At 51.4% G+C, this 71,775-nt stretch overlaps 1 protein-coding gene across 1 annotated transcript; it reads left to right on the top strand.

Moving 5' to 3' along the window:
• The first annotated feature begins 22,721 nt into the window (after positions 1-22,721).
• On the top strand, positions 22,722-71,570 carry LOC149444096 (tripartite motif-containing protein 66-like). The gene is made up of 15 exons (XM_089654941.1): positions 22,722-22,791; positions 23,115-23,244; positions 25,242-25,358; positions 27,968-28,082; positions 29,796-29,942; positions 39,360-39,477; positions 43,450-44,324; positions 50,768-50,935; positions 53,803-54,066; positions 58,432-58,651; positions 63,058-63,121; positions 63,211-63,385; positions 67,556-67,968; positions 68,687-68,822; positions 71,316-71,570. Exons 1-15 carry the CDS (start codon positions 22,722-22,724, stop codon positions 71,433-71,435), a joined length of 3,132 nt encoding a protein of 1,043 aa, XP_089511067.1. The 3' UTR covers positions 71,436-71,570.
• The last annotated feature ends 205 nt before the right edge of the window (positions 71,571-71,775 follow it).

The raw sequence follows: 71,775 nt of genomic DNA, 5'->3' as shown, positions 1-71,775 counted from the left end.
GGGCAAAACACTTCCGCTGAGAGGCAACACAGACAGGAGTTCTGCGGCTACAGTTAAAGGAGCACTCCACCCCCAATTCTCTGAGGGTCTTCGGTGACCACAGTTCTGCCTCCTTCTTCCGATGGAGCCTGAGAAGTCTCACCTCTCCTGCTGCATTCTTCCCGATAATGAAAAGTAAATATTAAGAGTGAAGGATGAATAAATGTAATGTCTTTGCCATTGGCTACAGCAGGTGGGCGGGGCTGGAAACACAGCTACTGATTGCTCACCATGTAGAGCGGGGTGTGGTGATTGGATGGACTGGTACTCATCTGCAAACGGAAATTGGCTCTGGGTAGAGTGACCCTTTATACAGAATCCGCCCCGTATATGGAGCCGGCGCTCCTTATATAACATCGGATGGCGAGAATATTCCCCAACACCCTCCTCTGACGCCCCAACTATTGGGCCCCGCCCTTTCCACACACATGACCTTTAATGGCCCCCCCAGTCTTAGTCCGTAGGGTTCAGTATTGAGTTGGCCCCGCCCTTTCCACACACATGACCTTTAATGGCCCCCCAGTCTTAGTCCATAGGGTTCAATATTGAGTTGGCCCCGCCCTTTCCACACACATATGACCTGTTATGGCCCCCCAGTCTCAGTCCGTAGGGTTCAATATTGAGTTGGCCCCGCCCTTTCCACGTACATGACCTTTAATGGCCCCCCAGTCTTAGTCCATAGGGTTCAATATTGAGTTGGCCCCGCCCTTTCCACGCACATGACCTTTAATGGCGCCCCACTCTTAGTCCGTAGGGTTCAATATTGAGTTGGCCCCGCCCTTTCCACACACATGACCTATAATGGCCCCCCAGTCTTAGTCCGTAGGGTTCAATATTGAGTTGGCCCCGCCCTTTCCACACACATGACCTTTAATGGCCCCCCAGTCTTAGTCCGTAGGGTTCAGTATTGAGTTGGCCCCGCCCTTTCCACACACATGACCTTTAATGGCCCCCCCAGTCTTAGTCCGTAGGGTTCAATATTGAGTTGGCCCCGCCCTTTGCAGCTATAACAGCTTCAACTCTTCTGGGAAGGCCGTCCACAAGGTTTAGGAGGGTGTCTATGGGAAGGTTGGACCATTCTTCCAGAAGCACATTTGTCAGGTCAGGCACTGATGTCGGGGGAGGAGGCCTGGCTCGCAGTCTCCGCTCTAATTCATCCCAAAGGTGTTCTATGGGGTTGAGGTCAGGACTCTGTGCAGGACAGTCAAGTTCCTCCACCCCAAACTGGCTCCTCCATGTCTTTATGGACCTTGCTTTGTGCACTGGTGGGCAGTCATGTTGGAACAGGAAGGGGCCATCCCCAAACTCCTCCCACAAAGTTGGGGGCATGAAATTGTCCAAAATGTCGCCTTATGTGTTCCCTTCACCGGAACTAGGGGGCCAAGCCCAACCCTTGAAAAACAACCCCACACCATAATCCCCCTCCACCAAACTTTACACTTGGTACAATGCAGTCAGGCAAGTACCGTTCTCCTGGTCACCGCCAAACCCAGACACATCCATCGGATTGCCAGACAGAGAAGCGTGATTGGTCCCTCCAGAGAACACGCCTCCTCTGCTCTAGAGTCCAGTGGCAGCGTGCTTTACACCACGGCATCCGACGCTTTGCATTGCACTTGGTGATGGAAGGCTTGGATGCAGCTGCTCGGCCATGGAAACCCATTCCATGAAGCTCTCTACGCACTGTTGTTGGGCTCATCTGAAGGCCACACCAAGTTTGGAGGTCTTTAGCTATTGACTCTGCAGACAGTTGGTGACTTCTGCGCACTGTGCGCTTCAGCATGCGCTGACCCCGCCCTGTCATGTGACGTGGCCTACCACTTGGTGGCTGAGTGGCTGTTGTTCCCAGTTGCTTCCACTTTGTTATAATCCCACTAACAGTTGAGCGTGGAATATTTAGTAGCCAGGAAATGTCACGGATGGACTTATTGCCCAGGTGGCCACCTATCACGGGACCACGCTTGGAGTCACTGAGCTCCTGAGAGCGACCCATTCTTTCACCAATGTTTGTAGAAGCCGTCTGCATGCCTAGGGGCTTGATTGTATACACCTGTGTCCATGGAGGGGATTGGAACACCTGAATCACTTGATATGGAGGGGATTGGAACACCTGAATCACATGATTGGGAGGGGATTGGAGCACCTGAATCACATGATATGGAGGGGATTGGAGCACCTGAATCACATGATATGGAGGGGATTGGAGCACCTGAATCACATAATATGGAGGAGATTGGAACACCCGAATCACATGATATGGAGGGGATTGGAACACCCGAATCACATGATATGGAGGGGATTGGAACACCCGAATCACATGACATGAAGGGGATTGGAACACCCGAATCACATGATTGAGAGGGGATTGGAACACCCGAATCACATGACATGGAGGGGATTGGAACACCCGAATCACATGACATGAAGGGGATTGGAACACCCAAATCACATGACATGGAGGGGATTGGAACACCCGAATCACATGGTATGGAGGGGATTGGAACACCCGAATCACATGATATGGAGGGGATTGGAACACCCGAATCACATGATATGGAGGGGATTGGAACACCCAAATCACATGATATGGAGGGGATTGGAACACCCGAATCACATGATATGGAGGGGATTGGAACACCCGAATCACATGATATGGAGGGGATTGGAACACCCGAATCACATGATATGAAGGGGATTGGAACACCCGAATCACATGATATGGAGGGGATTGGAACACCCGAATCACATGATTGGGAGGGGATTGGAACACCCGAATCACATGATATGGAGAGGATTGGAACACCCAAATCACATGATATGGAGGGGATTGGAACACCCGAATCACATGATATGAAGGGGATTGGAACACCCGAATCACATGATATGGAGGGGATTGGAACACCTGAATCACATGATTGGGAGGGGATTGGAACACCCGAATCAAATGATTGGGAGGGGATTGGAACACCCGAATCACATGATATGGAGGGGATTGGAACACCTGAATCACATGATTGGGAAGGCGGGGACAATACCTCCGGCAATATAGTGTGTCTCCATCAGTGATAAGAATGAGATCTGAAGTTGGAAAAAACAGAAATTACAAAAGGAGCCAAAACAAGCGACTTTCCCTGTCCCTCCCCCAACCCTTTGTACCATCTCAGTGCTGCTGATCTCCTGCAGCCTCTTTGCAGCATTTCTGTTACATTGTAATCATTTCCATCTTTATTAGAACCTTTCGCCGCCATCTGAGGGAATCGTTTCTTTTGGTTGTCACATTCACAGCCTTGGAGGTGTCAGGATGGCGGAAGTGGAGCGTTTCGTCAGGGTCAGGTGTCGTCACCTGTCGGGTGGGGGTGGGGGGGGGGTCGATCGTGTTTCTCCTTTGTTGTAGCGCTGCGCCAGGCTGCCAGGATTCCCGCGGGGCCCCTATTTAGATTCGCAGCTTGCATCATGCAGCTCTAGGTATAAACAGCCGGTCACCTGGGGCCCCCGACATCTCCTGCGCTGCCAGTCACAGATCTGCTGAACATACGTCTCCTCCGCACCGTGCTGGACGCAGGCGATCCGCCACCAGTCTCCCTGTGTATGGGACGATCTGCCGGAACGACTTCTGGGCCACTCCGGACATCCCGGATCTTGTCTTCTCTCTTTTTTACATTTTTTTGTGGCGTATCGTAGAAACATTTCCTGCGGAGCGCTGCTGGGATCGCAATGTGCTGCGGAGATTGACACCAGGTGAGATGTGCTGCAGAGACGGGGAGTTATACAGCCCATAGACGGGTCAAAAATGGCCGATTGTTCGGCTGAAGAAAAAAAAAAATCGGCCGATTTTCGCACCTTTAGTGGGTTAATTGGTCGGCTGTTTTTCATGTTTTTTTGCAGTTTTTTTATCGGTCATGTTGGAAAATTTGCACCTGATTTGGACGATCGGCCGATTTTCTCACCGTTAGTGGATTAATTGGTTGGCCGTTTTTCGTGTTTTTTGCCGGTCATGTTGGAAAATTTGCGCCCGATTTGGACGATCGGCCAATCGTTTTACAGATAAAAACATGAGCCGTGACCTGCGAGGGACAGAAGTTATGGGGTGAACCAGGGGCGGACTGACAACTCATGGGGCCCCCGGGCAATAGGGGATCATGGGGCCCCCGTGTCCTTGCCCAAACTCAAAAAAGCCTATGAAAAAGGTACCAGGGACATCTCATGGGGCCCCCTACTGACCCCGGGCCCTCAGGCAGTGCCCAAGTTTCCAAATGGTCAGTCCGCCCCTGGAGTGAACTTTTCAGTCGGCCGATTTTTTGTTAGCGTTGGTGGTAACGTCGGCCGAACGAACGACTGATTTTTTTTTTTTCCCGCAAAATCGTCCGATGATCGACCCGTCTGTGGCCTGTATAAAGCTGGCCATACATTGTACAATTCTCTGTAGATCTACCTTCACCTGTGTAGTGGAGGGGCCCGCCTGACGCACACATATAGGAAGTCGTTCGGTCTGATCTCTTATGCCGGCCACAGACGGTTCGTTTATCGGTTGAATTTTCGGCTCGAAAAACGACACATCGGTCGTTCTGTTGCCACAGATGATTACGAAAATTGGCCGTTTTTCGTAAATTTTTCAGCACAACCGATAAAAGAAATGAGGAACCGCGAAAATTGGCCGATGACATTGCCCCACTAATGCAGGCCATAGTCGGGTCGAACATCGGTCGATTTTTTGGAAAAAAAAATTAAAAATCGGTCGTTCGGTCGGCCAACGTTACTTACCACCATTAAAAAAATCGTCCGATTTTCGACCCGTCTCTGGCCGGCATTGACCCCATAACTTCTGTCCCTCGCAGGTCACGGCTCATGCGTGGATTTTTTATTGGTAAAACGATCGGCCGATTTGCCCATCATTGCCGGGAAAATCGTCCGATTTTCAAAATCGGCCACAAATTTTCCAATATGCAAATGTACAAAAACGGCCGACCAATTACCCCACTAACAGTGAGAAAAATCAGCAGATTTTCGACCCATCTATGGCCGGCATTACGGTGTGAATATTGGCTGATTATTCTTTCGGACGAAAATTCGTCCGATAAACGAACCGTCTGTGGCCGGCATTAGTATACGGTTCTAGGTGAATCTAAAGGAAAATTGTACAATGAGATTGTATAATGTATGGCTGGTTGGTGGTGGTGGGAAATGCAATGTGCTGCAGATGAAAAGTGAGGGGGTCGGGTGAGCTGAACGCAGGCTGGTGCGATGTGCTGCAGATGTGAAGTGAGGGGGTCGGGTGAGCTGAACGCAGGCTGGTGCGATGTGCTGCAGATGTGAAGTGAGGGGGTCGGGTGAGCTGAACGCAGGCAGGTGCGATGTGCTGCGGGTGTGAAGGGGGTCGGGTGAGATGAACGCAGGCAGGTGCGATGTGCTGCGGGTGTGAAGTGAGGGGGTCGGGTGAGCTGAACGCAGACTGGTGCGATGTGCTGCAGATGTGAAGTGAGGGGGTCGGGTGAGCTGAACGCAGGCTGGTGCGATGTGCTGCAGATGTGAAGTGAGGGGGTCGGGTGAGCTGAACGCAGGCAGGTGCGATGTGCTGCGGGTGTGAAGGGGGTCGGGTGAGATGAACGCAGGCAGGTGCGATGTGCTGCGGATGTGAAGTGAGGGGGTCAGGTGAGATGAACGCAGGCTGGTGCGATGTGCTGCAGATGTGAAGTGAGGGGGTCAGGTGAGATGAACGCAGGCTGGTGCGATGTGCTGCGGATGTGAAGTGAGGGGGTCAGGTGAGATGAACGCAGGCTGGTGCGATGTGCTGCAGATGTGAAGTGAGGGGGTCAGGTGAGATGAACGCAGGCTGGTGCGATGTGCTGCGGATGTGAAGTGAGGGGTTCAGGTGAGATGAACGCAGGCTGGTGCGATGTGCTGCGGATGTGAAGTGAGGGGGTCAGGTGAGATGAACGCAGGCTGGTGCGATGTGCTGCAGATGTGAAGGGGGTCAGGTGAGATGAACGCAGGCTGGTGCAATGTGCTGCAGATGTGAAGGGGGTCAGGTGAGCTGAACGCAGGCAGGTGCGATGTGCTGCGGATGTGAAGTGAGGGGGTCAGGTGAGCTGAACGCAGGCTGGTGCGATGTGCTGCAGCCCAGGAGATTGAAGCAGGAGCAGGGCTGAGCAGAGGTGAGATGAGCTGCAGAGACGGCATTGGGCTGTGCAATGTTTGTGATGTGGTTTGTGCGATGTACTGCAGCCCAGGGGGGTCACACTGTGCTGAGTTCCGGGGTCTGCACACCCGCTGTGCCCAGTATGAGGGGTTCCCACCATCCCTGTGGTAGATTCCTGGGGAATGCTGGGAGTTGTAGTTCTGGTGGGTGGGGGAGGGGTCTCCATTGGTGGCGCAGGCTCTAGAGGTGTCGGTGTCATCAGATTGCCTCATCCGGAGGTCTGGGAGTTCCTATGATGCAAGTCCTGCCCTTCCCCCGATCATTAAGCAGCTATATATATACCAGGGGTGGACTGACAACTCATGGGGCCCCGGGCAATAAGGGATCATGGGGCCCCCGAGCAATAGGGAATCGTGGGGCCCCGGTCAATAGGAAATCATGGGGCCCCCAGGCAATAGGGAATCGTGGGGCCCCCCAGCAATAGGGAATCGTGGGGCCCCCGGGCAATAGGGAATCATGGGGCCCCCGGGCAATAGGGAATCATGGGGCCCCCGGGCAATAGGAAATCGTGGGGCCACCGGGCAATAGAGAATCATGGGGCCCCCGGGCAATAGGGAATCATGGGGCCCCCTGGCAATAGGGAATCATGGGGCCCCCCGGGCAATAGGAAATCATGGGGCCCCCCGGCAATAGGGAATCATGGGGCCCCCCGGGCAATAGGAAATCGTGGGGCCACCGGGCAATAGGGAATCATGGGGCCCCCGGGCAATAGGGAATCATGGGGCCCCCCGGGCAATAGGAAATCGTGGGGCCACCGGGCAATAGAAAATCGTGGGGCCACCGGGCAATAGGGAATCGTGGGGCCACCGGGCAATAGGGAATCATGGGGCCCCCGGGAAATAGGGAATCATAGGGCCCCTATGTTCTCGCCCACACTCAAACCACACCCAAAAAAGCCTATGAAAGGTAAAAGGAGCATCTCATGGGGCCACTACTGACCCCGGGCCCTCGGGCATTACCCGAGTGCCTAAATGGTCAGTCCGCCCCTGTATATATAGCACATCCCCTCTGCGTGCCGAAGGATCTGTAATTCTGTTCAGCCAGTCCTGTGATCAGCCGGAGCTCCTCCTCCCATTCACAGCCCGCGAAGCTCCTCCCCCCCATTCACAGCCTGCGGAGCTCCTCCCCCTCCATTCACACTCCGCTGAGCTCCTCCCCCCCATTCACAGCCCGCAGCTCTCAATGACTGGCATGCAGCGCAGAGCTCCTCCCTGGGATGGACGGGGATGGCGGGGCAGACATCACGGTGAATGTTCCGGCTGTCATGGTCATCCTTCAGTGTGTGAAGCGGCTGATCGAAGGCAATCATCGCAGGTCAGGTGTCAGGATACTTCACTGGGAACATGCTTCTTTCTGCTCAATGACTTGCCAGGGAGCCACAGAGCAGCAAAAGGGCCCCGGAGCCCTGCCCATAGATGTATCTCATACCCTGCTTACCCACCCTTCCCCCAGTGCCTGAAACATGTTACACTGGCAGAAGGAGAGGGTGAGAGTGGATCCTGCTGAGGTCATAGTGTGGACACGCCCCCTGCCAGCCTGATCTCAGGGGTGTCGGGGATTCTGATGGAGCTGCTTATTAAATACAGGTCAGTATTGGCCTTCTGCCAAAGTAACATGTTTCAGGCACCGGGGGAAGGGTGCTGATGGAGGGTGTAGGGACCACAGGATGGGACAACTTACTGAACCGGAAACTACTAATCCTACTATTACCATCCCCCGACCGCCCCCCACCATTACCAACCATCAGGGGACTGCTACACTCATCACCACTACACTCCTCGCCGCTACACTCATCGCCGCTACACTCATCACCACTACACTCCTCGCCGCTACACTCATCACCACTACAGTCATCACTACTACGGTCATCACCACTACACTCATCACTACTACACTCATCACTACTACACTCATCACTACTACACTCATCACCACTACAGTCATCACCACTACACTCATCACCACTACACTCATCACTACTACACTCATCACCGCTACAGTCATCACTACTACACTCATCACCACTACACTCATCACCACTACAATCATCACTACTACAATCATCACTACTACACTCATCGCTACTACACTCATCACTACTACACTCATCACCGCTACAGTCATCACTACTACACTCATCACCACTACACTCATCACCACTACAATCATCACTACTACAATCATCACTACTACACTCATCGCTACTACAGTCATCGCTACTACACTCATCGCTACTACACTCATCGCTACTACAGTCATCGCTACTACACTCATCGCTACTACAATCATCACTACTACAGTCATCACTACTACAGTCATCGCCACTACAGTCATCACTACTACAGTCATCACTACTACACTCATCACTACTACAATCATCACTACTACAGTCATCACTACTACAATCATCACTACTACACTCATCGCTACTACAATCATCACTACTACACTCATCACTACTACAATCATCACTACTACACTCATCGCTACTACAATCATCACTACTACACTCATCGCTACTACAATCATCACTACTACACTCATCACTACTACAATCATCACTACTACACTCATCGCTACTACAGTCATCACTACTACACTCATCACTACTACACTCATCACTACTACAATCATCACTACTACACTCATCACTACTACACTCATCACTACTACAGTCATCGCTACTACAATCATCACTACTACACTCATCGCTACTACAATCATCACTACTACACTCATCACTACTACAATCATCACTACTACACTCATCGCTACTACAGTCATCACTACTACACTCATCACTACTACACTCATCACTACTACAATCATCACTACTACACTCATCACTACTACACTCATCACTACTACAGTCATCACTACTACAATCATCACTACTACACTCATCACTACTACACTCATCACTACTACACTCATCACTACTACAGTCATCACTACTACAGTCATCACTACTACACTCATCACTACTACAATCATCACTACTACACTCATCACTACTACACTCATCACTACTACAGTCATCACTACTACAATCATCACTACTACACTCATCGCTACTACAATCATCACTACTACACTCATCACTACTACAGTCATCACTACTACACTCATCACCACTACACTCATCACTACTACAGTCATCACTACTACAATCATCACTACTACACTCATCGCTACTACAATCATCACTACTACACTCATCACTACTACACTCATCACTACTACAGTCATCACTACTACACTCATCACTACTACAGTCATTACTACACCTACACTAATACTACTACACTATTACTCTTTTACTCCCACAATGACGTATCCCTCCTAGATTGTAAGCTCCAAGGATCAGGGCCCTCGCACCCCTCGTGTATTGTATTGTTACTGTATTGTCTCATGTTCTGTCCCCCCTATAATGTACAGCGCTGAGCAAACCTTCTGCCGCCATATAAATCCTGTATAATAATAATATTACTCCTCCTTGGTTGGTGTGTTGGGACCGCGGTCTGGACCCCGACTGACATTTGTGTCGTTTTTCAGGTCATCGTCTCCTCCATGCGACTCTTCCGGGGAATGCTGCCTTGTCTCGCCCTCTAGAGGACTTCTGCGGTCATTTAAAATGGCGAAGGTGAGCTACCAGAGCCGATCGTTCTCTGACAGTCAGGAGGAGGAGCACAGACCGCACACAGATCAGGGCGGAGTCAGGAGGAGGAGCACAGACCGCACACAGATCAGGGCGGAGTCAGGAGGAGGAGCACAGACCACACACACAGATCAGGGCGGAGTCAGGAGGAGGAGCACAGACCGCACATAGATCAGGGCGGAGTCAGGAGGAGCACAGACCACACACAGAGATCAGGGTGGAGTCAGGAGGAGGAGCACAGACCACACACACAGATCAGGGCGGAGTCAGGAGGAGGAGCACAGACCACACAGAGATCAGGGCAGAGTTAGGAGGAGGAGCACAGACCACACACAGATAAGCAGTCTTATCTACTTCTTGAGGTAAAAGCAACAATGTAACAACCACAATGGATCTGACAGAACAAGAACTTTCCTGATAGCCTGCAGACATCCAGTGGGCCGGGCTGAGTGAGAGAAGCTTCTTTCTGGCAACTCTACCATGCAGCTCATTTTTGTTCAAGTATTGTTGTATTGTCCTCCCTGAAACAACCACCCCGTCATTTCCCAGAGCAGCTGGGATTCCTCCTGAGGTCACCAGTGTGTGTGTGTGTGTGGGGGGGGTTCTTTGTATCCCGAACAATTCTCCTGGCGGTTGTGGCTGCGATCTTTCCTGGTCTCCCTCACCTTGGTGTCAGGAGATCCCCGAATCTTCCACTTCTTAATAACCGATTCATCAGCACTGACCGGCAGATTCAAGGCTTTGGACATCTTCTTGTATCCTTTTCCATCTTTATAAAGTTCCATTACCTTGTTACGCAGGTCTTTTCACAGTTCTTTTCTGCTCCCCACGGCTCAGTGTCCAGCCTGCTCTGTGCATCCATGTGAGAGCGAACAAACTCACCGACTATTTATACACTGAAAGCCACAGATGTGCGGAATTAACCCTTTAATTGTCATCTCACCGTGTGTGTCCCCCCTTGTGTGTCCGTACAACCACATTGGAGCGATCACGTGACTTTACCGACGTCTGCGACTTGCGGCTCCAATCCATAAAAAGTTGCAACTAATATTCTCTGTTTTTGTCACTTTATACATTTTTGTTACCCAAAATTTGCCCAGAATATTCTCCTCCCAGTTTAAGGGCCGGATCACGCCGTACAAACGCAGTCCAGGTGCCGTCCTGCAGGCGTGTTTCTGAGGCGTTTCGGCACGTTCCGGTTCCATTTCTTCAATTGAAGTAGGAACACGTGCATTCCCGTGCACTTTTGGTGCGTTCTGGTTCATTTTTTCCCTCTCTTTTTTTTTCCAATTCATGTGATGCGTTTATGCATTCCAATGTTTTCCCCCCCTCTCTTTTTCTTCAATTAAAATAGGGACATGTGCGTTCCGGTGCGTTTTTGGTGCATTTTTTATGCGTTCCAGTGTATCTTTGATGCTTTCCAGTGCATTTTTTCCCTCTCATGTGCATTTCAGTGCGTTTGAGATGCGTTCTGGTGTGTTTTTGATGTTTTCCAGTTAATTTTTTCTCCCTCTCTTTTTCTTCAATTAAACCGTCTCCCACCCACCATATATGGAAATGACGGGCGCAAGGCAGTTCTCGCGTTCCGGGAGGACGTCATATGATGACCTCCCATTCTCACTGCGCATGCGCGGCTCAGGGAGCGCGCAGTGTGGCGATCGGCAGTGCGCTGTGTCCCTCGGACACAATAGATCACCGATCCATGGAAAGAGCAGAAGATGTCGGCTCGGTCATGTGATCCGCTGTGTCCAATCACAGCTGATCGCATGTAAATGGGGAAATGCCGATTATCTGCAGTCCTCTCCCCACGAGCCGTCACGCTGACAGAGGAGAGGAGCGGAGAGCCGGTAATCGACATTCCTCAGAGGGGACATGTACACTGATCACCAGTGTAGCCCCAGCAGTGCCACCTCTCAGTGTCCATCAATGACACTTATCAGTGCCCATCTGAGCTGCCTTTCAGTGCCACCTATCAATGCCAGTCAGTGCCACCTATCAGTGCCAGTCAGTGCCACCTATCAGTGCCATATATGAGTGCTGCCTTTCAGTGGCCATCAATGATGCCTGTAAATGCCCATCAGTGCCACCTACTAGTGCCACCTATCAGTGCAGCCTATCAGTGCCCATCAGTGAAGGAGAAAAATCACTTATTTACAAAAGTTTATAACAAAAACTAAGAAAAAACTTTTTTTTTTTCAAAATTTTCAGTGGTTTTTGGTTTGTTTAGCAAAAAATAAAAACCCCCGATGTGATTAAATACCACCAAAAGAAAGCTCTATCTGTCACAAAAAAATGATAACAATTTCATATGGGTACAGTGTTGCATGACCGTGCAATTGTCATTCAAAGTGCGACAGCGCTGAAAATTGGCCTGGACTGGAAGAGGGTAGAAGTGTCCGGTAGGCAGGAAGGGGGTAGAAGTGTCCGGTAGGCAGGAAGGGGGTAGAAGTGTCCGGTAGGCAGGAAGGGGGTAGAAGTGCCCGGTGGGCAGGAAGGGGGTAGAAGTGTCCTGTAGGCAGGAAGGGGGTAGAAGTGCCCGGTAGGCAGGAAGGGGGTAGAAGTGCCCGGTAGGCAGGAAGGGGGTAGAAGTGCCCGGTAGGCAGGAAGGGGGTAGAAGCGTCCTGTAGGCAGGAAGGGGGTAGAAGTGCCCGGTAGGCAGGAAGGGGGTAGAAGTGCCCGGTAGGCAGGAAGGGGGTAGAAGTGCCCTGTAGGCAGGAAGGGGGTAGAAGTGCCCGGTAGGCAGGAAGGGGGTAGAAGTGTCCTGTAGGCAGGAAGGGGGTAGAAGTGCCCTGTAGGCAGGAATGGGGTAGAAGTGCCCGGTAGGCAGGAAGGGGGTAGAAGTGCCCTGTAGGCAGGAAGGGGGTAGAAGTGCCCTGTAGGCAGGAAGGGGGTAGAAGTGCCCGGTAGGCAGGAAGGGGGTAGAAGTGTCCTGTAGGCAGGAAGAGGGTAGAAGTGCTCGGGGGGGCAGGAAGGGGGTAGAAGTGTCCGGTAGGCAGGAAGGGGGTAGAAGTGCCCGGTAGGCAGGAAGGGGGTAGAAGTGTCCTGTAGGCAGGAAGGGGGTAGAAGTGCCCTGTAGGCAGGAATGGGGTAGAAGTGTCCTGTAGGCAGGAAGGGGGTAGAAGTGCCCGGTAGGCAGGAAGGGGGTAGAAGCGCCCGGTAGGCAGGAAGGGGGTAGAAGTGCCCTGTAGGCAGGAAGGGGGTAGAAGTGCCCGGTAGGCAGGAAGGGGGTAGAAGTGCCCTGTAGGCAGGAAGGGGGTAGAAGTGTCCTGTAGGCAGGAAGGGGTAGAAGTGCCCTGTAGGCAGGAAGGGGGTAGAAGTGCCCGGTAGGCAGGAAGGGGGTAGAAGTGCCCGGTAGGCAGGAAGGGGGTAGAAGCGCCCGGTAGGCAGGAAGGGGGTAGAAGTGCCCGGTAGGCAGGAAGGGGGTAGAAGTGCCCTGTAGGCAGGAAGGGGGTAGAAGTGCCCGGTAGGCAGGAAGGGGGTAGAAGCGCCCGGTAGGCAGGAAGGGGGTAGAAGCGCCCGGTAGGCAGGAAGGGGGTAGAAGCGCCCTGTAGGCAGGAAGGGGGTAGAAGCGTCCTGTAGGCAGGAAGGGGGTAGAAGTGCCCTGTAGGCGGGAAGGGGGTAGAAGTGCCCGGTGGGCGGGAAGGGGGTAGAAGTGCCCGGTAGGCAGGAAGGGGGTAGAAGTGTCCTGTAGGCAGGAAGGGGGTAGAAGTGTCCTGTAGGCGGGAAGGGGGTAGAAGTGCCCGGTAGGCGGGAAGGGGGTAGAAGTGTCCTGTAGGCAGGAAGGGGGTAGAAGTGCCCGGTAGGCGGGAAGGGGGTAGAAGTGCCCGGTAGGCAGGAAGGGGGTAGAAGCGCCCTGTAGGCAGGAAGGGGGTAGAAGTGCCCGGTAGGCAGGAAGGGGGTAGAAGTGTCCGGTAGGCAGGAAGGGGGTAGAAGTGCCCTGTAGGCAGGAAGGGGGTAGAAGTGCCCTGTAGGCAGGAAGGGGGTAGAAGTGCCCTGTAGGCAGGAAGGGGGTAGAAGTGCCCTGTAGGCAGGAAGGGGGTTCCGGTGCATTTTTGGTGCGTTTTACCGCGTTCCAGTACAGTTCTGTGCATGAAAAATGCCGCCTGTTTCTTTTTTTTTTTCTGCATCTGCAAATGCAAGCGCTGATGGGAACTATGACACTGACAACCATATCACCGACTTTCTGTGCGTTTTGGATGCAGGAAAAAAAGTAACTAAAAACGCATGGAGTTTGCACCGGCGCTAAATCTTCTCAGTGAGAGGAAGCCGGTGCAGATTTTTGCATTTTTGCTATTTTTTCCCCACTTTTCAGTCTGATATTTACGCTTCCAATGTGTCATTTCTGTTTTCTGTAATACAATCAGCGGCAATTCAGTTTCACACGAGACATCTGATTGGTCCTTCCAGTGATTGTGAATGAGCCCCATTCCTCTCTGCGCTCCCCTCCCCCCACCCTTCGGTCGCTGACACAGATCTGTTTTTTTTGTGTTTTCTCTCAGTCAGTAATTAACTTGTTTTGCTGCCAGTCATGGAAAGTTCTATTTTTAGCTTTGAAATGTACATTTTGAGGTTAATTACAAACCCCCCTCCCCTCCCCCCCCCCTCCCCCCACCGTACTCTGCGCTCGGATCTGGCGAGACTTCAATCTTACAATCTGTGACTGGATTGAGGAGAAAAAAAAACTAACTTTTTATAAAAAAGTGCAAAAATGTAATAATTACATCACCGAGAGTAAGAGGGATCCAAACTGACATTTCCTGTGCAGCCCGCTATGTCCTCTACTGTTATAGTGCTGACATAGACTGCGGCGCTGTACAGAGATCACTGAGCCAGTCACATCAGTCTCTGTACCAGAGGAGCTTACACTCTAATGTCCCCTCCCCCACAGTCCCATCAGTCTGTGTACCAGAGGAGCTTACACTCTAATGTCCCCTCCCCCACAGTCACATCAGTCTCTGTACCAGAGGAGCTTACGCTCTAATGTCTCCTCCCCCGCGGTCCCATCAGTCTCTGTACCAGAGGAGCTTACGCTCTAATGTCCCCTCCCCCGCAGTCCCAGCAGTCTCTGTACCAGAGGAGCTTACACTCTAATGTCCCCTCCCCCGCAGTCACATCAGTCTCTGTACCAGAGGAGCTTACACTCTAATGTCCCCTCCCCCACAGTCACATCAGTCTCTGTACCAGAGGAGCTTACGCTCTAATGTCTCCTCCCCCGCAGTCCCATCAGTCTCTGTACCAGAGGAGCTTACGCTCTAATGTCTCCTCCCCCGCAGTCCCATCAGTCTCTGTACCAGAGGAGCTTACACTCTAATGTCCCCTCCCCCGCAGTCCCATCAGTCTCTGTACCAGAGGAGCTTACGCTCTAATGTCCCCTCCCCCGCAGTCCCATCAGTCTCTGTACCAGAGGAGCTTACACTCTAATGTCCCCTCCCCCGCAGTCCCATCAGTCTCTGTACCAGAGGAGCTTACGCTCTAATGTCCCCTCCCCCGCAGTCCCATCAGTCTCTGTACCAGAGGAGCTTACACTCTAATGTCCCCTCCCCCGCAGTCACATCAGTCTCTGTACCAGAGGAGCTTACACTCTAATGTCCCCTCCCCCGCAGTCACATCAGTCTCTGTACCAGAGGAGCTTACACTCTAATGTCCCCTCCCCCGCAGTCCCATCAGTCTCTGCACCAGAGGAGCTTACACTCTAATGTCCCCTCCCCCGCAGTCCCATCAGTCTCTGCACCAGAGGAGCTTACACTCTAATGTCCCCTCCCCCACAGTCCCATCAGTCTCTGCACCAGAGGAGCTGACGATCTAATGTCCCCTCCCCCAGTCACATCAGTCTCTGTACCAGAGGAGCTTACGCTCTAATGTCCCCTCCCCCACAGTCACATCAGTCTCTGTACCAGGGGAGCTTACACTCTAATGTCCCCTCCCCCACAGTCCCATCAGTCTCTGTACCAGAGGAGCTTACACTCTAATGTCCCCTCCCCCACAGTCCCAGTACCAGAGGAGCTTACACTCTAATGTCCCCTCCCCCGCAGTCACACACTATTATTATTATACATGTATATAGCTCTGACATATACCGCGGCGCTGTACAGAGATCACTGTATGTGTGTAGATGGGATTCTTGGCTCTCTCGTCTCCCGCTATTATCTTCATTAGAGTGTTGTATGGCTCCCTGTGGGCGGGACACATTTCACCTCTATAAACGCTCTCTCTGGGCCCCTCACATAGTTGCCAAGAAGCTGAATAATTTCCAGGGACACTTTGTATCCAGGCTGGTTACGTACAATATGGCCCCGGAGGAGCGCGCACTGCACCCCGTGTGTACCGGCCGAATACTAACAGACCGGAATAGACAGGACTTCCCTCCAACCAATAATAGGCCGGGGACTGAGGAGCCTGAGAGGGGGGCCAGAGACCACTGGAGGGGGACCAGAGACCACTGAAGGGGGGCCAGAGACCACTGGAGGGGGGCCAGAGACCACTGGAGGGGGAGCAGAGACCACTGGAGAGGGGCCAGAGACCACTGGAGGGGGGCCAGAGACCACTGGAGGGGGGCCAGAGACCACTGGAGGGGGAGCAGAGACCACTGGAGGGGGAGCAGAGACCACTGGAGAGGGGCCAGAGACCAATGGAGGGGGGCCAGAGACCAATGGAGGGGGGCCAGAGACCACTGGAGGGGGAGCAGAGACCACTGGAGGGGGAGCAGAGACCACTGGAGGGGGGCCAGAGACCACTGGAGAGGGGCCAGAGACCACTGGAGGGGGGCCAGAGACCAATGGAGGGGGGCCAGAGACCAATGGAGGGGGGCCATGGACCACTGGAGAGGGGCCAGAGACCACTGGAGGGGGGCCAACCTTAAATTCTAGGAAATCCACAAAAGGAGGGAAGAGCTAAAGTATTGATTAGATATCATTCTGTCCGAGACTTCACTAAAGCTGCGCCATTTATGTCCAGATTATATACTATATTGCCCCAAGTGTTGGCCGCCGCCCTCTCCACACACATGACCTTTAATGGCCCCCCAGTCTTAGTCCGTAGGGTTCAATATTGAGTTGGCCCCGCCCTTTCCACACACATGACCTTTAATGGCCCCCCAGTCTTAGTCCGTAGGGTTCAATATTGAGTTGGCCCCGCCCTTTCCACACACATGACCTTTAATGGCCCCCCAGTCTTAGTCCGTAGGGTTCAATATTGAGTCGGCCCCGCCCTTTCCACACACATGACCTTTAATGGCCCCCCAGTCTTAGTCCGTAGGGTTCAATATTGAGTCGGCCCCGCCCTTTCCACACACATGACCTTTAATGGCCCCCCAGTCTTAGTCCGTAGGGTTCAATATTGAGTTGGCCCCGCCCTTTCCACACACACGACCTCTCATGGCCCCCCAGTCATAGTCCGTAGGCTTCAATATTGAGTCGGCCCCGCCCTTTCCACACACATGACCTTTAATGGCCCCCCAGTCTTAGTCCGTAGGGTTCAATATTGAGTTGGCCCCGCCCTTTCCACACACACGACCTCTCATGGCCCCCCAGTCATAGTCCGTAGGGTTCAATATTGAGTTGGCCCCGCCCTTTGCAGCTATAACAGCTTCAACTCTTCTGGGAAGGCCCCCCACAAGGTTTAGGAGGGTGTCTATGGGAAGGTTGGACCATTATTCCAGAAGCACATTTGTCAGGTCAGGCACTGATGTCGGGGGAGGGGCACTGATGTCGGGGGAGGAGGCCTGGCTCGCAGTCTCCGCTCTAATTCATCCCAAAGGTGTTCTATGGGGTTGAGGTCAGGACTCTGTGCAGGACAGTCAAGTTCCTCCACCCCAAACTGGCTCCTCCATGTCTTTATGGACCTTGCTTTGTGCACTGGTGGGCAGTCATGTTGGAACAGGAAGGGGCCATCCCCAAACTCCTCCCACGAAGTTGGGGGCATGAAATTGTCCAAAATGTTGCCTTAAGATTTCCCTTCACTGGAACTAGGGGGCCAAGCCAAACCCCTGAAAAACAACAACACACCATAATCCCCCTCCACCAAACTTTACACTTGGCACAATGCAGTCAGGCAAGTACCGTTCTCCTGGCCACCGCCAAACCCAGACACATCCATCGGATTGCCAGACAGAGAAGTGTGATTGGTCACTCCAGAGAACACGTCTCCATTTCTCTAGAGTCCAGTGGCGGCGTGCTTTACACCACGGCATCCGACGCTTTGCATTGCACTTGGTGATGGAAGGCTTGGATGCAGCTGCTCGGCCATGGAAACCCATTCCATGAAGCTCTCTACGCACTGTTGTTGGGCTCATCTGAAGGCCACACCAAGTTTGGAGGTCTTTAGCTATTGACTCTGCAGACAGTTGGCGACTTCTGCGCACTGTGCTCTTCAGCATGCGCTGACCCCGCCCTGTCATGTGACATGGCCTACCACTTGGTGGCTGAGTGGCTGTTGTTCCCAGTTGCTTCCACTTTGTTATAATCCCACTAACAGTTGAGCATGGAATATTTAGTAGCCAGGAAATGTCACGGATGGACTTATTGCCCAGATGGCCACCTATCACGGGACCACGCTTGGAGCCACTGAGCTCCTGAGAGCGACCCATTCTTTCACCAATGTTTGTAGAAGCAGTCTGCATGCCTAGGGGCTTGATTGTATACACCTATGTCCATGGAGGGGATTGGGGCACCTGAATCACATGATATGGAGGAGATTGGAACACCTGAATCACATGATATGGAGGGGATTGGAACACCTGAATCACATGATTGGGAGGGGATTGGAACACCTGAATCACATGATTGGGAGGGGATTGGAACACCTGAATCACATGATATGGAGAGGATTGGAACACCTGAATCACATGATATGGAGGGGATTGGAACGCCTCAATCACATGATTGGGAGGGCGGGGCCAATACTTGGGGCAATATAGTGTATCTTGGAGGAAATTACAGGCTATTGGAGAGAGTGCCGGGTCCAAGTGCAGGATCACTCATCAGCCATGCATAGCACTGAGAAGAGTATTGTGACTCCTTTCAACATCCCTGAACCCTCTTCCCACCCTTCATTCCCTGCACTCTCCTCCCTTCTACATCTCCTGCACTGTCTTCCTTCTCTGCATCCCCTGCACCCCCTTCCCTCTCTGTACCCTCCGCACCCCCTTCCTTCTCTGTACCCCTTCCTTCTCTGTACCCCCCCGCGCCCCCTTCCTTCTCTGCACCCCCCGCTCCCCCTTCCCTCTCTGTACCCCCCGTTCCCCCTTCCTTCTCTGTACCCCTTCCTTCTCTGTACCCCCCCGCGCCCCCTTCCTTCTCTGCATCCCCTGCGCCCCCTTCCCTCTCTGTACCCTCCGCACCCCCTTCCTTCTCTGTACCCCCCCGCGCCCCCTTCCTTCTCTGCATCCCCTGCGCCCCCTTCCCTCTCTGTACCTCCCCAGCACCAAGAGAGCAAAACTTTCCATTTAGTCTCTTTAAAGCTATGTCGCTCCTCCTCGGGGTCCTTCACATGACCTTCACCTTCCTGCACAGAAGTCCATAGGCTCCCCTATTATAGTTCTCCCCCTGTTGGCTGGAGGTCGCAGTGCATCACATTATCCAGCCTATCAGTAAACAGTAAAAGTCAACGAACTCTAAAAGAGGGCGATGTCTCCTCCTCCATGTTGTTGTAGTTGAGCGATCGGCCGCGCTGGTATGAGACCGATCCGCAAAGCTTTGCTTTAGTTAGGGTTGGCACAAAGCATTCTGGGTGTCTGGGGTAGGAAATCAGCTCATTTGCATATTGGGGAGTCCAACTTTACTAAATAAATAATCATTTAAAAAAAATATATATAAAACTTTTTGTGTTTCAGAGCTGCTACGAATGTGCGGAGAAGAACCCCGCCCACAGCCTGTGTACGCGCTGTAACAAGTGGTTGTGCAGCACCTGCGCCGAGCAGCACCGACACAGCAAGGGGAGCGGAGAACATTATCTGCAGCAGAGGACAGGTACTCGAATGTTGGCGCAACGCAGGCCGAGCTGCACCTAAAAACAGCGCCCCCTAGAATAACAGCCAGAGGGGTCATATTGGTTACTTTGGTTGAAATCATTGAAATTGCCGTAAAATTGCTATATACAGTGCAGGAAATGTGTATTTGCTCCCCGGCTGATGTTAAATGTTCGCCCCTCACACAGAAATGATCGGTCTAACAATGGAATGTTTGCCCCTCACACAGAAATGATCGGTCTAACAATGGAATGTTGGCCCCTCACACAGAAATGATCGGTCTAACAATGGAATGTTCGCCCCTCACACAGAAACGATCGGTCTAACAATGGAATGTTCGCCCCTCACACAGAAACGATCGGTCTAACAATGGAATGTTCACCCCTCACACAGAAACGATCGGTCTAACAATGCAATGTTCGCCCCTCACACAGAAATGATCGGTCTAACAATGGAATGTTCGCCCCTCACACAGAAATGATCGGTCTAACAATGGAATGTTCGCCCCTCACACAGAAATGATCGGTCTAACAATGGAATGTTCGCCCCTCACACAGAAATGATCGGTCTAACAATGGAATGTTCGGTGTAACACTGAGAGACAGAATACAACAGCAAATTCAGCAGAAATGCGTCTAACAAATGATGACGGATCTGCATGTTCATGAGGGAAAGAAGGATTTGTTCCCCTATCATTCAGCAGGATTTCTGGCTCCCAGGTGTCTCTCATACAGGTAACAAGCTGAGATTAGAAGCAGTCTCTTAAAGGGAGTGCTGCTAATCTCATTGTGTTACCTGTATAAAAGACACCTGTCCACAGGAGCCATCAAACCATCAGATTCCAAACTCTCCACCATGGCAAAGACCAAAGAGCTGTCCAAGGATGTCAGGGACAAGATGGTAGACCTACACAAGGCTGGACTGGGCTACCAAACTATGGCCAAGCAGCTTGGTGAGAAGGTGACAACAGTTGGTGCAATCATTCACAAATGGAAGAAACACAAAACAAGTGTCAGTCTCCCTAGGTCTGGTGCACCATGCAAGATCTCACCTCGTGGAGTGTCAATGATCATGAGAACAGTGAGGAATCATCCCAGAACTACATGTGAGGATCTTGTCAATGATCTCCAGGCAGCTGGGACCACAGTCACCAAGAAAACAATTGGTAACACACTACGCCGACAAGGACTGAAATCCTGCAGTGCCCGCAAGGTCCCTCTGCTCAAGAAAGCCCATGTCCAGGCCCGTCTGAAGTCCACCACTGAACATCTGAATGATGCCGAGGAGGACTGGTGGGAAGTGTTGTGGTCAGAGGGGACCAAAATCCAGCTCTTTGGCATCAACTCAACTCGCCATGTTTGGAGGAGGAGGAATGCTGCCTATGACCCCAAGAACACCATCCCAACTGTGAAACATGGTGGTGGAAACATTCTGCTTTGGGGGTGTTTTTCTGCTAAGGGGACAGGACAACTGCACCGCATCAAAGGGACGATGGACGGGGCAATGTACCCTCAAATCTTGGGTGAGAACCTTCTTCCCTCAGCCAGGGCATTGAAAATGGGTGGTGGATGGGTGTTCCAGCATGACAATGACCCAAAACACACGGCCAAGGCAACAAAGGAGCGGCTCAAGAAGAAGCACATTAAGGTCCTGGAGTGGCCTAGCCAGTCTCCACACCTTCATCCGATGGAAAATCTGTGGAGGAGCTGAAAGTTCGAGTTGCCAAATGTCAGCCACCAAACCTTAATGACTTGGAAAGGATCTGCCAAGAGGAGTGGGCCAAAATCCCTCCTGAGGTGTGTGCGAACCTGGGGGCCAACTCCAGGAAACGTCTGAGCAACAAGGGATTGGCCACCAAGTACTAAGTCATGTTTTGTGAAGGGGATCAAATCCTTCTTTCCCTCATGAACATGCAGATCCGTCATCATTTGTTAGACGCATTTCTGCTGAATTTGTTGTTGTATTCTGTCTCTCGGTGTTACACCGAACATTCCATTGTTAGACCGATCGTTTCTGTGTGAGGGGCGAACATTCCATTGTTAGACCGATCATTTCTGTGTGAGGGGCGAACATTCCATTGTTAGACCGATCGTTTCTGTGTGAGGGGCGAACATTCCATTGTTAGACCGATCATTTCTGTGTGAGGGGCGCACATTCCATTGTTAGACCGATCATTTCTGTGTGAGGGGCGAACATTCCATTGTTAGACCGATCATTTCTGTGTGAGGGGCGAACATTCCATTGTTAGACCGATCATTTCTGTGTGAGGGGCGAACATTCCATTGTTAGACCGATCATTTCTGTGTGAGGGGCGAACATTCCATTGTTAGACCGATCATTTCTGTGTGAGGGGGGAACATTCCATTGTTAGACCGATCATTTCTGTGTGAGGGGCGAACATTCAGCATCAGCCGGGGAGCAAATATGCATTTCCTTCACTGTATAATGGTCAGAATTGCATTATTGTAGATGAAGATGGAGGAAGGAAAACTGTCCCTTTAACTGAGAGCAGCCAATCATATTCTGTGTTTCTCTTTCCTTTAATACAATGTAGGACCTGATTGGTTGGAATGAAGGGAGGAGCTTTCTCTAGCATAGTGTATTTCAAGGATCGCCAAGATGCGAAAAAATAACCGTCTCACCCCCCCGGTCACACCAAACCCGACTTTGAAATCGTGCGACTTACAGTGAAGTCGCACGATTCTAAAGTCAGGTGAGATGCGGATTTCAGGTGCCATTTGCAACACGTGTGACACAGATCTCTATGCAAATCGCACCAAAAGTAGAAATCGATGCGGCTCCAACCAAGTCAGAACCGCCCCAATATGGCCGCTCTAATGGCAGACAATGGGGTGTGTCGTAGCATGGAATTTGCAAATCGCATGCCAATTCGCATCCAGTGTGACCGAGGACTTAGCTCCTGGTCACACCGGTGTGATTTGGGAATTGAAATCGCATCGAATGAATGTGAATGTCTTAACACGTGCGATTTGCTGCGGCGAGATTTCGAAATTATTTCTTGCGTGACTTTTTCTGCAGTTTTGTTGCGATTTCACAGACATAGAATAGAATGGAAATCGCACTGCAAATCGCAAGAAATCGTTGAAAATCTTCGCAAGTCGCAATAAAGTCTTCAGAAATCGCACCTGAAATTGCGCACAAATCGCAGCGGTGTGACTGGTGATGTCATCTTTAGACTGCGATCTCTTTTTTTCAGAATGGTGAAGAGTTTGAAGTTTTGTGTTTGCTCTCCGCAGGGACGGACGCCGGCTCCGGGAACTCCTTGTACTGCCCCCTGCACACTCAGGAGTCGCTGAAGTTATTCTGCGAGATGTGCGACTGTCTGATCTGCCGCCACTGCCTCGTCCTGGAGCACAAGGATCACAGGTGGGAGAGCCGGGGGGGCGCTGTCATGGACCGGGGTCCGCACTCACAGGGACAGGCAGTTCAGGAGATACAGAGGTGTACCTGAGGTTGCTTGGAGACACCGGGGTCACAGAGCCGCTCAGGACGCATTGGGGTCATAGGATGCTCTGCGGTCAGGAGGCCCTGGAGTCCCAGGAAGTCACACGATGCTCTGGGGTCACGGGTGATGAAAGATGCTCTGGGGTCACTGGATGACACAGGTGGGCAAGGAGAGACAGTCACTGGAGGCACAGGAGCACTGGAGACAATGTGGTCACTGGAGGAACGTGAGCACTGGAGACAATGGGGTTCCTGGAGGGGCCATAGAGTCACAGGAGGAACTTGAGCACTGAAGACAATGGGGTCACTGGAGGGGCCATAGAGTCATGGGAGGAACTTGAGCACTGGAGACAATGGGGTTACTGGAGGGGCCATAGAGTCACGGGAGGAACTTGAGCACCGGAGACAATGGGGTCACTGGAGGGGCCATAGAGTCATGGGAGGAACTTGAGCACTGAAGAAAATGGGGTCACTGGAGGGGCCATAGAGTCATGGGAGGAACTTGAGCACTGGAGACAATGGGGTCACTGGAGGGGCCATAGAGTCATGGGAGGAACTTGAGCACCGGAGACAATGGGGTCACTGGAGGGGCCATAGAGTCATGGGAGGAACTTGAGCACCGGAGACAATAGGGTTCCTGGAGGGGCCATAGAGTCAAGGGAGGAACTTGAGCACTGAAGAAAATGGGGTCACTGGAGGGGCCATAGATTCATGGGAGGAACTTGAGCACTGGAGACAATGGGGTCACTGGAGGGGCCATAGAGTCATGGGAGGAACTTGAGCACTGGAGACAATGGGGTCACTGGAGGAACTTGAGCACCGGAGACAATGGGGTCACTGGTGTGCACAAGGGTTACAGAATCCCTGGAGGAATGGGAGTGCTGGATTACTGAAGACAATGGGGTCACTGGAGGGGCCATAGAGTCACAGGAGGAACTTGAGCACTGAAGACAATGGGGTCACTGGAGGGGCCATAGAGTCATGGGAGGAACTTGAGCACTGGAGACAATGGGGTCACTGGAGGGGCCATAGAGTCACGGGAGGAACTTGAGCACTGAAGACAATGGGGTCACTGGAGGGGCCATAGAGTCATGGGAGGAACTTGAGCACCGGAGACAATGGGGTCACTGGAGGGGCCATAGAGTCAAGGGAGGAACTTGAACACTGAAGAAAATGGGGTCACTGGAGGGGCCATAGAGTCATGGGAGGAACTTGAGCACTGAAGACAATGGGGTCATTGGAGGAACTTGAGCACTGGAAACAATGGGGTCACTGGAGGGGCCATAGAGTCATGGGAGGAACTTGAGCACTGGAGACAATGGGGTCACTGGAGGGGCCATAGAGTCATGGGAGGAACTTGAGCACTGGAGACAATGGGGTCACTGGAGGGGCCATAGAGTCAAAAGAGGAACTTGAGCACTGGAGACAATGGGGTCACTGGAGGAACTTGAGCACCGGAGACAATGGGGTCACTGGCGGGGCCATAGAGTCACAGGAGGAACTTGAGCACTGAAGACAATGGGGTCATTGGAGGAACTTGAGCACTGGAAACAATGGGGTCACTGGAGGGGCCATAGAGTCACAAGAGGAACTTGAGCACTGGAGACAATGGGGTCACTTGGGGGGCTATAGAGTCAAGGGAGGATTTTGAGCATTGGAGTCACTGGAGACAATGGGGTCACTGGTGTGCACAGGGGTTACAGAGTCCCTGGAGGAATGGGAGAGCTGGATTACTGAATGACAGTTATTTTTATCATTGCATGAAATCTTTGTGAGTCGATTTCTCTGTGTAGAATGCTGCGCTCCGATTGGCTACTTTAGGGTTGTGGCCCCTTAGATCCGCCTCACTGCTCTGTGCGCCGCTTCTGTTAGACGCGCCCAGGCTCCGCAGTGACATGTTTCATGTGTTGTCCTCTCAGGTTCCGGAGGCTGGAGGAGGCGCTGCAGAATCAGCGGGTTCTGCTGGAAAACGTCATCACGCAAGTGGAGGAGAAGAAGATCGTTGTCCAAGCAGCCGGGAAGCAGATAGAGGACCGGTGAGCGACAACCCTATGTGGGTGGCTTTAAAAGACCCCATAAAATGAAAGCGAAACAAAACATTTTATACTTCCCTCCAGCAGGGGGCGAGCGGAATCGACGGGGTCTTTATTTATTTCAGGTACTTATAGAGCGCCGTCAAAGTACTCCGCGCTTTACATATATATTGTACATTCACATCAGTCCCCGCCCCCGAGGAGCGTACAATCTAAGATCCCAACTCACATTCATACATACACATACTAGGGACAATTTAGACAGGAGCCAATTCACCTACCAGCATGTGTTTGGATCAGGGGTGGACTGACAACTCATGGGGCCCCCAGGCAATAGGGGATCATGAAAAAGGTACCAGGGGTATCTCATGGGGCCCCCTACTGACCCCGGGCCCTCGGGCAGTGCTCGAGTTTCCAAATGGTCAGTCCGCCCCTGCTTTGGAGTGTGGGAGGAAACCCACGCAGGCACAGGGAGAACATGCAAACTCCAGGCAGGTGGTGCCATGGTTGAGATTTGAACCGACGACCCGAGTGCTGCCAGGTGGAAGTGCTAACCACTGAGCCACTGTGCTGTCAAACCAAAATTCAGCTCCGTTCCAATCTATGCCGTTTGCTTTTTGTCCGTTTTGCAGCGCTTTTCGCAGTTCACTTTGCGTTTTTGACACGTTTTGCGTTTTCTTCAACCCTTTTTTTTGTTGTTGTTAAAGTAGAATTTTTTTTGTTGCTGCGCAGAATAAAAATGCAAAACGCGGCAAAACCGCACCACCCGGCATTTCAGCAGCTTCTCCATGGAACTCTATTGTAGCAAAAAGTCCGCATTTTGTTTTTAAAAAAGTCCCCGCCCCTTTCCAAAAACGCAACGATTCAAAAAAGCAGAAATGTGAACGTGTTCCATAGGAAACCATGGTAAGCGGACTGTAGGGTGTTTCTAAAAAAAGCACTAAAAAAAATGCACCAGTGTGAACGGAGCCTCAGGGAGGAGGAGGGGGAATAGTACGGCGTCCATTGCTGGCCGTATAATGATCTGTAATAACAAAAACATATAAAGGTCTATAGAACACATTCCAGTGTGGCCCTGAGAGTGCCCAGGAATCCCCGCTGATCCTCCGGGGGGGCCCTCAGCACGGGGGGGCCCAGGGTTGGTGTCACCCAGAGCGATAACACGTGGGGTCACCCCTCCGACGATCCCCGCAGGATGGATCGGATCTGCAGATTGAGCGTAACGGATCCGACTGATACACAGATCCCATCCATCCTGCGGGGATCGTCGGCTTGCTTTACAACTTACCTTTTCGTGGAGCGGGTCCAGTGTTACCCCTCCCCCAGTGATCAGACTGTACATTGTAACTTTGTAGAAGGAGGAGGAGTCATTTCCTCAGTCTCCCCTCCCCCAGTGATCACACTGTACATTGTACCTTTGTAGAAGGAGGAGGAGTCATTTCCTCAGTCTCCCCTCCCCCAGTGATCAGACTGTACATTGTAACTTTGTAGAAGGAGGAGGAGTCATTTCCTCAGTCTCCCCTCCCCCAGTGATCAGACTGTACATTGTAACTTTGTAAAAGGAGGAGGAGTCATTTCCTCAGTCTCCCCTCCCCCAGTGATCAGACTGTACAGTGTAACTTTGTAGGAGGAGGAGGAGGCGTTTCCTCAGTCTCCCCTCCCCCAGTGATCAGACTGTACATTGTAACTTTGTAGAAGGAGGAGGAGTCATTTCCTCAGTCTCCCCTCCCCCAGTGATCAGACTGTACATTGTAACTTTGTAGAAGGAGGAGGAGGCGTTTCCTCAGTCTCCCCTCCCCCAGTGATCAGACTGTACATTGTAACTTTGTAGAAGGAGGAGGAGTCGTTTCCTCAGTCTCCCCTCCCCCAGTGATCAGACTGTACAGTGTAACTTTGTAGGAGGAGGAGGAGGCGTTTCCTCAGTCTCCCCTCCCCCAGTGATCAGACTGTACATTGTAACTTTGTAGAAGGAGGAGGAGTCATTTCCTCAGTCTCCCCTCCCCCAGTGATCAGACTGTACATTGTAACTTTGTAGAAGGAGGAGGAGTCATTTCCTCAGTCTCCCCTCCCCCAGTGATCAGACTGTACATTGTAACTTTGTAGAAGGAGGAGGAAGCATTTCCTCAGTCTCCCCTCCCCCAGTGATCAGACTGTACATTGTAACTTTGTAAAAGGAGGAGGAGTCATTTCCTCAGTCTCCCCTCCCCCAGTGATCAGACTGAACATTGTAGCTTTGTAGCAGGCTGCAAGGTGAGGGATTGCAGCAGGGGCTGATCTGTGTCAGACATTTGTCAGCCAAGAACGGCACAGGCACCAGGATTGACAGGATTGTTTCATCTCTGAGCCGGCATCTCGGTCCAGGAGGTAGATGGTGACCCTGGATGATGCCTGAACAGAGATGGTGCCGCCCTCCCGGAGAGGAAAGCGGATGAAAGTATTGGTAGTCGGAGTCCTGTGATCTCAGGGAGAAGTAATAAATATCTGACATTCGTGATAACGCACCATAGATAACATAACCGATGCCGGGATCGCTGCGAAGCGCTGAGTGGAAGAACGCGGGTTGCGCAGATTCCGGCGCCGTGTTGTGACCGCTGTCCTCTTGTGTCTCTCAGGTTGTATGAAATCAAACACATGCACCGGAAGGTGGAGAACCAAATCAAAATGACCAAGATGGTGATTATTAACGAGCTGAGCAAGAGGATGAACTCCCTGCTGGAGCAGCTGGAGGTGAGCAGGAGCGCCGCCCTGGGGTTGGGAGGACAGAAGCGCAGGGCTGGTGGAGTAGGCGGAGCCGCCTCTGTGGAGTAGGCGGAGCCGTCTCCGCGGAGTAGGCGGAGCCGTCTCAGCGGAGTAGGCGGAGCTGTCTCTGTAGAGTAGGCCAGTTTCCGGTCAGTTTCCGGTCAGTCTCTGTTTCCGGTCAGTTTTCCCGTCTTATATCACCTCCATGGGCCGTGGCGTGGTGCTTACTTGCACCCTATTGTGAATGAAGTGACGACAGCCCATCAATAGAGTCTTTCCATTTTCATTACAGACCTAATTTTAGACTCTGTGATGTCATCCCGGGGTCTCTGTGCTTCTCTATGCAATGCAGGCAGATCATGGCTGGTGGGAGGGGCTGGCAGTGGGCTGCATATAGCTTCCCAGCCCCGGCCTCAGTACTCCTCTCAAGAACCCTCAGTCCTGATGCAAGCAGTGGGAGGAGTTATGCAAATATGAAAATGCCTTGATGGGTGGAGTCAGTCTGGAGGAGTGGGTGTTCCTTAGCAGGCTTCATTTGCATGCAGACCCAACCCGCCCCCCTAGGTAACGCCAACAAGTGACAGTGAGCCTCCATGGTTGAAAGAGCTGTAATCCAATCAATGAAAGGGGCGTGGCCAGGGACAGTCAGGCTGGGGAGGAGAGTGCTAGATGATGGCAGATGTGTTCCAGCCAGGAAATGTGGCAGGCTCTGATGAAAGAAGGGGGCGGGGTCAGGGACAGTCGGGCTGGAGAAGAAAGAGCTAGATGATGCTGGAGGTCCTGCAGCCCGGAAATGAGGCGGGCTCTAATGAATGACAGGGGCAAGGCCAGAGACAAGTAGACTGGGGAGGCAAGTGGTAGATGATGCTGGACGTCCTCCAGGTAGGAAATTAGGCGGGCTCGGATGAATGATTGGGGGGGGGGGGTCAGGGACAGTCAAGCAGGGGGGAGGAAAGTGCTAGATGAAGCTGGACGTCCTCCAACCAGGAAATAAGGTAGATCTCTAATGAATGAAAGAGGCGGGGCCGGGGACAGTCAGGCTGGGGAGGAAAGGGGTAGATGATGCTGGACGTCCTCCAACCAGGAAATGAGGCGGGCTCTGATGAATGATGGGGGGAGGGGCCAAGGACAGTCAGGCTGGGGAGGAAAGCGCTAGATGATACTGGATGTCCTCCAGCCAGGAAATGAGGCGGGCTCTGATGAATGATGGGAGGAAAGCGCTAGATGATACTGGATGTCCTCCAGCCAGGAAATGAGGCGGGCTCTAATGTATTAAAGGGGCGGGGCCAGGGACAGGTAGACTGGGGAGGCAAGGGGTAGATGATGCTGGACGTCCGCCAGCCAGGAAATGAGGTAGGCTCTGATGAATGATGGGGGGGGATGGGACAGTCAGGCTGGGGAGGAAGGTGCTAGATGATGCTGGATGTCCTCCAGCCAGCAATGAGGAGGAGCTCTGTCTGACTGGCTGCAGCTTGTAGTACACATGGTGAGAAGCTCACAGTGTGCAGTGACATCAGGGGAAGCCGTGTCAGTCCAAACGTAAAATTTCTGTTTTCAAAGATTCCCTTTTTCTCTCTTCCATGTGGCCCCCGGGGGCCCCTCCAGCGGTCCCTTGCTCTGCCTTATAGAGGTGCCCTATAGAGGTTTGATTCCCCTCCCCCCTACAGTGCGTCACATGATCCTTTTCTCTTCCCAACACAGAAAATCACCAGTGAGAAGCAGCAGAAGTTTGAGCAGCATTTGCAGTCGGTTCTGGTTCTGAACCGCCAGCTGGAGCACGTCCAGAACTTCATCAACTGGGCCATGTACAGCAAGAACAGCGTCCCCTTCCTGTTCAGCAAGGAGCTGGTACGTATGATCCACCGAGCACCACATGACACACATCAGCCACGGAGTCATGGAGGAGAAGACCGGCCGCAACATCCACCAGTTCATAGGTGGTCAGTAGGGAGGTTTTGGGGCGTGTCTGTAGGAATCTATGGCCAATTGTGAGCTCAGGTAATGATGCTCACCTGAGGTCTTAAGGAAGACGTGGCTCACACTTGGGGCCTCACGTTGGATGCCATAAAGAAGATTTAGCTCACACTTGGGGCCTCATGTTGGACGCCAAAAAGAAGACGTGGCTCACACTTGGGGCCTCACGTTGGATGCCAAAAAGAAGACGTGGCTCACACTTGGGGCCTCACGTTGGATGCCATAAAGAAGACCTGGCTCACACTTGGGGCCTCACGTTGGATGCTAAAAAGAAGACGTGGCTCACACATGGGGCCTCACATTGGATGCCATAAAGAAGATTTAGCTCACACTTGGGGCCTCATGTTGGACGCCAAAAAGAAGACTTGGCGCACACTTGGGGCCTCACGTTGGACGCCAAAAAGAAGACCTGGCTCACACTTGGGGCCTCACGTTGGATGCCAAAAAGAAGATGTGGCTCACACTTGGGGCTTCACGTTGGACGCCAAAAAGAAGACGCGGCTCACACTTGGGGCCTCACATTGGACGCCAAAAAGAAGACGTGGCTCACACTTGGGGCCTCACGTTGGACGCCAAAAAGAAGACCTGGCTCACACTTGGGGCCTCACGTTGGATGCCAAAAAGAAGACGTGGCTCAAAATTGGGGCCTCACGTTGGATGCCAAAAAGAAGACGTGGCTCAAAATTGGGGCCTCACATTGGACGCCAAAAAGAAGACCTGGCTCACACTTGGGGCCTCACATTGGATGCCAAAAAGAAGACGTGGCTCACACTTGGGGCCTCACGTTGGATGCCAAAAAGAAGACCTGGCTCACACTTGGGGCCTCACGTTGGATGCCAAAAAGAAGACCTGGCTCACACTTGGGGCCTCACGTTGGACCCCAAAAAGAAGACCTGGCTCACACTTGGGGCCTCACGTTGGACCCCAAAAAGAGGACCTGGCTCACACTTGGGGCCTCACGTTGGACGCCAAAAAGAAGACCTGGCTCACACTTGGGGCCTCACGTTGGATGCCAAAAAGAAGACCTGGCTCACACTTGGGGCTTCACGTTGGATGCCATAAAGAAGACTTAGATCACACTTGGGGCCTCACGTTGGATGCCATAAAGAAGACTTAGATCACACTTGGGGCCTCACGTTGGATGCCAAAAAGAAGACCTGGCTCACACTTGGGGCCTCACGTTGGACCCCAAAAAGAAGACCTGGCTCACACTTGGGGCCTCACGTTGGATGCCAAAAAGAAGACGTGGCTCAAAATTGGGGCCTCACGTTGGATTCCATAAAGAAGACCTGGCGCACACTTGGGGCCTCACGTTGGATGCCAAAAAGAAGACTTAGATCACACATGGGGCCTCACATTGGATGCCATAAAGAAGATTTAGCTCACACTTGGGGCCTCATGTTGGACGCCAAAAAGAAGACTTGGCGCACACTTGGGGCCTCACGTTGGATGCCAAAAAGAAGATGTGGCTCACACTTGGGGCTTCACGTTGGACGCCAAAAAGAAGACGCGGCTCACACTTGGGGCCTCACATTGGACGCCAAAAAGAAGACGTGGCTCACACTTGGGGCCTCACGTTGGACGCCAAAAAGAAGACGTGGCTCACACTTGGGGCCTCACGTTGGATGCCAAAAAGAAGACGTGGCTCAAAATTGGGGCCTCACATTGGATGCCAAAAAGAAGACGTGGCTCAAAATTGGGGCCTCACATTGGACGCCAAAAAGAAGACCTGGCTCACACTTGGGGCCTCACATTGGATGCCAAAAAGAAGACGTGGCTCACACTTGGGGCCTCACGTTGGATGCCAAAAAGAAGACCTGGCTCACACTTGGGGCCTCACGTTGGATGCCAAAAAGAAGACGTGGCTCAAAATTGGGGCCTCACGTTGGATTCCATAAAGAAGACGTGGCTCACACTTGGGGCCTCACGTTGGATGCCAAAAAGAAGACTTAGATCACACATGGGGCCTCACGTTGGATGCCATAAAGAAGACGTGGCTCACACTTGGGGCCTCACGTTGGATGCCAAAAAGAAGACGTGGCTCACACTTGGGGCCTCACGTTGGATGCCAAAAAGAAGACGTGGCTCACACTTGGGGCCTCACGTTGGATGCCAAAAAGAAGACATGACTCACACTTGGGGCCTCACGTTGGATGCTAAAAAGAAGACGTGGCTCACACATGGGGCCTCACATTGGATGCCATAAAGAAGATTTAGCTCACACTTGGGGCCTCATGTTGGACGCCAAAAAGAAGACTTGGCGCACACTTGGGGCCTCACGTTGGACGCCAAAAAGAAGACCTGGCTCACACTTGGGGCCTCACGTTGGATGCCAAAAAGAAGATGTGGCTCACACTTGGGGCTTCACGTTGGACGCCAAAAAGAAGACGCGGCTCACACTTGGGGCCTCACATTGGACGCCAAAAAGAAGACGTGGCTCACACTTGGGGCCTCACGTTGGACGCCAAAAAGAAGACCTGGCTCACACTTGGGGCCTCACGTTGGATGCCAAAAAGAAGACGTGGCTCAAAATTGGGGCCTCACGTTGGATGCCAAAAAGAAGACGTGGCTCAAAATTGGGGCCTCACATTGGACGCCAAAAAGAAGACCTGGCTCACACTTGGGGCCTCACATTGGATGCCAAAAAGAAGACGTGGCTCACACTTGGGGCCTCACGTTGGATGCCAAAAAGAAGACCTGGCTCACACTTGGGGCCTCACGTTGGATGCCAAAAAGAAGACCTGGCTCACACTTGGGGCCTCACGTTGGACCCCAAAAAGAAGACCTGGCTCACACTTGGGGCCTCACGTTGGACCCCAAAAAGAGGACCTGGCTCACACTTGGGGCCTCACGTTGGACGCCAAAAAGAAGACCTGGCTCACACTTGGGGCCTCACGTTGGATGCCAAAAAGAAGACCTGGCTCACACTTGGGGCTTCACGTTGGATGCCATAAAGAAGACTTAGATCACACTTGGGGCCTCACGTTGGATGCCATAAAGAAGACTTAGATCACACTTGGGGCCTCACGTTGGATGCCAAAAAGAAGACCTGGCTCACACTTGGGGCCTCACGTTGGACCCCAAAAAGAAGACCTGGCTCACACTTGGGGCCTCACGTTGGATGCCAAAAAGAAGACGTGGCTCAAAATTGGGGCCTCACGTTGGATTCCATAAAGAAGACCTGGCGCACACTTGGGGCCTCACGTTGGATGCCAAAAAGAAGACTTAGATCACACATGGGGCCTCACATTGGATGCCATAAAGAAGATTTAGCTCACACTTGGGGCCTCATGTTGGACGCCAAAAAGAAGACTTGGCGCACACTTGGGGCCTCACGTTGGATGCCAAAAAGAAGATGTGGCTCACACTTGGGGCTTCACGTTGGACGCCAAAAAGAAGACGCGGCTCACACTTGGGGCCTCACATTGGACGCCAAAAAGAAGACGTGGCTCACACTTGGGGCCTCACGTTGGACGCCAAAAAGAAGACGTGGCTCACACTTGGGGCCTCACGTTGGATGCCAAAAAGAAGACGTGGCTCAAAATTGGGGCCTCACATTGGATGCCAAAAAGAAGACGTGGCTCAAAATTGGGGCCTCACATTGGACGCCAAAAAGAAGACCTGGCTCACACTTGGGGCCTCACATTGGATGCCAAAAAGAAGACGTGGCTCACACTTGGGGCCTCACGTTGGATGCCAAAAAGAAGACCTGGCTCACACTTGGGGCCTCACGTTGGATGCCAAAAAGAAGACGTGGCTCAAAATTGGGGCCTCACGTTGGATTCCATAAAGAAGACGTGGCTCACACTTGGGGCCTCACGTTGGATGCCAAAAAGAAGACTTAGATCACACATGGGGCCTCACGTTGGATGCCATAAAGAAGACGTGGCTCACACTTGGGGCCTCACGTTGGATGCCAAAAAGAAGACGTGGCTCACACTTGGGGCCTCACGTTGGATGCCAAAAAGAAGACGTGGCTCACACTTGGGGCCTCACGTTGGATGCCAAAAAGAAGACATGACTCACACTTGGGGCCTCACGTTGGATGCCAAAAAGAAGACGTGGCTCACACTTGGGGCCTCACGTTGGATGCCAAAAAGAAGACGTGGCTCACACTTGGGGCCTCACGTTGGATGCCAAAAAGAAGACGTGGCTCACACTTGGGGCCTCACGTTGGATGCCAAAAAGAAGACCTGGCTCACACTTGGGGCCTCACGTTGGATGCCAAAAAGAAGACCTGGCTCACACTTGGGGCCTCACGTTGGATGCCAATAAGAAGACGTGGCTCACACTTGGGGCCTCACGTTGGATGCCAAAAAGAAGACCTGGCTCACACTTGGGGCCTCACGTTGGACCCCAAAAAGAAGACCTGGCTCACACTTGGGGCCTCACGTTGGACGCCAAAAAGAAGACCTGGCTCACACTTGGGGCCTCACGTTGGATGCCAAAAAGAAGACGTGGCTCACACTTGGGGCCTCACGTTGGATGCCAAAAAGAAGACCTGGCTCACACTTGGGGCCTCACGTTGGACCCCAAAAAGAAGACCTGGCTCACACTTGGGGCCTCACATTGGACACCAAAAAGAAGACCTGGCTCACACTTGGGGCCTCACATTGGACGCCAAAAAGAAGACGTGGCTCACACTTGGGGCCTCACGTTGGATGCCAAAAAGAAGACCTGGCTCACACTTGGGGCCTCACGTTGGACCCCAAAAAGAAGACCTGGCTCACACTTGGGGCCTCACGTTGGACGCCAAAAAGAAGACGTGGCTCACACTTGGGGCCTCACGTTGGACGCCAAAAAGAAGACCTGGCTCACACTTGGGGCCTCACGTTGGACGCCAAAAAGAAGACCTGGCTCACACTTGGGGCCTCACATTGGACGCCAAAAAGAAGACGTGGCTCACACTTGGGGCCTCACATTGGACGCCAAAAAGAAGACCTGGCTCACACTTGGGGCTTCACGTTGGATGCCATAAAGAAGACTTAGATCACACTTGGGGCCTCACGTTGGATGCCATAAAGAAGACTTAGATCACACTTGGGGCCTCACGTTGGATGCCATAAAGAAGACTTAGATCACACTTGGGGCCTCACGTTGGATGTCATAAAGAAGATTTAGCTCACACTTGGGGCCTCATGTTGGACACCAAAAAGAAGACTTGGCACACACTTGGGGCCTCACGTTGGATGCCAAAAAGAAGACCTGGCGCACACTTAGGGCCTCATGTTGGATGCCATAAAGAAGACTTAGCTCACACTTGGGGCCTCATGTTGGACGCCAAAAAGGAGACCTGACTCACACTAGGGGCCTCATGTTGGACGCCAAAAAGAAGACCTGGCTCACACTTGGGGCCTCAAGTTTGATGCCAAAAAGAGGACCTGGCTCACACTTGGGGCCTCACGTTGGGCGCCATAAAGAAGACCTGGCTCACACTTGGGGCCTCCCGTTGGGCGCCCAAAAAAAAGGCCTTGTTCCAATCCATCCGAAAGGTGTTCAGTAGGGATGTTTTGCAGTATCAGTGGGCAACTGTGGCCATTTGCGAGGGTCAGTACTGATGTTGAATGAGAAATTTGGCCCACATCTTGGGCCCCAAGTTGGGCTCCAAAAAAGAGACCTGGTTTGAAATATATGTTCCAATTCATACCAAAGGTGGTCAGTATGGAAGTTTTAGAGTGTGTCTGGGGGAATTTGGAGCCATTTTTGAGGTTAGGTACTGAAGTTGGATGAGAAGACCTGGCTCACAACTGGGGCCTCACGTTGGGTGCCAAAAAAAAGAACTAGCTGGCAATGCGTGTTCCAATTCATCCCAAAGGTGGTCAGTAGGGAGGTTTTGGGATGTCTATGTGGGAATTTATCGCCAATTGTGAGCTCAGGTAATGATTCTTACCTGAGGTCTTAAGGAAAACTCACACTTGGGGCCTCACGTTGGACGCCAAAAAGAAGACCTGGCTCACACTTGGGGCCTCATGTTGGGCGCCAAAAAGAAAGGCCTTGTTCCAATCCATCTGAAAGGTGGTCAGTAGGGAGGTTTTGCAGTATCAGTGGGCAACTGTGGCCATTTGCAAGGGTCGGTACTGATGTTGAATGAGAAAAGTTGGCCCACACCTTGAGCCCCAAGTTGGGCGCCAAAAAAGAGACCTGGTTTGAAATATGTGTACCAATTCATACCAAAGGTGGTCAGTATGGAAGTTTTAGAATGTGTCTGTGGGAATTTGGAGCCATTTTTGAGGTTAGGTACTGGATGAGAAGACCTGGCTCACACTTGGGGCCTTACGTTGTGCGCCAAGAAAAAGGCCTTGTTATAATTCATCCGAAAGGTGTTCAGTAGGGATGTTTTGCAGTGCCAATGGGCAACTGTGGCCATTTGTGAGGGTCGGTACTAATGTTGAGTGAGAAAAGTTGGCTCACACCTTGGGCCCCCGTTTGGGATCCAAAAAAGAGTCCTGGTTTGAAATACGTGTTACAATTCATACCAAAGGTGGCCAGTATGAACGTTTTAGAGTGTGTCTGTGGAAATTTGGAGCCATTTTTGAAGTTAGGTACTGGATGAGAAGACCTGGCTTACAACTGGGGCCTCACGTTGAGTGCCACAAAAAAGACCTGGATAGCAATCCTTGTTCCAATTCATCTGGGTCCCAGGTTGGGATCCAAAAAAGAGACCTGGTTTCAAATACGTGTTCCAATTCATACCAAAAGTGGTCAGTATGGAAGTTTTAGATTGTTTCTGTGGGAATTTGTAGTCATTTGTGAGGTCAAGTACTGATGTTGGATAAGAAGACCTGGCTCACAACTTGGGCCCCACGTTGGGCGCCAAAAAAAGGCCTGCGTACAAAAATAGTAAGCCACACTCCAAGACCTTCCCTATCCTTGTGAGCAAGCCAGCAGTGGTGGAACACATCAAGGAAGGTTGGTTTCAGGTGGACGCATCAATGAATTGTCAGCTCTTAAACACAGAAAGAAGAGCTAAGTTTTGTAGTGTGGCTACTTTTTTTATTGTTTTGACTGAGAGTGGAGATGGGCTGAGGTAGCCAGCACCTGGGCTGGGCTGTAGCAATTTGTGAGGTCAGGTGCTAAAGTTGGATTAGAACACCTGGCTCATAACTTGGGCCTCATGTTGGGCACCAAAAAAAAAAAAAAAAAGACCTGAGTATGAAAATAGTAAGCCGCACTGAAAAACTTAGTTCTTCTTTCTGTGTTTAATAGTTGTCAATACATTGACTTCTCCACCTGAAACCAACCTTCCTTGACACATTTCACCATGACTGGCTTGCACTCAAAGATTGGGGAGCTTCCCCTATCCTTGTGAGCAAGCCAGCAGTGGTGGAGCACCTCAAGGAAGGTTGGTTTCGGGTGGAGAAGTCAATGTATTGACAACTATTAAACAGAGAAAGAAGAACTAAGTTTTGGGGAGGAGCTTACTATTTTTATACTCAGGTCTTTTCTTTTTTTTTTGGCGCCCAACGTCGGGCCCAAGGTGTGAGCCAGGTCTTCTAATCCAACATCAGTACCTGACCTCACAAATTGCTACAAATTCCCAGTGGGACATCTCCATACTGACCACCTGAGCCACACTCCAATGAAGTTTTGGAGCGTGGCTTACATTTTTTATAGTTTTGACTGAGAGTGGAGATGGGCTGTGGTAGCCAGCACCTGGGCTGTCCATGTGAGATGAAAGGAACACGTCTGAAGTGGAGCCTTGGGTTTGGATATGTCCTTGTAAGAAGAAGACCTGGTTAGCAATCCATGTTCCAATTCATGCCAAAGTTGTCCAGTAGTGATGTTTTGGGGTGTCTGGGAAGTTGTGGCCATTTGTGAGGTCAGGAACTGATGTTGGATGAGAAGAGTTGGCTCACTCCTTGGGCCCCAAAAAAGATGTCTGGCTCACAATCCATGTTCTAATTCATCCCAAAGGTGGTCAATATGGAGGTTTTGCAGTGTATCTGTGGGAAATAGTAGCCATATGTGAGGGTGGGTGCTGATGTTGGATGAGAAGAGTTGACTCACACTTTGGAGTCCACGTTGGGTGCCAAAAAAAAGACCTGGCTGGCAATGCGTGTTCCAATTCATCCCAAAGGTGGTCAGTATGGAGGTTTCGGAGAGTATCAGTGGGAATTTGTGGCCGTTTTTGAGGTCAGGCACTGAGGATGGATGAGAAGAGTTGGCTCACACCTTGGGCCCCATGTTGGACACCAAAAAAAAGAAAAAGACCGTCTCGCAATTCATGTTCCAATGCCTCCCAAAGGTGCTCAATAGCTTTGCAGCTATAACATCCTCTTCTCTTCTGGGAAGGTTTTTCCTGTGGAAATCTGTGGCCATTTGTGACCAGATGCTGAGGCCAGCAGGGGGCCCAGGCAGCTAGGTGAATCGAATGTGCACATGGAGGGTGATCAGCACGGTGGGGGGGTAATTACTGGAACCGATCCCCTGTATGGCTGAAAGCTGGCTTCTTCTCCTCTCCAATAGGGGATCGGTTCCATTAATTACCCCCCTCCCATGACCATCCCTGTACACCATATGTGTCCCCCTGCTGCCCAGACCCCCCTGTGTTGCTGCAGTTCTGCCGCCTTCCCTCCTCTGCTTCCCTGCAGCTGCAAGCACACAATAGGATCCTTCAGGATGGAGAGTGGGGGAAGGGTCCGGTGTGACATTTACCAGCCCCTTACTTTCCTGACCGGAACCGATCACCCACTGTGTTCATTCTTAAATGAAACATAGTAAACTGTTGTTTTTTTTTTGTGGGGGGTGGCCTATCAGGTTGGGTGTATGGGACTCCCCCCCGTTGTTTCTAACAGCAGAACCAAAGCATTGAGAGGCCTTTAACCCTTTATTAGGGCAGACCAGGGGCAGACTGATAACTCATGGGGCCCCTGGGCAATAGGAAATCATGGGGCCCTTGTTTGTGTCCTCGCCCACAATCAAACCACACCCAAAAAAGCCTATGAAAGGTACCAGGGGCATCTCATGGGGCCCCCTACTGACCCCAGGCCCTCGGGCAGTGCCCGAGATCCTGAATGGTCAGTCTGTCCCTGGGGCAGACAGTGTGGCCACCTAGTTTACAACTGATAATGAGACCTGCCAGCACAGTCCACATAGGGTCAGTTATGGTAACCGCGGCTCTCCAGGCACCTCCTTCACATCACATAGATAAGTAGGAATAGGTAGAGATCATTTTTTTGTGTTATGTTTTTGTATGAAATATGACGTTGGCGCTGTTCCTGTTTGGAGGCTAAAAGTGGAAAAAACGGTAAACTCAGAACGTTTTTCCTGAAGGTGACATTTTCCCAACAGATTGTGTTTCAAATGCAGCGACTTCTGGAGACCAGCTGTGGAGGGGATTCCGGACGCCCCCTGAAGATGAAATTCAGCTGGGAGCCGTCCGTCTGGACCAAAAATATATCTAATTTGGGTATTATTGTCGTCATCATTATTATTATTATTATCATGATTATTGTGGTTAATATTATACAGGATTTATATAGCGCCAGCAGTTTTTGCAGCATGCTACATTACAAAGGCATAGTCAGACAGATTGGGGTAGGGAGTTCCAGAGGATGGGAGAGGTCCTGGAGGTCAGCATAGGAGGAGGTGATGAGGGAGCAAGAGAGCAGGAGGTCTTGGGAGGGACAAAGAGGACATTTTGGGTTATGGTTTGAGACAAGGTTGGTGGCGTAGCTCGGGGCGGAGTTGTGGGTTGTTGTTAGCATTTCGAATTTTATTTGTTGGGTTATCAGGAGCCAGTGAAGTGATTAGCAGAGAGGAGGGGTGGACATTGATTGAAGGCCAGTGGAGGGATTGGAAGAGAGGAGTGGAGGAGATTGAATGGAGGTCAGTGAAGGGATTGGCAGAGAGGGGTGGAGGACACTGAATGGAGGCCAGTGGTGAAGGGATTTGCAGAGTGGAGTGAAGGAAACGGAATGAAGGCCAGAGGGAGGATTGGCAGAGAGGGATGGAGGACACTGAGCAGAGGCCAATGTCTTCTTTGGGTGGGTTGTCATTATTAGGGTTGACTTGGTCCCGTCACTCAGTAAGGAATGCTATTCGTTGCTCCTGTTTTTGCAATCAAGTGTATAAAAGAGGGCGAAGCACTGGATGGGTGGGTGGATGGATGGATGGGTAGGGTGGATGGATGGGTAGATGGACATCATTTATTAAAGGTTGGCAGTCAACACATTCGGAGTTTCCTAATCCCAAGTCTTCAGACAAAAACATTCTGTGTAGAGGATCTGCTGTAGAAGTGAACACTTCCTGGCAGATTGGGACTCTTGGTAGTTGGAAGAAGCAACAGTCCAATGTTCTCCCCGTCCACCCACCTTACAGTCCAATGTTCTCCCCGTCCACCCATCTTACAGTCCAATGTTCTCCCCGTCCACCCACCTTACAGTCCAGTGTTCTCCCCATCCGCCCATCTTACAGTCCAATGTTCTCCCCGTCCACCCACCTTACAGTCCAATGTTCTCCCCGTCCACCAACCTTACAGTCCAGTGTTCTCCCCGTCCACCCACCTTACAGTCCAGTGTTCTCCCCGTCCACCAACCTTACAGTCCAGTGTTCTCCCCGTCCACCCACCTTACAGTCCAATGTTCTCCCCATCCACCCACCTTACAGTCCAGTGTTCTCCCCATCCGCCCACCTTACAGTCCAATGTTCTCCCCATCCACCCACCTTACAGTCCAGTGTTCTCCCCATCCACCCACCTTACAGTCCAGTGTTCTCACCGTCCACCCACCTTACAGTCCAATGTTCTCCCCATCCACCCACCTTACAGTCCAGTGTTCTCCCCATCTGCCCACCTTACAGTCTAGTGTTCTCCCCGTCCACCCACCTTACAGTCCAATGTTCTCCCCATCCGCCCACCTTACAGTCCAGTGTTCTCCCCGTCCGCCCACCTTACAGTCCAATGTTCTCACCGTCCGCCCACCTTACAGTCCAGTGTTCTCACCGTCCGCCCACCTTACAGTCCAGTGTTCTCCCCGTCCACCAACCTTACAGTCCAGTGTTCTCCCCGTCCACCAACCTTACAGTCCAGTGTTCTCCCCGTCCACCAACCTTACAGTCCAGTGTTCTCCCCGTCCACCAACCTTACAGTCCAGTGTTCTCCCCGTCCACCCACCTTACAGTCCAATGTTCTCCCCATCCGCCCACCTTACAGTCCAGTGTTCTCCCCGTCCGCCCACCTTACAGTCCAATGTTCTCCCCATCCGCCCACCTTACAGTCCAGTGTTCTCCCCGTCCACCCACCTTACAGTCCAGTGTTCTCCCCGTCCACCAACCTTACAGTCCAGTGTTCTCCCCGTCCACCAACCTTACAGTCCAATGTTCTCCCTATCCACCCACCTTACAGTCCAGTGTTCTCCCTATCCACCCACCTTACAGTCCAATGTTCTCCCCATCCGCCCACCTTACAGTCCAATGTTCTCCCTATCCACCCACCTTACAGTCCAGTGTTCTCCCCGTCCACCAACCTTACAGTCCAGTGTTCTCCCCATCCGCCCACCTTACAGTCCAGTGTTCTCCCCGTCCACCCACCTTACAGTCCAATGTTCTCCCTATCCACCCACCTTACAGTCCAGTGTTCTCCCTATCCACCCACCTTACAGTCCAATGTTCTCCCCATCCGCCCACCTTACAGTCCAGTGTTCTCCCCGTCCACCCACCTTACAGTCCAGTGTTCTCCCCATCCGCCCACCTTACAGTCCAGTGTTCTCACCATCCGCCCACCTCACCAGTTCATCCCAGTTGGTGCTCCACCCATACGTTACTTTTCAGGATTTATCCTAGGCCCCCTAGCAGATGGTAGGGACCTCATACTTGGACCATCTTTGCATTCCTTTAATGGAAACTGTATTATATTTTGTCAGTACACTGAATGCGATCAATGAACTCCAATCTAATGTTCACATTCTTGCTGCACATGAGCAGGCACACAACCCAAGTGCAGCTCTTGTCTCTTCCATTCCATTCAGGACTTAACCAGGAGGACAACCTCCCTGATCACCATGGTGACACTGTACTACTTGTGGGGGGCGATGAAGATTTTTTTTTTTACACTGATTGCTTTTACACCCATAAAGACTGTAAAAGCAATCATTCTCCTTCTCTCTGGCTGCATTCTTGCAGCCATTGAGAAATACTGTGAGAGCTGTGATTGGTCATAGCTTGTCACATGGTACAAGGCTGTTGTGAATGGCCCTGTACCATGTGATCTCTGTGATCATTCACAGATTTCACACGTAGTAAGCAATGATGTCAGAAGTGACATCTTGTTTACTACTCTGCATGTGATCACTGATTAGCCAGTTGGTGATCACATGATTGGGACCTCACACAGAAGTCCCTTACAGCAATCGGTGTTCCACTGTGTCCGGATGACACAGTGGGCACCAGATCATGGTGCTGCGCTCTCCTAGGGAGAGCGCAGAGTCCAAAATGGCGGCCGTCATTTATGAACGGCGAAAAGGTGAAAGTGTTCGGACTGGAAGGGGGGGAAACTATCTGGACTGGAAGGGGGGGGAAAGTGTCCGGACTGGAAGGGGGGAAAGTGTCCGGACTGGAAGGGGGTGAAAGCGTCTGGACTGGAAGGGGGTGAAAGCGTCTGGACTGGAAGGGGGGGAAAGTGTCCGGACTGGAAGGGGGGTGAAAGTGTCCGGACTGGAAGGGGGTGAAAGTGTCCGGACTGGAAGGGGGGGGGAAGTGTCCGGACTGGAAGGGGGGGAAAGTGTCCGGACTGGAAGGGGGGGAAAGTGTCCGGACTGGAAGGGGGGGAAAGTGTCCGGACTGGAAGGGGGGGAAAGTGTCCGGACTGGAAGGGGGGGAAGCGTCCGGACTGGAAGGGGGTGAAAGTGTCCGGACTGGAAGGGGGTGAAAGCGTCTGGACTGGAAGGGGGGGAAAGTGTCCGGACTGGAAGGGGGGGAAAGTGTCTGGACTGGAAGGGGGGGAAAGTGTCCGGACTGGAAGGGGGGGAAGCGTCCGGACTGGAAGGGGGTGAAAGTGTCCGGACTGGAAGGGGGTGAAAGTGTCCGGACTGGAAGGGGGGTGAAAGTGTCCGGACTGGAAGGGGGTGAAAGTGTCCGGACTGGAAGGGGGGAAAGTGTCCGGACTGGAAGGGGGGTGAAAGTGTCCGGACTGGAAGGGGGTGAAAGTGTCCGGACTGGAAGGGGGGTGAAAGTGTCCGGACTGGAAGGGGGTGAAAGTGTCCGGACTGGAAGGGGGGGAAAGTGTCCGGACATGTCCAGGGTCAGTTGGTCAGCAAAGGTCAATGAAGAAATATCATTTTGGGTGGAGTTCTACGTTACGTTGGACTTCCCATTGACATATTATATGTAAAATTCGGTTACCCTTGTAGACGATCTCATGCATTTCTCACATTTTCTTCTCCAGGTTGTATACTGACTGATCCTGCGCACTTAGCGCCCTCGGACGTCCCCAGCTATGCACCAGTGGAAGACCTGCAGTCATCGTACTATCAGGGTCATCACCAACCCAGCACCCCGCATCTGACCCCCATTAGTAGCACCCAGAACTTCACCCCCACCGTCCAGTGCCCCACCCCAGTCTGCTGTGCCCACTGCCACACCCTGCCGTCCATCACCAAGAGTCAACCGGTCAACAGCACCATCAGCCACCACGTCAACTTCACCCACTCCACCACCATCAAGCAGCAGGCGGTGCAGCCCCTACAGTATAGCGCGGCCAAGGAGCAGAAGTGTCTCTCCCGCCCCCTGAGGGTCATCCAGCCATGGTTGTCCCAGCAGCCACACAGTGAACAGGACAGCGCATCCTACTGGTCAGAGAATCAGCAGCAGAGAGCTGCCACCGTCCAGCCCACCGTACAGAGCGTGGCCCCTATCTGTGCCGTGACAACTCAGGATTTTAGCCAAGTACACACGACCATCCCGCTGACCACGTCTGCCACCCTGCAGGCCCCGTCCGTGCAAATGCAGCTCGGCCCTGTGCACACCGTCAGTCATGTGCAGCAGCAGCGGAACCAGGGTCAGGCCCAGGCAGCTCTGGGCTCATCTGATGCCACCCACGAGCAAGTCATGCACAACAGCCTGGACATCATCAACCAGCAGTTTGAGCTGGAGCAGATGCAGAAAGGTCTGGAGCTTCTCCTGCAGAGCCAGCCATCCAACGTACAGATCAACCAGAGCAAACAGCCGCAGCATGTCCAGCAAACCATTGTGGGCCAAATCAATTACATCGTGCGGCAGCCGGCTCCGGTGCCTCTGCAGAGCCAGGAGGATGTGGCGCCGGTCAGTGCACTTTTTTCTTCTAAAGCTCTATTTTTGCATTTATTGTAGATTTTATTTTTGTCTTTTTCAACCCAATGTCACAGGGGCAGTTCTGCAGCAGATTCACGTAGGAGAGTCGTTCACTTACCTCTTGCGAATTGCTCCCTCAGAATGCTGCTGAATTCCCTCGATAACCAAAGAGCAGCGAGAGAGCGATTCCAAAGGAACAGCCAAAAGTCTGTGGACACCTGACCATCACACCTCTATTAACTTGTTGGGCATCTTGTTCCAAAACCATGGTCAATAACATGGAGTCCCCCCACCCCCATGGCCGTTAATATGGAATTACCACTTCTCCCTCCATGGGCAATGGTGTTGCCACTTCTGCCCCTATGGCCAATAATATACAGTTGTCACCCTTTGCAGCTATAACAACCTCCACTCTCCTAGAAGACTTTCCACAAGATTTTTGAAGGTGTCTGGGGGAATTTATGCTCATTTGTGAGGTCAGCTATTGTTGGATCAGAAGAGCTGGTTCATATCTTGGACCTCACGTTGGGCACCAATAAAAACCAAAACCTTGCTTGCCATCTGTGTTCCAATCCATCCAAAAGGTGTTCATTAGGGTTCAGGTCAGGGCTCTGTGTAGGACACTCAAGTTAATATGCAGCAAACTGGTCAAACTGTGTCTTTATGGACACAGGGGGACAGTCATGCTATAACAGACAAGGGTCCTCACCAAACTGTTACCACAAAGGTGGAAGAGCACAATTGTCTACAAAGTCTTTTTTTAATGTAGTATTAATAGTACCCTTCAATGGAAACACCTGAACTCCATCATTTGGAGGGGCCTCCATAGTTCAGGTGTGTCCAGTGGAAGGTATGATCATACAAAGACATTGTAGACAATTGTGCTTCTCCAGCCCCAACCCCAAATGATGGAGTTCAGATGTCTCCAGTCTGGGATACTGTTACTCCATCATACAAGCACGTTGTAGATAATTGTGCTTCTTCAACCTTGCGGTAACAGTTTGGTGAAGACCCTTTTCTGTTCCCCCATGACTGTCCCCTGTGTACAAAGCCAGCTCCATGAAGACATGCATGACCAGTTTGGTGTGGAACAACTCGAGTGTCCTGCACAAAGCCCTGACCTCAACTCTGCTGAACACCTTTGGGATGAATTGGAACACCATTTATGACACAGGTCTTCTCTTCCAACATCAATACCTGACTTCAACCCTACTGAACACCTTTTGGAATGGTTTGGAATGCCAATGGTGAGCCAGGTCCCCCCATCCAACTTCCATTCTGGACTTTCAGGCTAATTATACACCATACAAAGACATGTTAGACAATCGTGCTCTTCCAACCTTGTGGTAAAAGTTTGGTGAAGACCCTTTTCTGTTCCAGCATGACTGTGCCCCTGTGTACAATGCCAGCTCCATAAAGACATGGATGACCAGGTTGGCGTGAAGGAACTCAAGTGTCCTGAACAGAGCCCTGACCCCAACCCTACTGAACACCTTTGGGATGGATTGGAACACAGATGGCAAGCCACGTCTTTTTATTTTTTTTGGTGCCCAACGTGAGGTCTAAGATATGAACCAGCTTTTCTGATCCAACAATAGCTGACCTCACAAATGAGCACAAATTCCCCTAAAAACCTTCAAATATCTAGGAGAGTGGATGTTGTTATAGCTGCAAAGGGTGACAACTGTATATTATTGGCCATAGGGGGAGAAGTGGCAACACCATTGCCCATGGAGGGAGGAGTGGCAATTCCATATTAACGGCCATGGGGGGGGCAGAGACAACTCCGTGTTATTGACCATGGTTTTGGAATAAGATGTCCAACAAGTTAATAGAAGTGTGATGGTCAGGTGTCCACAGACTTTTGGCTGTTCCTTTGGAATCGCTCTCTCGCTGCTCTTTGGTTATCAAGGGAATTCAGCAGCATTCTGAGGGAGCCATTCGCCTATGGTGAGCCAGGTCTTCTCATCCAACATCAGTACCTGACCTCTCAAAATTTCTTTTGGATGAGTGGGCAAGGGAATCAAAACGTTCAAATCATCCCAAAGGTGTTCAGTAGGGAGTAGGTCAGGGGTCTGTGCAGGACACTTGAGTTCCTTCACACCAAACTGGTCATCCATGTCTTTATGGCGGTGGCTTTGTACACGGGGCACAGTCATGCCGAGGCAGAAAAGGGCCTTCACCAAACTGTTACCACAAGATTGGAAGAGCATGATTGTGTACAATGTGCTTGTATGGTGGTGTAACTGTATCTGGAGGCATCTGAACTCCATCATTTGGGGTTCACATACTTTTGGCCATATTGTGTGTATATACTGTGTATATATACAGTTGCAAGAAAAAGTATGTGAACCCCTTGGGATTACGTGGAGTTTTGCATGAATTGGGCATAAAATGTGCTCTGAACGTCATCTAAGTAACAACAATAGAAGAACACAGTCTGCTGAACATAATACTACACACACATTAGATGTTGCCATGGTTTAATTGCACATAACATGTAAACATTCACAGTGCAGGGAGGAAAAAGTATGTGAGGCCCTAGCTTAATGACTTCTCCCAGAGCTAATTGGAGCCAGGAGTGAGCCAACCTTGACTCCAATCAGTGTGATGATATTGGATGTGTTGCTGACACCTGTTTTGGGTTTACTGGTTTCAAGAAGCACTGTCTGATGTGAACCATGCCTCGCAGAAAAGAGCTCTCAGAAGACCTACGATCAAGAATTGTTGACTTGCATGAAGCTGGAAAGGGTTACAAAAGTATCTCCTTGAGCCTTGATGTTCATGTGTCCACGGTAAGACAGACTGTCTACAAATGGAGAAAGTTTAGCACTGTTGCTACTCTCCCTTGGCGTGGTCGTCCTGTAAAAATGACTGCAAGAGCACAGCGCAGAATGCTGCATGAGGTAAAGAAGAATCCCAGAGTGTCAGATAAAAACCTACAGAAATCTCTGGCACATGCTAACATTTTTGTTGACACATCTACAATAAGGAAAACATGAAACAAGAATGGAGTACATGGGAGGACACCACGGAGGAAGCCATTGCTGTCCAAAAGGAATATTGCAGCACGTTTGAAGTTTGCAAAAGAGCACCTGGATGTTCCACAGCACTACTGGCAAAATATACTGTGGACAGATGAAACCAAGATTGAGTTGTTTGGGAAGAACACACAACACTGTGTGTGGAGAAAAAAAGGCCCAGCACACCAACATCAAAACCTCATCCCCACTGTGAAACATGGCGGAGGGAGCATCATGGTTTGGGGCTGCTTTGCTGCCTCAGGGCCTGGACGGATTGTTGTCATTGATGGGAAAATGAATTCCAGAGTTTATCAAGACATTTTGCAGGAAAACGTACGACCATCTGTCCGCCAACTGAAGCTCCACAGAGGATGGGTGATGCAACAGGACAATGACCCAAAGCATACAAGTCATTCAACAAAACAATGGCTGCAACAGCACAGAATACGCCTTCTGGAGTGGCCCAGTCAGAGTCCTGACCTCAACCCGATTGAAATGCTGTGGCATGACCTTAAGAGAGCGATTCACACCAGACATCCCAAGAATATTGCTACACTGAAACAGTTTTGTGAAGAGGAGTGGTCCAAAATTACTCCAGATCGTTGTGCAGGTCTGATCTGCAACTACAGGAAACGTTTGGTTGAGGTTATTGCTGCCAAAGGAGGGTCAACCAGTTATTAAGTCCAAAGGTTCACATACTTTTTCCTCCCTGCACTGTGAATGTTTACATGTTATGTGCAATTAAACCATGGCAACATCTAATGTTTGTGTAGTATTATGTTCAGCAGACTGTGTTCTTCTATTGTTGTGACTTAGATGACGTTCAGAGCACATTTTATGCCCAATTCATGCAAAACTCCACGTAATCCCAAGGGGTTCACATACTTTTTCTTGCAACTGTATATATGTAGATTCTGCAGGCCTGGGAATAGGTTCACCAACTGAGATGAGACCTTCTAGCTGTACCGAGAGTCTGTTCTTCTTAATTGGTTTGGGCAATTCAATGACCGTAGAGCAGTGGCCGTCAATGAGGTACAGGGGGCCTCAGCTGTGACCCGAACATCACCAAAGAGTCGAACATAATTTTCAAGATAGGTGATGCTAAGGAGGACGGCTGAGACTGCAGACATGGCGGAGAAAATGATGGTCTGAGACTATGGACAGGCAGGTCAGACACTGGTCCAAGACTGGGGACGTGTTACATGAGTCTAGTAGAGATCACCAGGGGTGGACTGACCATTCGAGCACTCGGGCACTGCCCGAGGGCCCGGGGTCAGTAGGGGGCCCCATGAGATGCCCCTGGTACCTTTTTTATAGGCTTTTTTGAGTGTGGGCAAGGACACAGGGGCCCCACGATCCCCTATTGCCCGGGGGCCCCATGAGTTGTCAGTCCGCCCCTGGAGATCACTAATCTTTCTCCTTTACAAATCGATGACTGCTGGGGTCGGAGGGCTGCGTGATAAGTAATTACAGGCCGCATGTGGCCCTCGGGTGCAGACTGGGCACCAGCGGCTAAGAGGAACTGTAAAGTGCTGTAACTGCACAGCACTACAGAGCAGAGGCTCATTTGATTGGCCACTGGAGGGCGCTCTCAGTGACTCAGTGCAGTTACTTTGTCTCTCTCTTAAAGCCGAATTTTTATTTTTAACGTTTGGTCAGGATCTTTGTTCTGCTGGGACCCCTTTTTTGAACCCTTTCATTCGCTGTGCAAAAATGAGCTCTGTCACTAAAATGTAATATAAAGATTTAAAACAAGGATTTTTTTTGGGGGGGGGGTAAAAATAATTTCTAGCCCCCAAAAAATGTAAATTATAACCTGTGCAAAAACCTGCCCTGGTAGGCAAAGTGGCTCAGGTGGTTGTAGACCTCAGGCATGAAAAGTGAACAAAACACATCCCTCTATAGCGTGTGCTTGTTTCAGTCCAGAGCACTGAGCGTCATTTCTGTCGGCTGCCAGGCCAAGGTGTCAGGGGAGGGAGCTCCAGCACACAGCCTGTGACTGACAGCCTCATCTCTGTTCCTGCATGCTGTGTGGGGGGGGGGGGTGTGGTCAGGGCTGGGACAAGGGGCGGACGGGGGGGCTGTCCTGGGCACTGTGGTATCATGTGAGGTGGGGGACACCACGAGTAGATTGCGGGTGAGGGGTTTTGTTTTAGGAGAATAAATTTGAGGGGGAGGGGTGCTAGGAGTGGTGATCTGGGGGGGGGGGAATGTGTTGGGAGGGGGGATTTGGGGGGGATTTTGCTGGAAAAGGTGATATGGTAGAGGGGGAAGGGGATTTGTGCTAGGAGGGGGGATTGGGGGGGTGTTGGGAGGGGGAAGAGGATTTGTGCTAGGAGGGGGGATTGGGGGGGGGTTTGCTGGAAAAGGTGATATGGTAGAGGGGGAAGGGGAGGGATGACTGGGCGGGATTTGTGTTAGGAGGGGAAATTTGAGGGGGGAGTTGTGCTCAGATGGGGGATTGGGGAGGGAATTTGTGCTGGGGGGGGGAGAGAAATTGTGTTTGGAGGGGAAATCTGAGGGCTAGAGGATTTGAGTGAGGGGGGAAATATTTGTGCTGGTAGGGGGGATTTGTACTGGGAGGAGGGGGGATTTTTTTTTTGGGGGGGGGATTTTTGCTGACATTTAATGCTCTTATATCTTGTGGGGGGGGGGGAGGTTGCAGTTTGGCATGTTTGCTCTGGCCCTCGACAGGGGCGGACTGACCATTAGCGCACTCGGGCACTGCCCGAGGGCTGGGGTTAGTAGGGGGCCCCATGAGATGCCCCTGGTACCTTTCAGAGGCTTTTTTGGGTGTGGTTTGAGTGTGGGTGAGGACACAGGGGCCCTGTGATCCCCTATTGCCCAGGGGCCCCATGAGTTGTCAGTCCGCCCTGGCTCTCGATGATGTTGTCCGGGCACTGGTGTGTCCCTCCCCTCCAATCAGCTCTCACAGAGCTCTGCAGAGTGTAGGTTCAGCTCCCCACCCCGTTTTCTGAAAGCTTAGACAAGCTGTATAAAGCAGGGGGCGTATTTGTACTGGGAGGAGGGGGGATTTTTTTTTGGGGGGGGGTATTCCTGCTGACATTTAATTCTCATACATCTAGCGGGGGGAGGGTGCAGTTTGCAGTATCGCTCTGGGCTCTCGATAATGTTGTCCGGTCACTGGGCGTGGCGTGTACCTCCCCTCCAATCAGCTCTCACTGAGCTGTGCAGAGTGTAGGTTCAGCTCTCCGCCCCATGTTTTCTGAAAGCTCAGACAAGCTGTATAAATTTGTACTTTGAACGTCTGTACAAGAGAGAATGCTGCAGATAAACAGGTACAACTTATGCAGAGGCTGCGTGTCGCCTCATTGGGAGGGTTTGCCACCATGTTTTCTGTGCACCTCTCTGAACCCGCCCCCCACGCTGACCCTCTTGCTGTGTTTGCAGGTCTGTGACGACCCCATCTCTCCTGGAGGTCACACGGTCGATCTGTCCCCCGTCACCAGCCATTCTCCCGGCAACCCCCAAACCCAATCCATCGCCGATGAGATCATCGCCGCCGTGGAGAACGACGCGTGCCGGCGCAACCAGCTTCACGCCAGTCCCGCCAGGAAGGTAGGTAACCGAAACCGCCGCCCCACCTGCGTTTGGATGCTGTTAGTCACTTCATGGCGGCTGAGCGGCGGGCGGGGCGGACAAAAGAGCGCAAAACGGGCGCAACGAATATTTATCGATGATGTAAAGCAGAAAACAGGCTCCTTGGATGCGACCGGAAATCACCATCGAATCCTCACCTTCCCTTCGTGCCGGAGCAGCGTGTTCCCTGCGCGGAATACGGCCCAAGAAATGACTTCCCGCGGTCCTCGTCCCCCGGCTCCTGTGATTGGCTCACCTCCACCCAGTGCCGGATTTAGAAGGGGGCAAAAGGGGCAACTGCCCCGGGCCCCCTGACAGGAACCCCCCCTCTATTCTTTTATATTCTTTTCTATTCTATTATTTTTATTCTATTCTGTTTTATTCTATGCTTTTATTTTCTATTCTGTTCTGTTTTACTCTCTTCTATTCTTTCCTATTCTATTCTTTTCTACTCCATTCCTTTATGTTCTCTTCTATTTTATTCTATTAATGTATTTAAATTGGATTTTGCTTGTAAGGTCGATTCGAATCAAATTATGTTTCATTATTTAGCTTCCTTTCTATACTTTTCTATTCTATTCTAGTCTTTTATTCTCTCTTCTGTTTTATTCCATACTGTTCTTTTGGACATTTGAATTTCGGAAGGCGGCTATATTCTATTGTATTCTGTTCTGATTCTATTCTATTCTCTTATATTCTATTATTTTCTATTTTATTCTATTCTATTATTTTTATTGTATTCTGTTTTATTCTATGCTTTTATTTTCTATTCTGTTCTGTTTTACTCCATTCTATTCTTTCCTATTCTATTTATTTATGTTCTATTCTATTTTATTCAATTATTGTTTTTGAATTCGATTTTGTTTTTAAGTTTGATTCGGATCAAATTACGGTTCATTATTTTGTTTCCTTTCTAAACTTTTCTATTCTATTCTAGTCTTTTATTTTCTATTCAGTTTTATTCCATACTGTTCTTTTTGAAATTCGAATTTCAGAAGGCGGCTATATTCTATTTTATTCTGTTCTGATTCTAGTCTCTTATATTCTATTATTTTCTATTTTATTCTATTATTTTTATTCTATTCTGTTTTATTCTATGCTTTTATTTTCTATTCTGTTCTGTTTTACTCCATTCTATTCTTTCCTATTCTATTCTTTTCTACTCCATTCCTTTATGTTCTCTTCTATTTTATTCTATTATTTTTATTCTATTCTGTTTTATTCTATGCTTTTATTTTCTATTCTGTTCTGTTTTACTCCATTCCATTCTTTCCTATTCTATTCTTTTCTACTCCATTCCTTTATGTTCTCTTCTATTTTATTCTATTATTTTTTTAAAATTCGATTTTGTTTGTAAGTTCGATTCGAATCAAATTACGTTTCATTATTTAGCTTCCTTTCTATACTTTTCTATTCTAGTCTTTTATTTTCACTTCTGTTTTATTCCATACTGTTCTTTTGGAAATTCAAATTTCAAAAAGCATTTGCGTTTTTGATGCATTTTTGGCGCATTCCAGTTAATTTTGCCCCCTCACTTTTTCTTCAGCTTAAATAATGCGTTCCAGTGTGTTTCTGATACGTTCCAGTGTTTGCTGATGTGTTCCAGTGTGGTCTGATGTGTTCCAGTGTGTTTCTGATACGTTCCAGTGTTTGCTTATGCGTTCCAGTGTGAATCTGATGCGTTCCAGTGTTTTTCTGATGCATTCCAGTGTGATTCTGATGCGTTCCAGTGTGATTCTGATGCGTTCCATTGTGTTTCTGATGCGTTCCAGTGTTTGCTTATGCGTTCCAGTGTGATCTGATGCGTTCCAGTGTGATTCTGATGCGTTCCAGTGTGTTTCTGATGCGTTCCAGTGTGTTTCTGATGCGTTCCAGTGTGTTTCTGATGCGTTCCAGTGTGATTCTGATGCGTTCCAGTGTGTTTCTGATGCGTTCCAGTGTGTTTCTGATGCGTTCCAGTGTGATTCTGATGCGTTCCAGTGTGATTCTGATGCGTTCCAGTGTGTTTCTGATGCGTTCCAGTGTGTTTCTGATGCGTTCCAGTGTGATTCTGATGCGTTCCAGTGTGTTTTACCGGTGATGCGTTCCAGTGTTTGCTAATGCATTCCAGTGTGATTCTGATGCGTTCCAGTGTGAATCTGATGCGTTCCAGTGTGTTTTACCGGTGATGCGTTCCAGTGTGCTTCTGATGCGTTCCAGTGTGTTTCTGATGCGTTCCAGTGTGATTCTGATGCGTTCCAGTGTGATTCTGATGCGTTCCAGTGTGATTCTGATGCGTTCCAGTGTGTTTTACCGGTGATGCGTTCCAGTGTGATTCTGATGCGTTCCAGTGTGTTACTGATGCGTTCCAGTGTGAAACTGATGCGTTCCAGTGTGTTTTACCGGTGATGCGTTCCAGTGTGATTCTGATGCGTTCCAGTGTGAATCTGATGCGTTCCAGTGTGTTTTACCGGTGATGCATTCCAGTGTGATTCTGATGCGTTCCAGTGTGATTCTGATGCATTCCAGTGTGAATCTGATGCGTTCCAGTGTGTTTTACCGGTGATGCATTCCAGTGTGATTCTGATGCGTTCCAGTGTGAATCTGATGCGTTCCAGTGTGTTTCTGATGCGTTCCAGTGTGTTTCTGATGCGTTCCAGTGTGTTTTACCGGTGATGCGTTCCAGTGTGATTCTGATGCGTTTTTGATGCGTTTTACCGCGTCCCAGTACAGTTCTGTGCCAAAACAATGCAGCCTCTTTTTTTCTGAATCCGGAACGCACCGGAGCTGCGAGCGCTGGTGTGAACGACAACACTGACAACTATTGACAGAATAACAAGCTGCATTTTTTTTCCCCGCATTTACAGCGCTCGGCCTCAGAGAGTTTCTCCAATTCCCCTGAGCCGGAGTTATCGTCGCCCCGCCTTCCACGCTCCGAGGACCCCCAGATGCAGCCGGTACCCTGCCAGTTTTTCGGGCAGCCGGCGGACAGATGCTACGGCGCGGAGCCGGAGGGGGAGAGAATGGCTGCTTTCGGGCAGGTGGAAGCAGCTGTGAGCCAGAGCATGCACCTAGAATCCAGCGATCACCTAGCAACAGGGGGCGCTCTCCTGGGAAACGCGATATGTAAGGTATGATTTGCTGCCTCTCTGGGGGTTTCAGACACAAACATTAGCCGAGCTCAGAGACCTCTCCTGCTGCTGCGTTGCGTACCGGCCCAGCTACGCCTGAGCCCCACCCCTGGGAATCCCAACCTAGAATAATACACAGATTGCTACAAATGTAATCATATTATTGTCTCCTCTCTGATGCGGACCCTCGTCGCGGGACGATTGGGAATAGATCGACCCCACCCCTGAGCGTTTACAGCAAAATGTCGTCTTCTGTATACACGGCTCAAAAAAATGAAAGGAAGCCCTTGTAATCCGAGTCTAGCATCAGGTCCATGACACCTCCGGGATAAGGATCTGGTCAGGGAAGTCGCAGAGCGAATTGTTCATCAGTTTCAGCTGCTTTGGTGTTCATGAAATTAACAACAGGGACACTAGATGGGCAACACTGAGATGACCCCCAAAACAGGAATGGTTTTACAGGTGGGGGCCACTGACATTTTTTCCCTACTCACCTTTTTCTGACTGTTTTTCACTCGTTTTGCATTTGGCTCGGGTCAGTGTCACTACTGGTAGCATGAGGCCATACCTGGACCCTACAGAGGTTGCAAAGGCAGTCCAACTCCTCCAGGATGGCACATCAATACCTGCCATTGCCAGAAGGTTTGCTGTGTCTTCCAGCACAGTCTCAAGAGCATGGAGGAGATTCCAGGAGACAAGATCATGGAGGAGGTTCCAGGAGACGAGAGCATGGAGGAGGTTCCAGGAGACGAGAGCATGGAGGAGATTCCAGGAGACGAGAGCATGGAGGAGATTCTAGGAGACGAGAGCATGGAGGAGGTTCCAGGAGACGAAAGCATGGAGGAGATTCCAGGAGACGAGAGCATGGAGGAGGTTCCAGGAGACGAGAGCATGGAGGAGATTCCAGGAGACGAGAGCATGGAGGAGATTCCAGGAGACGAGAGCGCGGAGGAGATTCCAGGAGACGAGCATGGAGGAGTTCCTCTAGGAGGGCTGGACAGGACCGTAGAAGGTCCTTAACCCATCAGCAGGACCGGTATCTGCTCCTTTGTACAAGGAGGAACAGGATGAGCCCTGCCAGAGCCCTACAAAATGACCTCCAGCAGGCCACTGGTGGGAATGTCTCTGACCAAACAATCAGAAACAGACTTCATGAGGGTGTCCTGAGGGCCCGATGTCCTCTAGAGGGCCCTGTGCTCACTGCCCAGCACCATAGAGCTGGATTGGCATTTGCCATTGAACCCCAGAATTAGCAGGTCCACCACTGGCGCCCTGTGCTTTTCACAGATGAGAGCAGGTTCCCCCTGAGCACATGTGACAGACGTGGAAGGGTCTGGAGAAGCCGTGGAGAACGTTCTGCTGCCTGTAACATGGTTCAGCATGACCAATTTGGTGGTGGGTCAGTGATGGTCTGGGGAGGCATCTCCATGGAGGGACACACAGACCTCTACAGGCTAGACAATGGAACCCTGACTGCCATTAGGTATCGGGATGAAATCCTTGGACCCATTGTCAGACCCTACGCTGGTGCAGTGGGTCCTGGGCTCCTCTTGGTGCAGTGGATCCTGGGTTTCTCCTGGTGCGGTGGGTCTTGGGTTTCTCCTGGTGCGGTGGGTCCTGGGTTCCTCCTGGTGCGGTGGGTCCTTGGTTCCTCCTGATGCGGTGGGTCCCGGGTTCCTCCTGGTACAGGGGGTCCCGGGTTCCTCCTGGTGCGGTGGGTCCCGGGTTCCTCCTGGTGCGGTGGGTCCCAGGTTCCTCCTGGTGCGGTGGATCCCGGGTTCCTCCTGGTGCGGTGGATCCCAAGTTCCTCCTGGTGCAGTGGGTCCTGGGTTCCTCCTGGTACACGACAATGCCTGGCCTCATGTGGGGAGAGTATGCAGGCAGTTCCTGGAGGATGAAGGAAGTGATACCATTGAATGGCCCCCACGCTCACCTGACCTAAATCCAATAGAACACCTCTGGGATGTCATGTTTCAATCCATCCGATGCCTCCAGGAGCTCAGTGATGTTCTGGTCCAGATCTGGGAGGAAATCCCCCAGGACACCATCCGTGGTCTCATTAGGAGCCTCCCCCGACGTTGTCAGGCATGCATACAAGCACGTGGGGGCCACACAGACTACTGAGGCCCATTCTGAGTTGCTGCAATGACATTTCACCAACATGGACTCGCCTGCTGCATAATTTCTTCACTTTGATTTTCGGGGTGTCTGTGAATTCAGTCCTCTGTAGGTCGATTATTTCCATTTCCATCCAACGATGGGGAATCCTTACGTTCCTCACCCATCACCCCGTCCATGTCAGGATAGAGATCCAGCAGGAGATTCCTCCCCATTGAGATCTGAAGGGTTTTCAGAGTCTTCCTTCCATTTTCCTGAGCCGTGTATATAGAATGACATCAATGATAATACAGAGAGAGGATTTGTTACATTGTTATCTCCAAACTGTATTCTAAATAATCCATAGATGTTCATGGGGGAGGGGGAGGGTCTGTGCAGGGTGGAGCCCCATCAATCTTGGGATGGGGGACCCCAATAATTGCAATCATCGAAGATATATAGAGTAAGTACAACACAACCCCCGACATATATAGAAACAATAATAAATATACACTCATCGGTCACTTTATTAGGTCCACCTGTTCAATGGCTTGGTAACACAAATTGCTAATCAACCAATCACATGGCAGCAACTCTAGACTGAAGATGTCTTGTTGAAGTTCAAAGTGAGCATCAGAAAGGGGAAGAAAGGGGATTTAAGTGACTTTGAATGTGGCATGGTTGTTGTTGCCAGACGGGCTGGTCTGAGTATTTCAAAAACTGCTGATCTCCTGGGATTTTCACGCACAACCATCTCCGGGGTTTACAGAGAATGGTCCAAAAAAGAGAAAATATCGAGTGAGCGGCAGTTGTGTGGAGGAAAATGCCTTGTTGGTGTCAGAGGTCAGAAGAGAATGGGCAGACTGGTTCCAGATGATAGAAAGGCAACAGTAACTACAATAACCCCTTGTTACAACCAAGGTATGCAGAATACCATCTCTGAATGCACAACACGTCCAACCTTGAAGCAGATGGGCTACAGCAGCAGAAAACCACACCGGGTGTCACTCCTGTCAGCTAAGTACAGGAAACAGAGGCTGCAATTCGCCAAGCTCACCAAAACTGGACAATAGAAGATTGGAAATACGTTGCCTGGTCTGATGAGTCTGGATTTCCGTTGAGACATTCAGATGGTAGGATCAGAATTTGGTGTGAACAACATAAAAGCATGGATCCATCCTGCCTTGTATCAATGGTTCAGGCTGGTGGTGGTGGTGGTGGTGTCATGGTGTGGTGGATCCATCCTGCCTTGTATCAATGGTTCAGGCTGGTGGTGGTGGTGTCATGGTGTGGGGGATCCATCCTGCCTTGTATCAATGGTTCAGGCTGGTGGTGGTGGTGGTGTCATGATGTGGTGGATCCATCCTGCCTTGTATCAACGGTTCAGGCTGGTGGCAGTGGTGTCATGGTGAGGTGGATCCATCCTGCCTTGTATCACTGGTTCAGGCTGGTGGTGTCATGGTGTGGTGGATCCATCTGGCCTTGTATCAATGGTTCAGGATGGTGGTGGTGGTGTCATGGTGTGGGGGATCCATCCTGCCTTGTATCAATGGTTCAGGCTGGTGGTGTCAGGGTGTGGGGGGATTTTCTTGGCACACTTTGGGCCCCTTAGTACCAACTTAGCATTGTTTAAACCCCACGGCCTACCTGAGTATTGTTGCTGACCATGTCCATCCCTCTATGACTCCAGTGTCCCCATCTTCTGATGGCTCCTTCCAGCAGGATAATGCACCATGTCACATAGATCCAATCATCTCCAACATGACAATGATGTCCCTGTCCTCCAATGGCCTCCACAGTCACCAGATCTCCAATAGAGGACCTTTGGGATGTGGAAGAACAGGAGATTCCCATCATGGATGTGCAGCCGACAAATCTGCAGCAACTGTGTGACGTCATCATGTCAATATGGAGCCAAATATCTGAGGAACTTTTCCAGCATCTTGTTGGATCCATGCCACCCAGAATGAAGGCCAAAGGGGGGGTCCAACCCAGGACTAGCAAGGTGGACCTAATAAAAAGGCCAGTGAGTGTATAATGTGGTTTAATAGATTTTTCTTGGCACATGCACAGCGCCCCCCGCAGAGCAGAGAGCTCACATTTCTTTTATTTTCAACTCTGAAATAAAATCCTGACCTCCATTCTCCTTCCTCTCTGTAGTCTCTCTCCAGGTCCGTTCCAGTATGACTCTAAAACACGCTTACATTGCAGATTCCAATGTCTGTCCAGATCACTCCTCTGTATTCAGTATTCTGATCTTCCTTCCAGATTGAGAACCAGAATTTCAGCTGCGGTGAGCCTCCCGCTGAACCCCCTTTGCCTAATGACAACGCAGCCGCCCTGAGCAACGTCCTGCCGCTGGAAAATATCTTAGAGGAACCCATAAATCTGTCTCTGAAAAAAAGTTTTCCAACCGAACTGTCTGCCACTCCCAGGAAAACCTTCCCTCCACCCCAACCTGTTATCAAGGAGATAAAAAACGAGGCCGGTACGTTGTACTGTGTAAGACTGTATAATTACACCAATCAGCAGGAGGAAGGAGGTCCTGATTCCTCTATACAGATCTATATATCACTAGAGGGGTCACCGGCAGGAGGAAGGAGGTCCTGATTCCTCTATACAGATCTATATATCACTAGAGGGGTCACCGGCAGGAGGAAGGAGGTCCTGATTCCTCTATACAGATCTATATATCACTAGAGGGGTCACCGGCAGGAGGAAGGAGGTCCTGATTCCTCTATATAGATCCTATCACTAGAGGGGTCACCGGCAGGAGGAAGGAGGTCCTGATTCCTCTATATAGATCCTATCACTAGAGGGGTCACCGGCAGGAGGAAGGAGGTCCTGATTCCTCTATACAGATCTATATATCACTAGAGGGGTCACCGGCAGGAGGAAGGAGGTCCTGATTCCTCTATATAGATCCTATCACTAGAGGGGTCACCAGCAGGAGGAAGGAGGTCCTGATTCCTCTATACAGATCTATATATCACTAGAGGGGTCACCAGCAGGAGGAAGGAGGTCCTGATTCCTCTATATAGATCTATCACTAGAGGGGTCACCGGCAAGAGGAAGGAGGTCCTGATTCCTCTATATAGATCTATCACTAGAGGGGTCACCGGCAGGAGGAAGGAGGTCCTGATTCCTCTATATAGATCCTATCACTAGAGGGGTCACCGGCAGGAGGTAGGAGGTCCTGATTCCTCTATATAGATCTATCACTAGAGGGGTCACCGGCAGGAGGAAGGAGTTCCTGATTCCTCTATATAGATCTTTATATCACTAGAGGGGTCACCAGCAGGAGTAAGGAGGTCCTGATTCCTCTATATAGATCCTATCACTAGAGGGGTCACCGGCAGGAGGAAGGAGGTCCTGATTCCTCCATATAGATCCTATCACTAGAGGGGTCACCGGCAGGAGGAAGGAGGTCCTGATTCCTCTATATAGATCTTTATATCACTAGAGGGGTCACCGGCAGGAGGAAGGAGGTCCTGATTCCTCTATATAGATCTATCACTAGAGGAATCACCGGCAGGAGGAAGGAGGTCCTGATTCCTCTATACAGATCTTTATATCACTAGAGGGGTCACCGGCAGGAGGAAGGAGGTCCCGATTCCTCTATATAGATCCTATCACTAGAGGGGTCACCGGCAGGAGGAAGGAGGTCCTGATTCCTCTATATAGATCTATCACTAGAGGGGTCATCGGCAGGTGGAAGGAGGTCCTGATTCCTCCATATAGATCTATATATCACTAGAGGGGTCACCGGAAGGAGGAAGGAGGTCCTGATTCCTCTATATAGATCTATCACTAGAGGGGTCACCAGCGGGAGGAAGGAGGTCCTGATTCCTCTATATAGATCCTATCACTAGAGGGGTCACCGGCAGGAGGAAGGAGGTCCTGATTCCTCTATATAGATCCTATCACTAGAGGGGTCACCGGCAGGAGGAAGGAGGTCCTGATTCCTCTATATAGATCTTTATATCACTAGAGGGGTCACTGGCAGGAGGAAGGAGGTCCTGATTCCTCTATATAGATCCTATCACTAGAGGGGTCACCGGCAGGAGGAAGGAGGTCCTGATTCCTCTATATAGATCTATCACTAGGGGGGTCACCGGCAGGAGGAAGGAGGTCCTGATTCCTCTATATAGATCTTTATATCACTAGAGGGGTCACCGGCAGGAGGAAGGAGGTCCCGATTCCTCTATATAGATCCTATCACTAGAGGGGTCACCGGCAGGAGGAAGGAGGTCCTGATTCCTCTATATAGATCCTATCACTAGAGGGGTCACCGGCGGGAGGAAGGAGGTCCTGATTCCTCTATATAGATCTTCATATCACTAGAGGGGTCACCGGCAGGAGGACCCGATTCCTCTATATAGACCTTTATATCACTAGAGGGGTCACCGGCAGGAGGAAGGAGGTCCTGATTCCTCTATATAGATCTTTATATCACTAGAGGGGTCACCGGCAGGAGGAAGGAGGTCCTGATTCCTCTATATAGATCTATCACTAGAGGGGTCACCGGCAGGAGGAAGGAGGTCCTGATTCCTCTATGTAGATCTTTATATCACTAGAGGGGTCACCGGCAGGAGGAAGGAGGTCCCGATTCCTCTATATAGATCTTTATATCACTAGAGGGGTCACCGGCAGGAGGAAGGAGGTCCTGATTCCTCTATATAGATCTATCACTAGAGGGGTCACCGGCAGGAGGAAGGAGGTCCCGATTCCTCTATGTAGATCTTTATATCACTAGAGGGGTCACCGGCAGGAGGAAGGAGGTCCTGATTCCTCTATATAGATCCTATCACTAGAGGGGTCACCGGCAGGAGGAAGGAGGTCCCGATTCCTCTATATAGATCCTATCACTAGAGGGGTCACCGGCAGGAGGAAGGAGGTCCTGATTCCTCTATATAGATCTTTATATCACTAGAGGGGTCAGCAGGAGGAGGAAGGAGGTCCTGATTCCTCTATATAGATCTATCACTAGGGGGGTCACCGGCAGGAGGAAGGAGGTCCTGATTCCTCTGTATAGATCGTATCACTAGAGGGGTCACCGGCAGGAGGAAGGAGGTCCCGATTCCTCTATATAGATCGTATCACTAGAGGGGTCACTGGCGGGAGGAAGGAGGTCCTGATTCCTCTATATAGATCTTTATATCACTAGAGGGGTCACCGGCAGGAGGAAGGAGATCCCGATTCCTCTATATAGATCTTTATATCACTAGAGGGGTCACCGGCAGGAGGAAGGAGGTCCTGATTCCTCTATATAGATCTTTATATCACTAGAGGGGTCACCGGCAGGAGTAAGGAGGTCCTGATTCCTCTATATAGATCCTATCACTAGAGGGGTCACCGGCAGGAGGAAGGAGGTCCTGATTCCTCTATATAGATCTATCACTAGAGGGGTCATCGGCAGGTGGAAGGAGGTCCTGATTCCTCTATATAGATCTATATATCACTAGAGGGGTCACCGGAAGGAGGAAGGAGGTCCTGATTCCTCTATATAGATCTATCACTAGAGGGGTCACCAGCGGGAGGAAGGAGGTCCTGATTCCTCTATATAGATCTTTATATCACTAGAGGGGTCACCGGCAGGAGGAAGGAGGTCCTGATTCCTCTATATAGATCCTATCACTAGAGGGGTCACCGGCAGGAGGAAGGAGGTCCTGATTCCTCTATATAGATCCTATCACTAGAGGGGTCACCGGCAGGAGGAAGGAGGTCCTGATTCCTCTATATAGATCTTTATATCACTAGAGGGGTCACTGGCAGGAGGAAGGAGGTCCTGATTCCTCTATATAGATCCTATCACTAGAGGGGTCACCGGCAGGAGGAAGGAGGTCCTGATTCCTCTATATAGATCTATCACTAGGGGGGTCACCGGCAGGAGGAAGGAGGTCCTGATTCCTCTATATAGATCTTTATATCACTAGAGGGGTCACCGGCAGGAGGAAGGAGGTCCCGATTCCTCTATATAGATCCTATCACTAGAGGGGTCAACGGCAGGAGGAAGGAGGTCCTGATTCCTCTATATAGATCCTATCACTAGAGGGGTCACCGGCGGGAGGAAGGAGGTCCTGATTCCTCTATATAGATCTTCATATCACTAGAGGGGTCACCGGCAGGAGGAAGGAGGTCCTGATTCCTCTATATAGATCTTTATATCACTAGAGGGGTCACCGGCAGGAGGACCCGATTCCTCTATATAGACCTTTATATCACTAGAGGGGTCAGCAGGAGGAGGAAGGAGGTCCTGATTCCTCTATATAGATCTATCACTAGGGGGGTCACCGGCAGGAGGAAGGAGGTCCTGATTCCTCTATATAGATCTTTATATCACTAGAGGGGTCACCGGCAGGAGGAAGGAGGTCCTGATTCCTCTATATAGATCTATCACTAGAGGGGTCACCGGCAGGAGGAAGGAGGTCCTGATTCCTCTATATAGACCTTTATATCACTAGAGGGGTCAGCAGGAGGAGGAAGGAGGTCCTGATTCCTCTATATAGATCTATCACTAGGGGGGTCACCGGCAGGAGGAAGGAGGTCCTGATTCCTCTATATAGATCTTTATATCACTAGAGGGGTCACCGGCAGGAGGAAGGAGGTCCTGATTCCTCTATATAGATCTATCACTAGAGGGGTCACCGGCAGGAGGAAGGAGGTCCTGATTCCTCTATATAGATCTATCACTAGAGGGGTCACCGGCAGGAGGAAGGAGGTCCTGATTCCTCTATATAGATCTATCACTAGGGGGGTCACCGGCAGGAGGAAGGAGGTCCTGATTCCTCTGTATAGATCGTATCACTAGAGGGGTCACCGGCAGGAGGAAGGAGGTCCTGATTATCTATACAGATCTTTGTCTTACTGACACCACTATGAATTTTCTCTCAGATTCTGAAAACCGTTTCAAGCCGCATTATCCCGAGGACACAAAGACCCAACAAGAAGCCCCAAGGTAGGAAATCTACCCCCCCCCCCCTTGTGTTCTCCTCGCCGTGTCCTCCTCGCTTTCAGTGTGGGTAACGAATCGTTCTTGATTTCCAGGCCGGAACCCAAAGAAACCAAAATCCCGTACGTGCGTCTGGAACGGCTGAAGATCTGTCCTCAGGATTCCGGAGAGCTCCCCACCTTCAAGGTGCAGCCCCAGAAGAAGGATGAAGATGGCTCGGTGCGCTTACTCATCAAATACGGAGCCAGGTCCAGGAGCATGTCCATAAAGGTAGGTCCTCCCGTCGTGGACATCCGGTGGGAGATGGAGGTGCAGGACTCTAAGCCAATCGGAGCTCTAGTGCTTGGCGCCATCTAAAGCCGGCCATACGCTATAGCAGGGGTGTCAACCTCGGGCCATCTCAGAATTATGGTCGCCCTCGAAGGGCAAGTTGTGTTTGTAAGACTAGATGTCGAGAGCCCCCCACCATCACAAATCAAGACTCCCCCACCCTAAGTGACATCACAGTGCAGCCCCCTTACCTGGTGCTGCTGCTGTGAAGAAACGGGGTGGAGCTGAGAAGCAGATAGTGCAGGGTCTGGAGAAGGACCGGAGGAGGGCTGGAGTCAGCTGTCGGAGTCTGTTCAATGCTGAGACTAGAGGAGGGGGAGAAAAAGGGGTGCAGTAGCTGCACATAGAGGCGCAGGATCTGTAGGAGGGGTTCTGTCCTTCTCTCTGCTGCTGACTACTGAGACTGGGTGGGGGAGGAGATGAGATGCTGCAGCTGCACAGAGAAAAGCAGAATATGTAGGAGGAGTTCTGTCCTCCTGCTGCTGACTACTGAGATAAGGTGGGGTGGAGAAAGGGTGCTACAGCTACACAGAGAGGTACAGGATCTGTAGGAGGAGTTCTGTTCTCCTCTCTGCTGCTGACTACTCAGACAAGGTGGGGGTGAAGATGATGGAATGCTGCAGCTGCACAGAGAGGTGCAGGAAATGTAGCAGGAGTTCTGTTCTTCGCTCTGCTGCTGACTGCTGAGACAAGGTGGGGGTGGAGATGAGATGCTGCAGCTGCACAGAGAAAAGCAGAATATGTAGGAGGAGTTCTGTCCTCCTGCTGCTGACTACTGAGATAAGGTGGGGTGGAGATAGGGTGCTACAGCTACACAGAGAGGTGCAGGATCTGTAGGAGGAGTTCTGTTCTTCTTTCTGGGGCCGACTGCTCAGACAAGGTGGGATCAGAAACGAAGGGGTGCTGCTGCTGCACAGAGAGAAGCAGGATCTGTTAGAGGAGTTCTGTCCTCCTCTCTGCTGCCAACTGCTGAGACAAGGTGGGGTCAGAAACGAAGGGGTGCTGCTGCTGCACAAAGAGAAGCAGGATCTGTTGGAGGAGTTCTGTCCTCCTCTCTGCTGCTGACTACTGAGACAAGGTGGGGGCGGAGATAAGGTGATGCAGCTGCACAGAGAGAAGCAGGATCTGTAGGAGGAGTTCTGTCCTCCTCTCTGCTTCTGATTACTGAGACAAGGTGGGGGTGAAGACAAGAGGGTGCTTCAGTTGCACAGAGAGGCACAGGATCTGTAGGAGGAGTTCTGTCCTCCTCTCTGCCGACCCAAGCATTAATCTCTTAGAAAAACTACGGTGACATTTCGGTCAGCTTTTTCGTCCCCCATGGACTTCACCGATCAGGTTTGTTGCGTTGTAAACAGGATTTGCTGAGACCTTTATTATTGTTATTATTAGTTGAAGGAAATTTGTAGATTTAACCACTTCCCGTCCGGCCAATGTATATAAACGGCCTCCCCACCCCCTGGGAGCGCGCAGCACCGCAATCCAGTGCCCGCTGTGTCCTCCGGAATACCGATCGTCTTACGGGATCTCTGTGCGAGGTCCGATCATGTGATCACTGATTGGCTAATCAGTGATCACATGCAGAGTAGTACACAAGATGTCACTTCCTAACATCATTGCTTACTATGTGTGAAATCTGTGAATGATCACAGAGATCACATGGTACAGGGCTATTCACAACAGCCTTGTACCATGTGACCAGCTGTGACCAATCACAGCTCACATAGTATTTCTCAATGGCTGCAAGAATGCAGCCAGAGAGAAGGAGAAATGATTGTTTTTACAGCCTTTATGGGTGTAAAAGCAATCAGTGTGCAAAAAAAAAAATCTTCATCACCCCCCACAAGTAGTACAGTGTCACCATGGTGACCGTGTACTGCTAGGGTGACAGTATGTGAAAAAAAATGTTTAAAATTAAAATTTTTGGTTATAAACTAATTTGGGTTTTTTTTTTACTAAAAAGATAACAGAATACATTTTGGCCAAGATTTATGATGAAACATTATTTATTTGCTAAATTTTATAAGAAACACTTTTTTTCAAAATTTTTGGACATTTTCATTTACATAGCAAAAAAAATAAAAATCCCAGCGGTGAATAAATACCACCAAAATAAAGTTTTATCTGTCTCAAAAAAATGCTAAACAATTCATATGGGTACAGTGTTGCATGACCGCGCAATTGTCATTCAAAGTGTGATAGCGCTGAAAGTTGAAAATTGGCCTGGGGGGGGGGGGGGGGGGGAGTGTCCGGACTGGAAGGGGGTGAAAGTGTCCGGACTGGAAGGGGGTGAAAGTGTCGGGACTGGAAGGGGGTGAAAGTGTCCGGACTGGAAGGGGGGGAAAGTGTCCGGACTGGAAGGGGGGGAAAGTGTCCGGACTGGAAGGGGGGGAAAGTGTCCGGACTGGAAGGGGGGGAAAGTGTCCGGACTGGAAGGGGGGGAAAGTGTCGGGACTGGAAGGGGGGGAAAGTGTCGGGACTGGAAGGGGGGGAAAGTGTCGGGACTGGAAGGGGGGGAAAGTGTCGGGACTGGAAGGGGGGGAAAGTGTCGGGACTGGAAGGGGGGGAAAGTGTCCGGACTGGAAGGGGGGGAAAGTGTCCGGACTGGAAGGGGGGAAAGTGTCCTGACCGGAAGGGGGGAAAGTGTCCGGACCGGAAGGGGGGGGAAGTGTCCGGACTGGAAGGGGGGAAAGTGTCCGGACCGGAAGGGGGGGAAAGTGTCCGGACCGGAAGGGGGTGCAAGTGTCCGGACCGGAAGGGGGTGCAAGTGTCCGGACCGGAAAGGGGGAAAGTGTCCGGACTGGAAGGGGGGGAATGGCCCGGACTGGAAGGGGGGGGAGTGTCCGGACTGGAAGGGGGGGGAAGTGTCCGGACTGGAAGGGGGGGAAAGTGTCGGGACTGGAAGGGGGGGAAAGTGTCCGGACTGGAAGGGGGGGAAAGTGTCGGGACTGGAAGGGGGGGAAAGTGTCGGGACTGGAAGGGGGGGAAAGTGTCGGGACTGGAAGGGGGGAAAGTGTCGGGACTGGAAGGGGGGGAAAGTGTCGGGACTGGAAGGGGGGGAAAGTGTCGGGACTGGAAGGGGGGGAAAGTGTCGGGACTGGAAGGGGGGGAAAGTGTCGGGACAGGAAGGGGGGGAAAGTGTCCGGACTGGAAGGGGGGGAAAGTGTCCAGACTGGAAGGGGGGGGGAAAGTGTCCGGACTGGAAGGGGGGGGGAGGAAGTGTCCGGACTGGAAGGGGGTGAATGTGTCCGGACTGGAAGGGGGGGGGGGAGGAAGTGTCCGGACTGGAAGGGGGGGAAAGTGTCCGGACTGGAAGGGGGGGAAAGTGTCCGGACTGGAAGGGGGTGAAAGTGTCCGGACTGGAAGGGGGAGAAAGTGTCCGGACCGGAAGGGGGTGAAAGTGTCCGGACCGGAAGGGGGGGAAAGTGTCCGGACTGGAAGGGGGGAAAGTGTCCTGACCGGAAGGGGGGGAAAGTGTCCGGACCGGAAGGGGGGGGGAGTGTCCGGACTGGAAGGGGGGAAAGTGTCCGGACCGGAAGGGGGGGAAAGTGTCCGGACCGGAAGGGGGTGCAAGTGTCCGGACTGGAAGGGGGGAAAGTGTCCGGACTGGAAGGGGGGGGGAAGTGTCCGGACTGGAAGGGGGGGGGAAGTGTCCGGACTGGAAGGGGGGGAGTGTCCGGACTGGAAGGGGGGGGGAAGTGTCCGGACTGGAAGGGGGGGGAAGTGTCCGGACTGGAAGGGGGGGGGGAAGTGTCCGGACTGGAAGGGGGGGAGTGTCCGGACTGGAAGGGGGGGGAAGTGTCCGGACTGGAAGGGGGGGGAAAGTGTCCGGACTGGAAGGGGGGGGAAGTGTCCGGACTGGAAGGGGGGGGAAGTGTCCGGACTGGAAGGGGGGGGAAGTGTCCGGACTGGAAGGGGGGGGGGAAGTGTCCGGACTGGAAGGGGGGGGAAGTGTCCGGACTGGAAGGGGGGGGAAGTGTCCGGACTGGAAGGGGGGGGGGAAGTGTCCGGACTGGAAGTGGTTAATAAAAATGATTGAAAATGACTTTTGAAGTGACAATAATTAGTTGAAGTTCAGGAAGGATTTTACTGATTGAGGTTCTGTCGTTGCAGATGAATACAGACAACACCCCCCCATCCTCCGCCCCCAGCGAGGCTCCACAGCTGGCCCCCATATCATACGCAATGGACTCCTTTCCTCATTCCGCTCCGAATCCTGCGCCACCACCACCCCCGCTCCCACCCCCACCGAAGACCCACCTTTTCCCGCGTATTCACTCATACACAGGCGGGACGGGTCAGGAGATCCGACATATGGTGGCACCCCGGGCCATGGAAGAACAGAACCAGAAGTGTGAAACCTTCCTGGGGCCCCAACCTATGAAGAAGTCGGAGGGCCCCGGCCACATAGAGAACGAAGATTTCTGTGCGGTTTGTCTGAACGGAGGGGAAATGCTGTGCTGCGACAATTGCCCGAAGGTCTACCACCTGTCCTGCCATGTCCCGGCTCTGCTCAGCTTCCCTGTGTAGGTAGTGCTGCTCTCATGGGGGGTCATCATGGGGGGGGGGTCATCCCGGGGGGGTCAACCCAGGGGGGGGGGGGTCATCCCACCTTCCATAGTTACACTGAGCTACTGGGAAGCCCCAAGATATACATCCCGGATATGTCTCAGTATACAACAATGCATTAGTTTTCATTAAAAGACATCCTTTGAACTCATGTCAGTGACTTTGCCTAGGCTGGGAAGATGTCATCGGTCTGCTGCGGGCAGGAGGAGGCGTTTCCTCAGTCTCCCCTCCCCCAGTGATCAGACTGTACAATGTAACTTTGTAGAAGGAAGAGGAGGCATTTGTGAACACGGCCAAAAACTGTACAGGCACCAGGACCGTGTCATCTCTGAGCCGGCATCTCCATCCAGGGCGTAGATGGTGGCTCTGGAGGATGGCTGAAAACAATACTTTTTGTGGCCAGTAGATTTTATCTCAGCAGTCATTTAGCAAGGTGGCTGACTGTACTCCCTGATAGGCAGTCAATAGAGGAAAACACAATACAGGTTCCTGATTGGATGAAGCCTCCTGTCTGCTGCTGGCACATGGTGGGGAGGAAAATTATACTGACCTGCCACCTACTGGCCACAGAGGAATCTGCAGCTGAAGTAATCATTTGTTCACCTCCAAGGAAGGGGGGGGGGGGAGGTTGGATAGATTTGGAAATGAAGAGTAATTTTGGTTTGTGTCCCGCAGTGGTGAATGGGTGTGCACGCTGTGCCGCCATGACAAGAAGCCGGAGGTCGAATACGACTGCGATAACGTTCGGTATAGCCGGGACAATAAAATAGAGGAGGGGATGTTACCGCACCTAGACGCCTGCAATCAGAGGGTGAGTCATCCGAGACAATTATTATTTCTTCTGATATGTATATATATAATATTATAATATACCTAGGGAGAGAGGAGAGAATGAAAGAGTGGTGATGGGGGAAGGGGAGAATGAGAGAGAGATGGAAGGGGGAGAAGAAAGGGAGAGAGAAGGAGAGGAAGAAGGGGGTGGGGAGAGAATGAGAGGAAGAGGGGGGGGAGAGAATGAGAGGAAGAAGGGGGGGGGGAGAGAGAAGGAGAGGAAGAAGGGGGGGAGAGAGAAGGAGAGGAAGAAGGGGGGGGAGAGAGAAGGAGAGGAAGAAGGGGGGGGAGAGAGAAGGAGAGGAAGAAGGGGGGGGAGAGAGAAGGAGAGGAAGAAGGGGGGGGGGGAGAGAGAAGGAGAGGAAGAAGGGGGGGGGGGAGAAGGAGAGGAAGAAGGGGGGGGGGAGAAGGAGAGGAAGAAGGGTGGGGAGAGAGAAGGAGAGGAAGAAGGGGGGGGGGAGAAGGAGAGGAAGAAGGGTGGGGAGAGAGAAGGAGAGGAAGAAGGGGGGGGGGAGAAGGAGAGGAAGAAGGGTGGGGAGAGAGAAGGAGAGGAAGAAGGGGGGGGGGAGAAGGAGAGGAAGAAGGGTGGGGAGAGAGAAGGAGAGAAAGAAGGGGGGGGGGAGAAGGAGAGGAAGAAGGGTGGGGAGAGAGAAGGAGAGGAAGGGGGGGGGGAGAAGGAGGGGAAGAGGGGGGGAGAGAAGGAGAGGAAGGGGGGGGAGAAGGAGGGGAAGAGGGGGGGAGAGAAGGAGAGGAAGAAGGGGGGGAGAGAGAAGGAGAGGAAGAAGGGGGGGATAAAATGGAAGATCTGTGCTGATGGGAGCTGTATTGAAGGGGGTGGGGGAGGTCTGTACTGGAGGGGAGTTTTACTGGGAAAAGGGACATCTCTGCTAGTGGGAACTGTGCTGGGAAGGGGATCTGTACTGGGGGGAATCTGCAATGGGAGGAGAGCTTTACTGGAGGAGCTGCACTGTGGAAAGATGTATTGGGGGAGATTTGTACTGGGGGAGCTGCACTGTGGAAAGATGTATTGGGGGAGATTTGTACTGGGGGAGATCTGTACTGGGGGAGCTGCACTGTGGAAAGATCTGTATTGGGGGGAGATTTGTGCTGAGGGAGCTGTTCTGTAGAGAGATTTGTACTGGGGAGCCATAATGGGGAGAATTCTGTACTGGGGGGAACTGTTCTGTAGAGAGACCTGTACTGGGAGTTGATCTGTACTGGGGGAGATGTACTAGGAAGAGATGTGTACTGGTGGAGATCTGTACTGGGGGGGGGGGGGAGCTGTTCTGCAGAGAGATATGTACTGGGGAGAGATGTACTAGGAAGAGATCTGGACTGGGGAGAGATCTGTACTGGGAGAAGCTGCTCTGAGGGGTAAGATCTGTACTGGGGGAGCTGTACTATGGAGAGATGTGTACTGGGGAGCCATAATGGGGGGAGACCTGTACTGGGAGTTGATCTGTACTGAGAGGAGACCTGTACTGGGGGAGCTGTACAAGGAAGAGATCTGTACTGGTGGAGATCTGTACTGTGGGGGAGCTGTTCTGTAGAGAGATCTGTACTGGGGGAGATGTACTAGGAAGAGATCTGTACTGGTGGAGCTGTTCTGTAGAGAGACCTGTGCTGGGGGAGCTGTACTATGGAGAGATTTGTACTGGGGAGCTGGGGAGCCATAATGGGGGGAGCTGGGAGATATGTACTGGAGAGCTGTACTATGGAGAGATTTGTACTGGGGGAGCCATCATTGGGGGAGATCTGTACTGGGGGGAACATCTGTATTGGGGAAGCTGTACTTAAAAGAAATATGTACTGGGGGGGAGGGGATCTGTACTGGGCAGAGATTTATACTGAAAGGGAGCTGTACTGGGGGAGCAGTTCTGGGGAGCGATCTCTCCTAGGGTGGGGGTGAAATCTGTGCTGAAGGTGAGCTGTACTGGGGGAGATCTGCACTTGGGAGAGATCTGTACTGGGGGTGAGCTTCTCTAAGGGGGAAGATCTGTACTGGTGGAGCTGTACATGTGGGGGGGATCTGTACTGGGCTGGGGAAACTACTCTGAGGGGGGGGGGGTCTGTACTGGTGGAGCTGTACATGTGGGGGGGGGGGATCTGTACTGGGCTGGGGAAAACTACTCTGAGGGGGAGATCTGTACTGGGGGGGAGACACATGTCACAGTGCACATACTGAGCAGACTCAAGGTTTTACCCCCCTGCACTGTGAGCGCAATTTTTCCGCACCCAAAATTCATCGAATAATTTCCCTGTAGGTGCCCCAGGCTTAACTCCCCCCCCGCCCCCAGGGAAACAAAAACCGATCTAGGGCCCCGAGTGAATCCTCTTTGAATAGACCCCTATTGCAGGAGATCGATGCAGAACTCAATAATGTCGTTGTTCTGTGGAATGACAAGGAGCGATGTTCGTTCCTCCTACCCTCCAGGCAGATACATTGTTTCTGATGGTTTGTTTCTCTCTGCAGAAGTGTGAGAAGTTGGTCCTCTCTCTGTATTGTAACAGTCTGAGTGTCCCCTTCCAGGAGCCGGTCAGCCCTCTGGTAAGTGGCACTTCTTCTGTCTGGATGATGAGCAGTCGTGACTGAAAACCTAGAGAGCGCCAGATCTGTCCTTGTATGGGTGACGCCCCCCAAGTGGGTATTCGGTGTGTTGGTGGGATTCTTCTTAGGCAGATCTCTCTAAGAGATCGATCACCTGGGCGAGGCTCGGGTCCCAGTAATGACCAGGAATACATGGTGGGAGCAGGAGCGGACTGACCATTTAGGCACTTGGGCACTGCCCGTGGGCCCGGGGTCAGTAGGGGGCCCCATGAGATGCCCCTGGTACCTTTCATTGGGTGTGGTTTGAGTGTGGGCAAGGACACAGGGGCCCCATGATTTCCTATTGCCTTGGGGCCCCATGAGTTGTCAGTCCGCCCCTGGGTGG

Source organism: Staurois parvus, unplaced genomic scaffold (assembly GCF_062004578.1).
Source record: "Staurois parvus isolate SC_StPar_1 unplaced genomic scaffold, SC_StPar_1.0 ptg000815l, whole genome shotgun sequence".
Classification (NCBI taxonomy): Eukaryota; Metazoa; Chordata; class Amphibia; order Anura; family Ranidae; genus Staurois; species Staurois parvus.
Note: the sequence above shows the minus strand (reverse complement) of the source record. Positions and strands in the feature narration are given on the sequence as shown.

Coding starts and splice junctions, on each gene's coding strand:
- LOC149444096 (XM_089654941.1), top strand. CDS start 22,722: ATGGAATTTGCAAATCGCATGCCAATTCGCATCCAGTGTGACCGAGGA. Junction 63,122..63,210: donor ACCCAACAAGAAGCCCCAAG/GTAGGAAATCTA, acceptor CTTGATTTCCAG/GCCGGAACCCAAAGAAACCA. Junction 67,969..68,686: donor GCTCTGCTCAGCTTCCCTGT/GTAGGTAGTGCT, acceptor TGTGTCCCGCAG/TGGTGAATGGGTGTGCACGC.